Source organism: Phyllobates terribilis, unplaced genomic scaffold, assembly GCF_046119375.1.
Source record: "Phyllobates terribilis strain yellow unplaced genomic scaffold, ASM4611937v1 Scaffold_140__1_contigs__length_4765195, whole genome shotgun sequence".
Taxonomy (NCBI): Eukaryota; Metazoa; Chordata; class Amphibia; order Anura; family Dendrobatidae; genus Phyllobates; species Phyllobates terribilis.
The window spans coordinates 3493525-3565613 of record NW_027362900.1 but is presented as its reverse complement, the minus strand read 5'-3'; the positions used below and the strand labels follow the sequence as shown (position 1 = coordinate 3565613).

Genomic DNA, 72089 nt, shown 5'->3' with positions numbered 1-72089 from the left:
CCTTGTCCCTGACTGACCAGGACTTTACTTCTCGTTGGGCCGCGCCGGTTAACTGGCCTATTAGTATGGTCACTTTTTTGTTCTTCCATCAGGGAGTATACCTTGAATAGGCTATACAGTCTCTCTTTAAAGCCGCTCAGGGTATGCGACTCCCCTGAGTACTGGGGCAACCAGGCCGCTCTGGGGATATAAGGCATCATGAACGGCATTACTGCGGCAGCGGCCGCGCTGGCGGTGACAGTTCCCTCCGCTTCCGTCATCCTCTTCCCCCCCCTAGTCAACCGTGGCCTACCTTCCGTTGTTTTTCTTCTGTAGGCCACGGCTCCGCAGGTGACCGTCGGGGTTCAGGACCTTGCGTCGCATCTTGGTGACGTCAGCGTCCGCTCGGCTCCTTTCAGGACCTTGCGCAGCGTCCGTGCGTAAGTCGGGGCTCCAGTTCTCGCGCGCTTTCGTCGTCCACGCCCCTCTTCTTCCTGCGCGGCGTCCCAGAGATGGCACCCGATGGCGGGAAAATGGCTGCAGATGACGGGAAACAGCTGCGGATGGCGGGAAACTCCACCAAGGTAAGTTTTACAGTCTTTCTTCAGGCACGCAGTACCCGTTGGTGGCGGGCACAAAATCCTGCCGACTACGCCAAAAGTTGACGCGCCCCCTATGCCGTGTGTGTGTGGGGATACCCGGAACCGGACCCCTTGCGGATGCTGGGGGTTGTAGTCCTTGCATGGCGGGGACCCGATCCCGTGGCTCAGGGTGGTCAACTGAAATGGCAGTCTAATTGTGTGGTTTTATGATATTTAAATGTCCGACTACGCCACCCGTGGATTGCGGTCAGAGAGTACCGCCGCTGCAGGGCAGACCGCTGAGGCTGGTATTGGGAATGCAGCAGAGAATAGTATAACTCCCCATGGGAGGAGTATAGCCTCAGGGCAGTGAATAGGGATGTTGGTGGTGATGGTGCGCGGGAGCAGCAGTAACCACACGGAGTCTGTATGCAATTCAGGGTCTTTACTGTTGGTGGTATTAAGGGACCTGTCCGGAATACAAGTTAACAATGGAGGCCTGGTCAGTCTGAGAGCAACTGGGAAATCCTGCTGGTCAGGGGGAGTTTGTAGGCCTACCGTGCTGGCTTCACTCTTTCTTGGCTATCCCGCTGTAGTGTGGTGGTAGCCCACGTCTCTGAGTGTACCGTGTTCTCACCCGTATGACTGGCGACTCGGGCCTTCCGTGCTTCTCACCCCTCTAGGGCAGTAGTGGTCCCTCTCGTGTAGCTGAGCCTCCGAGCTTCCTTGGGCCAAAAGACTTGAAGTCCCCTGCGTGGTGGTTTTCTGCTGCTGGGCTTATAACCCTCACAGCCTTGGACTCCAGTGTCCGGCTTAGTAAGTCTCTGGTCAGGACAAACTCTGCTAGTTCCCCTCCTGGCCTCGTGTTCCTCCTCTGCCTACAGGGACTCCTCAGCCTGCTGCTGACCTGTCCCTATCTGCAACCTTACTGGAACTTGGCTGGAATTAGACTCTCTAACCCCGCCCCAGATCCAGTTTATAAAGGGCAGGTTTCTCCCCTCCCTGGACTGAGGCAGGAGGTGCTGCAAGCTAATTGTCCCCAACCAGGGAAACTCCCACCTGCTCTAAGACATGACATTGCTGTCACTGTGGCGACCAGACCTGGGGTGCCACATACAGTACAGACCAAAAGTTTGGACACACCTTCTCATTTAAAGATTTTTCTGTATTTTCATGACTATGAAAATTGTACATTCACACTGAAGGCATCAAAGCTATGAATTAACACATGTGGAATTATATACTTAACAAAAAAGTGTGAAACAACTGAAAATATGTCTTATATTCTAGGTTCTTCAAAGTAGCCACCTTTTGCTTTGATGACTGCTTTGCACACTCTTGGCATTCTCTTGATGAGCTTCAAGAGGTAGTCACCGGAAATGGTTTTCACTTCACAGGTCTGCCCTGTCAGGTTTAATAAGTGGGATTTCTTGCCTTATAAATGGGGTTGGGACCATCATTTGTGTTGTGCAGAAGTCAGGTGGATACACAGCTGATAGTCCTACTGAATAGACTGTTAGAATTTGTATTATGGCAAGAAAAAAGCAGCTAAGTAAAGAAAAACGAGTGGCCATCATTACTTTAAGAAATGAAGGTCAGTCAGTCCGAAAAATTGGGCAAACTTTGAAAGTGTCCCCAAGTGCAGTTGCAAAAACCATCAAGCGCTACAAAGAAACTGGCTCACATGAGGACTGCCCCAGGAAAGGAAGACCAAGAGTCACCTCTGCTTCTGAGGATAAGTTTATCCAAGTCACCAGCTTCAGAAATCGCAGGTTAACAGCAGCTCAGATTAGAGACCAGGTCAATGCCACACAGAGTTCTAGCAGCAGACACATCTGTACAACAACTGTTAAGAGGAGACTTTGTGCAGCAGGCCTTCATGGTAAAATAGCTGCTAGGAAACCTCTGCTAAGGACAGGCAACAAGCAGAAGAGACTTGTTTGGGCTAAAGAACACAAGGAATGGACATTAGACTAGTAGAAATCTGTGCTTTTGTCTGATGAGTCCAAATTTGAGATCTTTGGTTCCAACCACTGTGTCTTTGTGCGACGCAGAAAAGGTGAACGGATGAACTCTACATGCCTGGTTCCCACAGTGAAGCATGGAGGAGGAGATGTGATGGTGTGGGGGTGCTTTGCTGGTTACACTGTTGGGGATTTATTCAAAATTGAAGGCATACTGAACCAGCATGGCTACCACAGCATCTTGCAGCGGCATGATATTCCATCTGGTTTGCGTTTAGGTGGACCATCATTTATTTTTCAACAGGACAATGACCCCAAACACACCTCCTGGCAGTTTAAGGGCTATTTGACCAAGAAGGAGAGTGATGGGGTGCTACGCTAGATGACCTGGCCTCCACAGTCACCAGACCTGAACCCAATCAAGATGGTTTGGGGTGAGCTGGACCGCAGAGTGAAGGCAAAAGGGCCAACAAGTGCTAAGCATCGCTGGGAACTCCTTCAAGATTGTTGGAAGACCATTTCCGCTGACTACCTCTTGAAGCTCATCAAGAGAATGCCAATAGTGTGCAAAGCAGTCATCAAAGCAAAAGGTGGCTACTTTGAAGAACCTAGAATATAAGACATATTTTCAGTTGTTTCACACTTTTTTGTTAAGTATATAATTCCACATGTGTTAATTCACAGTTTTGATGCCTTCAGTGTGAATGTACAATTTTCAAAGTCATGAAAATATAGAAAAATCATTAAATGAGAAGGTGTGTCCAAACTTTTGGTCTGTACTGTATGTCACACAAAATAGTTAATAAATAACATTTCCCACATGTCTACTTTACATCAGCACAATTTTGGAACCAAATTTCTTTTAATTGGGGAACTATAAGGGTTAAAAGTTGACCAGCGATTTCTCATTTTTCCAACAAAATTTACAAAACCATTTTTTTAGGGACCACATCATATTTAAAGTCACTTTGAGGGGTCTTTATAACAGAAAATACCCAAAAGTGACACCATTCAAAAAACTGCACTCCCTCAAGCTGCTCAAAACCACATTCAAGAACTTTATTAACCCTTCAGGTGCTTCACAGGAATTTTTGGAATGTGGAAGAAAAAAAATGAACATTTAACTTTTTTCACAAAAATGTTACTTTAGACCCAATTTTTTTTATTTTCGCAGAGGTAACAGGAAAAAATGGACCCCAAAATTTGTTGTGCAATTTCTCCTGAGTAAGCAGATACCCCATATGTGGGGGAAAACCACTGTTTGGGCGCACGGCAGGGTTCGGAAGGGATGGAGCGCCATTTGACATTTTGATTGTAAAATTTGCTTGAATAATTAGCGGATGTGCCCCTGCTGTGCCTAAACAGTGGAAACCCCCCACAAGTGACACCATTTTGGAAACTAGACCACTCAGGGAACTTATCTAGATGTGTGGTGAGCACCTTGAACCCCCAAGTCCTTTACAGAAGTTTATAACATGGAGCCGTGAAAATAAAAAAAATCTAACTTTTTCCACACAAATGATGTTTTAGCCCCAATTTTTTTATTTTCACAAGGGTAAGAGGAGAAAATGGACCCCAAAAACTTTTGTGCAATTTCTCCTGAGTACACCAATGCCCCATATGTGGGGAAAATACAGTGTTTGGGCGCACGGCAGAGTTCAGAAGGGAAGGAGCACTGTGTGACTTTTGAACGCAAAATCGGCTGGAATCGAGAACGGACGCCATGTCGCGTTTGGAGAGCCCCTGATGTGCCTAAATAGTTGAAACCCCCCACAATTGACCCCATTTTGGAAACTACACCCCTCAAGGATTTTATCAAGGGGTATAGTGAACATTTTGAACCCAGAGGTACGACACAGAATTTGATGACATTAGGTCATCATATTGAATAAGTTGTCATTAGTCTTGAGCGCAAGTGCTCGCTACTTGAGTTTGCATCGGGTACTCAGGTATGCACCATGTATCACAGGTGCTCAAGTGAAATGCTCGATTCCCCGCCCGCATGTTTCACAGTTATTAGACACCCCCAAAAAAACATGCGGGGATTGCTCGTGCATGGCAGGCAATCGCCGCAAGGTTTTTTTTGGCCGTGAAGCATATGGGGCGGAGACTCGAGCACCCGCGATTCTCAATGCATACCCGAGCACCCGATGCAAATTCAAGTAGCGAGCACTTGCGTTCAACACTAGTTGCCATATCGTCATCTTTTTTTTTTTCAAAAGTAAAAAAAAAACAAAAACAAACCCTAAACCCTACCCTAGCCCAACCCTAACCCCAAGCCTAACATTAGCACAACCCTAACCCCAACCCCAGCCCTAGCGTTTATTTTTTACGCCATTCCTAGTGCGGTATAAGTGATTAGACGACCTTATTCTTCGGGTCGGTGCGACTACAGAGATACCAGAATGATATCGGGCTTTTATGATTGACAGCTGTCACACACTAAAAGACACATATTTTGTAAAATCTAGTTTTTGCATCGCCATATTTTGAGAGCTATAATTTCTCCATATTTTGGCCGACAGAGTCATGTGGCGGCTTGTTTTTTACGGGATGAGTTGACGTTTTTATTGGTGCCATTTTCAGACACGTGACATTTTTTGATCGCTTTCTATTCCAGCTTTTGGGAGGCAGAATAAACAAAAACCAACAATTCAGGAATTGTTGTTTTTTTTTAATTTTTTTTATTCTACTCCGCGTGTGGTAAAATTGATAAGGCAGCTTTATTCTTCGGGTCAGTACGTTTACAGCGGTACCACATTTATATTGTTTTTCTTTGTTTTGGCGCTTTTACACAATAAAAGCTATTTGATAGAAAAAAATTTTTTTTTGCATCGCTTTATTCTGAGAGCTATAACTTTTTGATTTTTCGAATGATGGAGCTGTATGGCGGCTTGTTTTTTGCAGGACAAGGTGACGTTTTCAGCGGTACCGTTTTTATTTATATTTGTCTTTTTGATCGCGTGTTATTCTATTTTTTGTTTGGCGGTATGATAAAGCATTGTTTTTTGCTTCGTTTTTTTTTGTTTGTTTTACCGTGTTCACTGAAGGGGTTACTCATAATAATATTAATTGATGGGTGCATTATATTTTTATTTTTTAAAATATTTTTTACAATTTTTTTTTTCACTTTCTGAGAGTTTTTTTTACTTTTTCACTTTGTCCCACTATGGGACTTTCACTTTTTTTATTCTGATAGCCTGCATAGCACAGGAATGCAGCACTATCCCTGTGTCATGCAGGCAGTCAGCGCTGCACAGTGAGAAGATTGTTTGATCATGCACTGAACATGACCAAAAAATCTTCCTGCTGTCTGGTGACCCGGATGTTGTCATGACGACATCGGGTCGTCATGGCAACACCCGGGAAGCCACGGCAGACAACACTGGAGGCCGGAAGAGGAGGTGAGTATTGCGATCACCTCCCCTTAGCCACCGCAATGCTGCGATCGACTTCGATCGCAGCATTGCGGGGGTTAATGTGCCGGGAGCAGTGCGGGACTGCTCCCTGCACATAGTACCGGGTGTCAGTTGTGACAACCAGCTGACACCCGGCGGCGATCGCGCCTGCACAGCCCGTGTGCGCGCGCGATCGCGATGACGTACTAATACAGGTGACGCTCTTAAGTCCCAGGGCACAGACGCGTATTAGTACGTCATGGGCTTTAAAAGGGTTAAAAATTAGGAAATAAAAATAATACACTTTTTTTCTTTTCACAAATTTCTGAATTTTTTTTACCACTTAAATAAAACAAAAACTGTGCGTGTTTGGTATCTGCATAATCGTACTGACCAGAAAAATCATGCTTTCAGGTTATTTTTACCATAAAATGGACGCTCTAAAAAAAAAAAAAAAAAAACAATTGCAGAATTGTGCTCTTTTTACTATTTCCCCACACTTGGAATTTTTTTCCCACTGTCCAGTATCACATGATAAAATGGATGGCGTCATTCAAAAGTACAACTCGTCCCACAAAAACCAAGCCCTCAATTATGTGGATGGAAAAATGGCTCTTGGAATAAGGGGAGGAAAAATCAGAAAGGTAAAAAAGGAAAGCTGCCTGGTCCTTAAAAAGTTAAAGAAGGAGCAGGGGTTTTGTGTTCATGTTTGGATTGTATCTGTAATGTAATCTCAAACCCATGATTGAACAGACTATACAGATATGGTAAAAAAAAAACCCTACTGAATAAATAGGATATGAAAGCCAAGCGTACTACATAGCTACAGTACCAGAACCAAGCTTACTACATAGCTACAGTACCAGAACCAAGCTTACTACATAACTACAGTACCAGAACCAAGCTTACTACATAGCTACAGTACCAGAGCCAAGCTTAAAGCGCACTTGTCAGCAGGATTGTGTTCAGTAAACCACAAACATTGTCAGGTGGGAGACATTAAACTGATTAAAATGATACCTTGGTTGATTAAATCCGTCCTCTGGTTCTTGTGTAATCTTTACTTTCAGTTTGAAGATAATGATATGCTCGTGCTTCAGGGCGGCCTGTGGGGTGCGCTCTATCTGGTGCTCTGCTTATATATTCATCTGTATGCTCTTATGACAGCTCACTGACCTGTCTCCTATTTTACATAATACATCTAGTAGTATGGAGCCAGGTAAAATAGGAGGCAGGTCAGTGAGCTGTCATAAGAGCATACAGATGAATATTTATACACCAGAGCATACAGATGAATATATATACACCAGAATATGTGAGTACCAGAGAAAGCCCACCTCACAGGCTTCCCCGAAGCACGAGCATATTATTTTCTCCAAACTGAAAGTAAAGATTAAATCCGTCCTGTGGTTCTTGTGTAATCAACCAATGTATCATTTTAATCAGTGTAAAGGAGCCCACCTGTCAATGTTTGTGGTTTACTGAGCAAAATCCTGCTGACAGGTGCACTTTAATACACAGCTACAACCAAGCTTACTACACGGCTACAGGAACAAAACCAACCTTACTACATAGATACAGGAACAGAACCAAGCCTATTAGAAGCAGACTGTATCAGAACCTAGATTACTGTTGATATACATTTACAAAAAGGTTACTATATATATATGATCAGAGAAAACTTACTGCATAGAAATAATAACATCCATACGCACTATGTACAGTAGATACAGTAACACAATTAAGATTGCTACACACGTGGTCAAAATTGTTGGTACCCCTCGTTTAATGAAAGAAAAACCCACAATGGTCATAGAAATAACTTGCATCCGACAAAAGTAATATTAAATTAAAAATCTATGAAAATGAAGAAATGAAAGTCAGACATTGCTTTTCAACCCAGCTTCCACAGAATTTAAAAAAAAAATTAAGTCATGAAATAGGCCTGGACAGAAATGATGGTACTCTTAACTTAATATTTTTTGAACAACCTTTTGAGGCAATCACTGCAATCAAACGATTCCTGTACCTGTCAATGAGACGTCTGTACCTCTCGACAGGTATTTTGGCCACTCCTCATGAGCAAACTGCTCCAGTTGTCTCGTGTTTGAAGGTTGCCTTTTCCAGACGGCATGTTTCAGCTCTTTCCAAAGATGCTCAATAGGATTTAGGTCAGGGCTCGTAGAAGGCCAATTCAGAATAGTCCAATGTTTTGTTCTTAGGCATTCTTGGGTGTTTTTAGCTGTGTGTTTTGGGTCATTATCCTGTTGCAAGACCAATGACCTGTGACTGAGACCAAGCTTTCTGACACTGGGCAGGACATTTCTCTCTAGAATCCCTTGATAGTCATGAGATTTCATTGTACCCTGCACAAATTCAAGACACCCTGTGCCAGATGCAGCAAAGCAGCCCCAGAACATAACTGAGCCTCCTCCATGTTTCACAGTAGGGACAGTGTTCTTTTCTTGATATGCTTCATTTTTCCGTCTGTGAACATAGTTGATGTGCCTTGCCCAAAAGTTCCATTTTTGTCTCATCTGTCCATAAGACATTCTCCCAGAAGCTTTGTGGCTTGTCAACATGTAGTTTGGCAACTTCCAGTCTGGCTTTATGATTTTTTTTCAACAATGGTGTTCTCCTTTGTCGTCTCCCATGAAGTCCACTTTGGATCAAATGACTGATGGTGCGATATGACACTGATGTTCATAGAATCATAGAATCATAGAATGGTAGAGTTGGAAGGGACCTCCTGGGTCATCTGGTCCAACCCCCTGCTCAAAGCAGGATTCACTAAATCATCTCAGACAGATGTCTGTCCAGCCTCTGTTTGAAGACGTCCATTGAAGGGGAACTCACCACCTCTCGTGGTAGCCTGTTCCACTCATTAATCACCCTAACTGTCAAAAAGTTTTTTCTAATATCTAATCTGTGTCTCCTCCCATTTAGTTTCATCCCATTGCTTCTAGTATTTCCTTGTGCAAATGAGAATAAAGATGATCCTTCTACAATGTGACAGCCCTTGAGATATTTCTAGACAGCTATTAAGTCTCCTCTCAGTCTTCTTCTTTGCAAGCTAAACATTCCCAAATCCTGCAACCGTTCCTCATAGGACATGGTTTGCAGACCAGTCACCATTCTGGTCGCTCTTCTCTGAACTTGCTCCAGTTTGTCTATGTCTTTTTTAAAATGTGGTGCCCAAAACTGTACACAGTATTCCAGATGAGGTCTGACCAAAGAGGAGTAAAGACCGATAATGACTTCACGTGATCTAGACTGTATGCTTCTGTTAATACATCCCAGAATTGTATTTGCCTTTTTTGCTGCTGCATCACACTGTTGACTCATGTTCAGTCTATGATCTATTAGTATACCTAAGTCTTTTTCACATGTACTGTTGCTTAGCTCTATTCCTCCCATTCTGTATATGCTTTTTTCATTTTTATTGCCCAGATGTAGTACTTTGCATTTTTCCCTGTTAAAAACCATTCTGCTGGTTGCTGCCCTCTGCTCCAGTTTATTTAGGTCTTTTTGAATCCTCTCTCTCTCTTCTCTAGTATTAGCTATCCCTCCTAGCTTTGTGTCATCAGCAAATTTAATCAGTTTACCCTCAATTCCTTCATCTAAATCATTGATAAAGATGTTGACCAATACAGGTCCCAGGACGGAGCCCTGTGGTACCCCACTTGAGACATTCATCCAGCTTGATGTGAAGCCATTTACAACCACCCTTTAAGTCCGATCACTAAGCCAGTTATGAATCCACCTAACAGTTGCCTGGTCCATTGCATACTTGGTCATTTTTTCAATAAGGATGGTGTGAGATACTTTGTCAAATGCTTTGCTGAAGTCAAGATATACTATATCTACAGCATTTCCCTGATCCACCCAGTCAGTGATTCTGTCATAGAAGGAAATTAAGTTAGTCTGACATGACTTGTTAGTTACAAACCCATGCTGACTCTGGTTAATCACTTCATTCTTATCCATGTACTTATGTGACACCCCAGGGGTCTGGTTGCCACAGTAATAGAGATATTATGTCTGAGAGCAAGTGGGAGGTTTCTCTGGTCAGGATCCCTAAACATGCAACACGGTCCGCCCAGACCTGGGAGGGGAGGAATCTGCCCTTTTAAACTGGATCTGGGGCGGGATTAGAGCAGACAGAGACAGAGCCTGCAGAACAAGCAGAGTAGTCAGAGTCAGAGTGGAGCTGCAGACAGTTCCAGACACAGGGAAAGCAAGAACAGGAGCTCTGTAGGAGCAGTAGCAGAAGTCCAGGGGCTGGAGCTGAGCAGAGCTCGCCCTGGACGAAGACACTAAAACCGGACACAGGAGTCCGAGGCTGTGGGGACTGATCTACACCCAGCAGCAGAAACCAGCCGGCAGGGGATTCCAGGTCCTCTGCCCATAGAAGCCCGGAGGCTCAGTCACAGAGAAGGGACCAGCGCCGCCATCCAGGAGCGGAGGCTAACAGAAGTCCCCAAGTCACCAGCCATACGGGTGAGCACCACACGGTATACTCAGGGACGTGGGCTACTTGTAACCGCTGACAGCAAGGTAGCCAGGAAGAGTGCAGATTAACAGGGAGGCCTACAACTCCACCTGGCCAGGGGAACTCCTGCTTGCTCGCAGACTGACCAGGCCCCTTATACTAGCCAGTACTCCCGGGAGGGTCTGCCTTGTACCATCAGTAAAGACCCTGAACTGCACCTCATGTCTCTGTGATTCCTTGCCGCTCCAGCACCATTAGTACTGGGACACTCTCACCATCACTCCCATCATCTCTCACATTAGCTGCCCTGAGGCAATACTCCTCCCGTGGGGAGTTATCCCATATTCGGCTGCGCAACCAACATCAGCCTCAGCGGTCGGCAGCGCAGCGGCGGTCCCCACTGACCGCAATCCACGGGTGGCGTAGTCGGACACTTATTACAACATTTAGACTGCCACTGGTTTGACCACCCTGGGCACGGACCGGGTCACCGCCACGGAGAACTACAACCCCCAGCGATCCTGCTCCGGGTATTCCCCCTGCACAGCAGCAGCAGCACAGGCCCAGGGGGCGCGTCAACTTTGGCGTAGTCGGCAGGATTTCGTGCCCGCAACCACCGGGTACTGCGTGCCTGAAAAAGAGACTTTTATACTTACCTGTGGTGAAGTTTCCCGCCGTCCGGAGTCGTTTCCCGCCATCCGGAGCCGATTCCCGCCATCAGACGCCATCTTGGACAGTTTCCCGCCGTCTTCTGCCTTCTTCCCGCCATCCGCAGCTGCTTCCCGCCTTCGGACACCATCTTCGGGACGCCGCACGGGAAGAAGAGAGGCGTGGACGCCGAAAGCGCGCGAGATCCGAAGCTCCGCCCCACGCTCCGCCCCACGCTCTGACGCTGCGCAAGGTCCTGGAAGGGAGGAAGACGCCAGGTCCTCAACCCCGACGATCGACTGCGGAACCGCGGCCTACGGAAGAAGAGCATCGCAAGGTAGGCCACGGTCCACTAGGGGGGAGGAGGATGCCGGATACCGAGTGGAGCTCCACTGCCACAGCCACCGCCAGCGCAACCGCTGCAGCAGTCATGCCATTCACCATGCCCTATATCCCGGGGGCAACCTGGCTACCCCAGTACTCAGGGGAGTCACATACTCTAAATGACTTTAGAGAAAGACTGGATAGCCTCTTCCAGGTGTACCCCCTCACAGAAGAGCAAAAAGTGAGCATCCTGGTGGCCCAATTAATCGGGGCAGCCCAAAGGGAGGTAAAGTCCTGGCCACCTGGGAGGAAGAGGACTGTCAGAGACATACTAGCCCGGCTGAAAGACACATTTGACACCCGCACCTCAGCCGAAATAAAGCTCAGATTTTACGGGTGCAAACAGCGGGCACATGAGAGTATAAGAGACTATGCTTTAAACCTACAAGAGGCCCTGAGAGCCATTAAGCAGGCAGACCCTGACAGCGTGGGAAATGAAGATAAGCTGTTGACTGAACAATTTATTGAGGGTCTACTGTGCAATGCCCATCGAACCCAGTTGCGGGCAATGGCCTTACAGGACCCTGACCTGGACTTTGCACAGTTCAAGGACAGAGCCATCCGGGTGCTCCGAGAACCGGCACCAGGTGGCGCTGTGACCCACAGGCGCCCTGCTATCACTTACCACCAGGAGACGGCGCCCTTGTCTGCAGGGACTGTGGGAGCTGATGCGCAGGCTTTAAACAGTGACCCGGCTACAGACCTGCACCATCAGGTCCAAGAGCTGACTAAGAGCGTTGCCGCGCTAACCAGAACTGTGCAGTCTTTACAGGTCTCTTCTCCAGGAAAGATCCAGCTGGCATCCGGACCGGAGGACGTCCCGTGGCGCCGACTGAGGAGGACCCCACCGGCCAGAGGAAGACCCAGCGACAGATACAACGAGGACGGACGACCCATCTGCCGCCGCTGCAATCAACCCGGACATGTGGCAAGGTACTGTCATTTAAACGGGCACAACCTGGGGTAGAGGGCCAACCCCCAGGCATAAGACCATCAGGCCCATCAAACTGGCGTGATAAATACGTAGGGGGACGTCCAATCTTGCCTGTGGTACTGGATGGCATTCCTATGAGTGCCCTACTAGACACCGGGTCACAGGTCACCACCATCCCGTACGTGCTCATCAAGCAGTACTGGAATGACTCGGACATAACCCGCTACCCAGATGACAACCTGAGTATCATCGCCAGCAATGGTCAGCCCGTGCCGCAGGTGGGATTCAAAGAGGTGACCATTAAGATCGGTAAAGTCGAACTGGCGGCACAAGGACTGATAATAGTGGACATAGACCGTCATGAGAGTCACCCTAGAATAACCTTGGGAACTAATGTGATTGAAAATTGTCTTGCAGAGGTGATTCTCATTTTACAGCAGGTTGCCAAGAACGCCAGTTCCGGCCAGCAGCGTGTGCTCCAAAAAGAGATCCGGGCACTGATGAAGCGGCAACAGGTGGAACTATCTGGTGGTGAGATGGGTAGCGTGAGAATGTGTGACCCGTTCCCTATTGCCATGCCCCCAAAAAGTGAGATGATGATTTGGTGCCGGGCAGCTATTGGTCTAAGAGGTAGAGACTACCAAGCAATGGTAGAACCCGTCTACTCAGACAGTAGGCCCACCATTTTGACAGCACGGGGGGTGGTCGATGTACGCCATGGGAGGGTGCCCGTTCGCATCATAAATATCGGGGAGAGAGAAGTATACCTGCCCCGGTATGCCACGCTAGCCAAATTGTTCACCATAAACCAGAATTCTGTACAGGCCGTGGAACCCTTGCCTCCATCTCAACCAGAGGAAGGTAACGGCTCTACGAAACCAATGGAGGACTGGTGTCAGCAACTGCATTTGGGTACTGACTCTACTCCCTCACACCAGAAACAGGGAGTCTATCGGGTGGTTCGAGAGTACGAGAGAGTGTTTAGTAAACACCCGCTAGACTTCGGGCGAGTAAAGGGGGTAGAACACCACATCCCCACAGGAGACCATCCTCCCATAAAGGAGAGATACCGACCCGTACCCCCTGCACACTATCAACACGCCAAGGGGATGCTTAGAGACATGAAGGAGGCTGGGGTAATCAGGGACAGCTGTAGCCCCTGGGCAGCTCCACTAGTCCTAGTGAAAAAGAAAGACAACACCATGAGAATGTGTGTAGACTACAGGAAGGTCAACCGTATCACACACAAAGATGCGTACCCGTTACCAAGGATAGAAGAGTCCTTAGCTGCATTAAAATCTGCTAACTTCTTCTCTACTTTGGATCTCACTAGCGGCTACTGGCAGGTTCCTGTAGCAGAGGCGGACCGGGAGAAGACCGCATTCACCACCCCGATGGGTCTCAGCGAATTTAACTGTATGCCGTTCGGGCTCTGCAACGCACCAGGAACCTTCCAACGGTTGATGGAATGCTGTCTGGGACACCGGAACTTCGAGACGGTCCTGTTATACCTGGACGATGTCATCGTCTATTCCAAGACCTACGAGGACCACCTGAAACACCTGGCAGAAGTGTTCGAAGCTCTGGCAAACTACGGCCTAAAGGTGAAACCCTCCAAGTGTCACCTCCTGAAACCAAAGGTGCAATACCTGGGACACGTGGTGAGTGCTGACGGAGTGGCTCCTGACCCTGATAAGATCACCGTGATTAAGGACTGGCCAAGACCCTCCAGCATAAAGGAAGTGCGGCAGTTCCTCAGGTTGGTAGGCTACTACCGAAGATTCATTCCCGGTTTCACCAAAATGGCAGCCCCTATGCAGGACCTCCTGATAGGTCAATCTCGGAAAGCCAAAAGCCAGAAGCCGCCCTTTAGGTGGGAAAAGCTGGAAGAGGAGTCCTTCTGCCAGCTGAAGATGGCCCTCACGGGGGATGAAATCCTGGCATATCCAGACTACAGCCAGCCCTTTATCCTCCACACGGACGCAAGCAACATCGGGCTAGGAGCCGTACTGTCCCAGATCCAGCAAGGGAAAGAACGGGTAATCGCTTACGCCAGCCGAAAGCTACGGCCCACGGAGAGGAACCCTGAGAATTATAGCTCATTCAAGCTGGAGTTCCTGGCAGTAGTGTGGGCAGTGACCGAACGTTTCAAGCATTACCTTGCCTCCTCCAAATTCACCGTGTACACGGATAACAACCCGTTGACACACCTGGACACTGCAAGGCTCGGTGCCCTGGAACAGAGATGGATGGCCCGCCTGTCCAACTTTGAATTCACCATCAAATACCGGGCAGGACGCTCAAATGCCAACGCGGATGCCCTGTCTAGAATGCCGAACTTACCGGACGTAGGGGAAGATCCAGAAGATCTGGAAGAAGTTGAGCTCCCTGCGTTCCACCGTCATGGGATTACCCTGTATTCCCACCGTGTAAAGGACAGGCGCTCCGTGACGTTCAATCCCTTGCCCCACTACAACTGGGCGGAGACGCAAGACAGTATTCCCGCAGTCCGTTTGGTGAAGGAAATGCTGACCCAGGCCGATGCCAGTCTTGACCCAGACGCTCCGGAGGAGACCAAGCAACTGTGGAAGGAGAAAAGTAAGCTGTTCCTCTACAGGGAGAAGCTGTGCCGGAGAATGGTTAACTCTCGAACACATGAGCTGACCTGGCAGGTAGTGGTCCCAAGACGAGACGCGGCTATGGTTCTGGAGGCATACCACAACGGAGCAGGGCATTTCGGATGGAAGAAGCTGGAGTTCTTGTTGCGTGAACGGTTCTACTGGGTAGGCATGAGAGGAGCCATCGAGAGGTGGTGCAGAGACTGTTGGCCATGCCACCTGAGAAGAAAAGACCGAGCCAGCCAGAAGACTCCCCTGCAGCCCATCATCACCAGACAGCCACTGGAACTGGTAGCCCTGGACCATGTGAAACTGGCTACAAGCAGATCTGGGTATGTCTACGCCCTCACAATAGTGGATCATTACTCCCGGTTCCTGGTGGTGGTCCCGGTCAAGGACTTAACGGCTCAAACAGCAGCTAGAGCCTTCCAGCAGCACTTCTGCCGTCCACACGGGTACCCGGACCAAGTGCTGACAGACCAAGGACCAGCCTTTGAAGCTGAGGTCTTCCAGGAGTTCTGCAACCTGTATGGCTGCAAGAAGATAAGAACAACGCCCTATCACCCTCAAACCAATGGACTCTGCGAGAAGATGAACCAGGTGGTGATAGATCTGCTAAAAACACTGCCCCTGGAAGAACGCAGTCTGTGGCCTGAGAAACTGCCCGATCTGGTGGACCTGTATAACCACATCCCTGTAGGTTCCACCAACTGTACCCCGGCTTACCTAATGAGAGCAAGACCTGGTAAGCTGCCTATTGACCTGGATATGGGAGTCCTGACGCCTGAGGACACCTCGCCAGAGGCAGACTGGGATACAGAACGGCAGCAGCAGTATCGGAAAGTACAGGAGAGCGTCGAGCGAAGTCTGTCTCAAGCTAGAGAAAGGCAAGAGAAGGCTTATAACCAGTATGCTCCCGCTGTTCCCCTGGTACCTGGAGAGCAGGTCTTGAAGAGGAAGAGGCGGCTCCACAAGTTGGACGACCAGTGGGAGAAGGACCCGTACACCGTACTGCCATCAAGCCATGAGAACCCAAAAATCTGCGTAATCAGTAAGGATGGAGGAGAAACCACAGCCATTGTCTCCAGAGACCACCTGAAGAAGTGTCCCGAGCAGCTGCAAAGCCCTGAAGAAGATCAAGAAAACCCTCAACCCGCAGAGGAAAGGGAAGAAATGATCAGTACCGTACTCGGACACTTCCCCCGGTCTTGGACACAAGTAAACGGCGCTGTCGTAGTACCCGTCCTCACCTTTCTCCAGCCAGCCCCGCAAGTGCCTACAGAGGAACCGGTAGAGCTGGAAGAGCAGCCGGCCCAAGAGGCAGAAGAATCCACACCAGCAGTCCAGGAGGATCAACCCTCTGCTAGTAGTGAGCCTGCCGTGCCCCTAGTGAGCCAAAGAGTGCGCAGAAAGCTGCCCAGCTTGCCCATAACACCTCCTACACCCTGTAGTGCAGAACCAGTTAGTGAACTCCGTAGGTCCACTAGAGTCACTAGAGGTCAGATGCCCGCTCGCTGGAGAATCTAAACCAGTGCACTGTAAAGTTGACTGTTTATTGAAAAATGTTTATGGTTTGTTTGTTGCCTGTTACTAATTATGTTTCTCAGTTACCCTGCAGATTTATTTGGACTAACAGGTTATGGACGCTGGATAACCGGAACAGTTTTGTAGATAGTTGCACCTTGGTGCCTCTTGCGAAGACGGCCGCGGAAGAGAAAACCTGTCTGGCGTGGCCTCCTTGCGGCCCAAAGTAGTTAGTCTACCCTTGCAGCCACGCCCAAGGACAACGCAAGGGGTTTGCTTTGGACAGGTCCCCCTATTCTGTGCCAAGACTTCGCCTTGTTGGGTGACATGGACACCCCCTTTGTTTCATAAACTTCACCTAGGGTGATATGGACACCCGGTCACGGAAACGCCGTGACCTCTACAGACTAAAGCTTCTTGTAAATATGTTGTCTTGTTATTGTTATACCTTGTATTTATGTTTCTTTAAAAATGTGTTTAGTCCCGGAGTACTAAAATTTACTAGGGGGCAATGTGACACTCCAGGGGTCTGGTTGCCACAGTAATAGAGATATTATGTCTGAGAGCAAGTGGGAGGTTTCTCTGGTCAGGATCCCTAAACATGCAACACGGTCCGCCCAGACCTGGGAGGGGAGGAATCTGCCCTTTTAAACTGGGTCTGGGGCGGGATTAGAGCAGACAGAGACAGAGCCTGCAGAACAAGCAGAGTAGTCAGAGTCAGAGTGGAGCTGCAGACAGTTCCAGACACAGGGAAAGCAAGAACAGGAGCTCTGTAGGAGCAGTAGCAGAAGTCCAGGGGCTGGAGCTGAGCAGAGCTCGCCCTGGACGAAGACACTAAAACCGGACACAGGAGTCCGAGGCTGTGGGGACTGATCTACACCCAGCAGCAGAAACCAGCCGGCAGGGGATTCCAGGTCCTCTGGCCATAGAAGCCCGGAGGCTCAGTCACAGAGAAGGGACCAGCGCCGCCATCCAGGAGCGGAGGCTAACAGAAGTCCCCAAGTCACCAGCCATACGGGTGAGCACCACACGGTATACTCAGGGACGTGGGCTACTTGTAACCGCTGACAGCAAGGTAGCCAGGAAGAGTGCAGATTAACAGGGAGGCCTACAACTCCACCTGGCCAGGGGAACTCCTGCTTGCTCGCAGACTGACCAGGCCCCTTATACTAGCCAGTACTCCCGGGAGGGTCTGCCTTGTACCATCAGTAAAGACCCTGAACTGCACCTCACGTCTCTGTGATTCCTTGCCGCTCCAGCACCATTAGTACTGGGACACTCTCACCATCACTCCCATCATCTCTCACATTAGCTGCCCTGAGGCAATACTCCTCCCGTGGGGAGTTATCCCATATTCGGCTGCGCAACCAACATCAGCCTCAGCGGTCGGCAGCGCAGCGGCGGTCCCCACTGACCGCAATCCACGGGTGGCGTAGTCGGACACTTATTACAACATTTAGACTGCCACTGGTTTGACCACCCTGGGCACGGACCGGGTCACCGCCACGGAGAACTACAACCCCCAGCGATCCGGCTCCGGGTATTCCCCCTGCACAGCAGCAGCGGCACAGGCCCAGGGGGCGCGTCACTTACATACATGTTGTTTAATAATTTGTTCAAAGATCTTTCCTGGTATAGAAGTCAGACTCACCGGCATATAGTTCCCTGGGTCCACCTTCTTCCCCTTTTTGAAGATAGGAACAACATTTGCTCTTCTCCAGTCTTCTGGGACTTCTCCTGTTCTCCAAGAATTTTCAAAGATTATGGAGAGTGGTTCTAAAATTTCTTCTACGATCTCCTTCAGTACTCTGGGGTGTAATTCATCTGAACCTGGAGACTTGAACTCATTTATGTTAGCTAAATATTTCCTCACAATCTTTCTGTTTACAGATAACTTGGATTCTTCTATTCCTTTAAAAGGACAGTGAAGATCAGTTGATGTTACATTTTCTTTCTGAGAGAAAACAGATGCAAAATAGGAATTAAAAAGTTCGGCCTTCTCAACATCCTCTCTTACCATTTCTCCATTTTCATCCTGTAAAAATCCTATAGCATCTTTGACTTTTCTTTTACTTTTGACATACCCCCAAAATCCTTTTTTATTGCTTTTGACATCTCTTGCAAGCCTTAATTCATTGTCAGCTTTAGCTAACCTGCTACGTGCCCTGCAGGATCTGCAGACTGCATTATAATCTTCTTTAGATATGCCTCCCTCTTTCCATTTAATAAACATTTCTTTCTTTCTTTTTAGCATGTGTTTAAGTTCTGTGTTCATCCATCCTGGTTTCCTTAAATGCTTCCCATTCTTCCTACTTTTCGGGATTGTTAACGATTGTGCTTTGAGAATCTCATTTTTAAAAATTTCCCATCCTTCCTGGACATTTTTGTCCTTAAGGACATCCAGCCATTGGATCCCTCCTATTCTCTTTCTGAGTCTCTTAAAATCTGCCTTTCTAAAATCTAACCTTGAAGTTTGAGTCTTCACATGTCTTCCTCCTCTAGTTATCCAAAATTCTATAATAGCATGATCGCTGCCTCCTAGGGTCCCAGCCACATTTACCTCCTCAACCATTTCCTCCCTGTTTATAAGGATTAGATCCAAAGTAGCAGATCCCCTTGTTTTCTCCCCTACCTTTTGGAAGATAAAGTTGTCAGCAAGAGAGGATAAGAATTTGCTTGACCTGTTAGTTTTACTTGAGAGAGATTCCCAACAAATGTCTGGATAGTTGAAATCTCCCATGACCACTACGTCATATTTTTTGGAGAACTTGGTCATTTGATACATAAAGAGTTCATCCATATCTTCAGCTTGCCCAGGTGGCCTGTAGTAAATGCTTACAATGGTGTCCTTTCCGTTGTTCTCTCCTTGTATTCTTACCCAAACAGTTTCCACAGAACTCCCAGTCTCTGAAGCTTCAATCTCTGTGCAGATATACGCTTTTCTAACATACAATGCGACACCTCCTCCTCGTTTATCAAGTCTGTTTCTTGCAAATAAGTTGTATCCTTTTAGCCTTTTATTCCAATCATGTGTATCGTCCTACCAAGTTTCAGTGATTCCAATGACATCATATTTCTTTTCCTGCATTAGTAGTTCCAATTCTCCTTGTTTGTTGCCCATGCTTTGTGCATTTGTATAAAAACATTTTAGTTTGTGATTGGTTTCTCTTCCTCTCATATTTTTATTTTGATTTTTTTGTCTTTGTTCTTTCTTTCCACTTCCAGTAGCAGAGATCTCAATAGTATTTGTCAGCTGTATGGCTTTTTCTGGCCTTTTGCTTCCCTTCCCACATTGTTCTAGTTTAAAGCTCTCCTGATGAGTGTAGCAAGGCGACTTCCAAATACATGTTTTCTAGTCTTCGTAAGGTGCACCCTGACGCGCCCCCTGGGCCATGTTCAAGGGATACCCGGAGCCGGATCTGGATAGGGGTAGTAGTCCTTGTGGCGGTGACCCGGTCCGTGCCCAGGGTGTCAGACTAAGTGGCGGTATATTAGCAGTAGATGTAGGACGACTACGCCACCCGTTGAATGCAGCTGTGGAGCTGCCGCTGCAGGGCAGACCGCTGAGGCCGGTGGAAGGATGGTGCAGCGTGGATGGTATAACCCCCAACGGGAGGGGTATAGCCTCAGGGCAGCCGACGTGGATGATGGGGGTAGTAGGAACCACTCAGAGACGATGCGGTGTAATTCAGGGTCTTTACTGGTGACAAAGATAGACCCTCCCGGAGTACTGGCTAGCGGTCGGGGCCTGGTCAGTCCTTGAGCAGATGGGATCCCCCTTGGCCAGGCGGAGTTGTAGGCCTCCCCAACTAATTGTACTCTTCTGGCTTCCTTGCTAGAGGCGGGTAAAGGTAGCCCACGTCCCTGAGTGTACCGTGTGGTGCTCACCCGTATGGCCAGTGACTCGGGGCCTTCTAGTGGCTTCCGCTCCACGACGGCGGTGCTGGTCCCACGCGTGTGACCGTGCCTTCGGGTTTCTTGGCCAGAGGACCTGAAATCCCCTGCCGGGCGGTTTCTGCTGCTGGGTCTGGGTTAATCCCCACAGCCTCGGACTCCGGGTCCGGTGGTAACTCTTCAATCAGGGCGAGCTCTTCAGCTGCCAGCCCCTGATTCCTTTTAGCACTGCTCCCACTGAGCTCCTGATCTTTCTTTCCTAAGCTGCTCCTCTTCTTCTCTTCTCTTCTTCTCTCTAACCCTGCCTCAGCCCCAGTTTTATATAGGGGAAGTTCTTCCCCTCCCAGGACTGGGCAGGAGGTGTAGCATGCATAGGATTCCTGACCAAGAGACCTCCCACCTGCTCTCAGACATAACATTGCTATTACTGTGGAGACCAGACCCCTGGGGTGCCACACACCCCATCTCTAGCAAGTAGTCCATCGTATAGGTAATTCATTCCGTGATCCAGAAATCCAAATCCTTGCTGACGGCACCATCGACGTAGCCAGTTGTTCACCTGTAGAATCTTATTCCACCTCATTGTTCCATGGTCATCCACTGGGAGGATGGATGAGAAGACCACCTGCGCTCCCAATTCTTTCACTTTCTTGCCTAAGTCTTCAAAGTCACTGCAGATGGTTTCCAGGTCCTTTCTTGCGGTGTCATTTGTCCCCACATGTATTAGCAGGAATGGGTAGTGAACTGTAGGTCTGATCTGTAGGTTCTGTAGTGATCTGTAGTGATCTGTAGGTTCCTTGAGCTTGAAGTTCACCTTTAATCTCTTTAAAAGTTTTCCTGGGCTCTTTTGTTACCATTCGTATTATATCCGTCTCTTTGATTTGTCATAAATTTTCCTCCTGCGGCCACGTCCAGGGAGGTTGGCTACAGTCCCATGGATCTTAAATTTCTAAATAATATGTGCAACTCCAGTCACAGGAACATCAAGCTGCTTGGAGATGGTCTTATAACCTTTACCTTTAACATGCTTGTCTATAATTTTCTTTCTAATCTCCTGAGACAACTCTTTCCTTTGCTTCCTCTGGTCCATGTTGAGTGTGGTACACACCATGTCACCAAACAGCGCAGTGAGTATCTGTAGCCCTATATACAGGCCCACTGACTGATTACAAGATTGTAGACACCTGTGATGATAATTAGTGGACACAACTTGATTTAACATGTCCCTTTTGTCACATTATTTTCAGGGGTACCATCATTTCTGTCCAGGCCTATTTCATGAGTTTAATTTTTTTTTTAATTCTGTGGAAGCAGGGTTGAAAAGCAATGTCTGACTTTCATTTGTTAGTTTTCAAAGATTTTTAATTTATTATTACTTTTGTCAGATTCAAGTTATTTCTGTGACCGTTGTGGGTTTTTCTTTCATTAAACGAGGGCTACCAACAATTTTGACCACGTGTGTATATTGATACAACAACAATGATATAATACAAAGCATGTGGCTTGGAAACTGCTGCTCTCATGATTGTGCTGCATTCAAGCAGCATTGTGATTATATCAATAGTGAACATTACACGACGATCATATAGTGAAGTCCCCACACACCAATTGTTTATTTAATTCTCCTAAAAAAACTGGTAGGTTATGTGTACATAAGTCTCTGAATCATAATGGGGATAATTTGGGAAGCCTGGGGAACCTGACATGATCGAGAGGAGATGAGTTTAATGACAAACGTATGAAAACATCGTGTCTGCATAACCTGCATTTTCTTACATCATAAGACACAATACGTATATCCACATCATTGGTTTTTTCCTTTAAAAAAATATTCCATATAAACAGCACGTAATTGACAAAGTTGTATCCTTTTTTTGTAGTAGACATAAATATATAAAATGCACATATACTGTATGTGCAGACCTTATCATACACTGCTCAAAAAAATAAAGGGAACACTGAAATAACACATCCTAGATCTGAATGAATGAAATATTCTCATTGAATACTTTGTTCTGTACAAAGTTGAATGTTCTGACCACAAAATCACACAAAAATCATCAAAGGAAATCAAATTTATTAACCAATGGAGGCCTGGATTTGGAGTCACCCCCAAAATTAAAGTGGACAAACACACTACAGGCTGATCCAACTTTGATGTAATGTCCTTTAAAACAAGTCAAAATGAGGTTCAGTATTGTGTGTGGCCTCCACGTGCCTGTATGACCTCCCTACAACGCCTGGGCATGCTCCTGATGAGGCTGAGTATTGTGTGTGGCCTCCACGTGCCTGTATGACCTCCCTACAACGCCTGGGCATGCTCCTGATGAGGTTGTGGATGGTCTCCTGTGGGATCTCCTCCCAGACCTGGACTAAAGCATCCGCCAACTCCTGGACAGTCTGTGGTGCAACATGACCTTGGTGGATGGAGCGAGACATGATGTCCAAGATGTGCTCCATTGGATTCAGGTCTGGGGAACGGGCGGGACAGTCCATAGCTTCAATGCCTTCATCTTGTAGGAAGTGCTGACACACTCCAGCCACATGAGGTCTGGCATTGTCCTGCATTAGGATGAACCCAGGGCCAACCGCACCAGCATATGGTCTCACAAGGGGTCTGAGGATCTCATCTCGGTACCTAATGCAGTCAGGCTACCTCTGGCGAGCACATGGAGGGCTGTGTGGCCCTCCAAAGAAATGCCACTCTACCCCATTACTGACCCACTGCCGAACCGATCATGCTGAAGGATGTTGCAGGCAGCAGATCGCTCTCCACGGTGTCTCCAGACTCTGTCACGTCTCTCACATGTGCTCAGTGTGAGCCCTCTTTGATCTGTGAAGAGCACAGGGCGCCAGTGGCGACTTTGCCAATCCTGGTGTTCTGTGGCAAATGCCAAGCGTCCTGCACAGTGTTGGGCTGTGACCACAACCCCCATCTGTGGACGTCGGGCCCTCATACCACCCTCATGGAGTCGGTTTCTAACTGTTTGTGCAGACACATGCACATTTGTGGCCTGCTGGAGGTCATTTTGCAGGGCTCTGGCAGTGTTCCTCCTGTTTCTCCTTGCACAAAGGCTGAGGTAGCGTTCCTGCTCCTGGGTTGTTGCCCTCCTACGGCCCCCTCCATGTCTCCTGGTGTACTGGCCTGTCTCCTGGTAGCGCCTCCAGGCTCTGGACACTACGCTGACAGACACAGCAAACCTTCTTGCCGCAGCTCACATTGATGTGCCATCCTGGATGAGCTGCACTACCTGAGCAACTTCTGTGGGTTGTAGAGTCCGTCTTATGCTACCAAGAGTGTGAAAGCACAATCAACATTCAAAAGTGACCAAAACATCAGCCAGAAAGCATTGGTACTGAGATGTGGTCTGTGGTCCCCACCTGCTGAACCACTCCTTTATTGAGGGTGTCTTGATAATTGCCAATAATTTCCATCTATTGTCTATTCCATTTGCACAACAGCATGTGAAATTGATTGTCAATCAGTGTTGCTTCCTAAGTGGACAGTTTGATTTCACAGAAGTTTGATTTACTTGGAGTTATATTCTGTTGTTTAAGTGTTCCCTTTATTTTTTTGAGCAGTATATATATATATATATATATATATATATATATATATATATATATAATCATACATATATGCAGACCTTATCCATACATACACCCACATATAGACAGGCTTACAGTATATGTAACCACACAGAGAGTCAGCACTTGTGAGGTAGCCAACAGGCAGATGCCCCCTTGCTCAGGCAAGCCCTGCGGTAATAGTAATACACCCGCCACCCCCAATTGCCATAGACCATAATAATGCTCAACTTTGTTCCCCTCCAAAGTTATTGTGCTCAATAATACTAAAGGTTCATTTAGATGTCTGTGCAATGTATGAACTGGCCGTGGGTCTCTCCTGACCTGAGCATGACGACTTCATAGAAGTTTATGTAGCTCCATGGTGAAGTCCTGGTGATAAGAAACAGGGAAGGGTCGATGCAATGTTCCCACCACCTGGTGGAGTTGAGACGGTCAGGCACAACTGTGCTGAGAGAAGTAGCACAATGGTATTCCTCTTATAGACTGCTTCTCCACTGTTCAAGTTGACAGAAGGAGGCAAAAAAATGAGGAAAAAAAAGCTTTATGATGACCCGAGGAAGATATCAGATCGATTTTGAAACACATTGCTATCTTTTAATATGTTTTTTGTTTTTCTACCCTTTCTCATCCTTGTCTTCAGCATGACAGCGCCCACCATAAATCTTCCTAGTCAGGTCACAGTCCAGAGTCAGAATTCCAAGGTCAGCGTGTGTCAAGGCAAAAAGGGTAATACAAACGGGTAGTCAATAGGGAAAGCCAGGGTCTGGCAACAGAATACCAGAATGTCTAAATTCAGAGCACAAAGCACAGAGGGAACAAACCACATTGAGCTGAAAGCTACAACTGGCAGCTATCTGAGACTGACAGCTCAGGTAAGTAGCAGGTTAATCACTAGGAACAGGGAACACTTTACACACCTGAAGGAAACTCAGCATCTCCCAATCTCAGATTGGACGGCTGAGCTGTCAATCAAAGTACTGACAGCTCAGCACGTCCCTGCGCTAGATTAGATGACTGAGCTGTCAGTCACTGCGTCCAAGACACATTGAGCGGAGGAATCGTGACAGACACAATATCAAATACACTGCAGGACACAACAGTCCCCATGATAAAGTCGGAGTCAGCACAGGTGCAAAATAGATGAAACAACCACTCACACCGTCGGTTCATGGAGGGGCGGCTGCGCAGTATTATAAGTGCGCATGGATAAGGCCGATATAAGGCGCCAGTCACACAGATAAGTGTGGTATATAGTGTCTGGCCTATAACCTAATAGAGATGCTCACCACACACTAAACACTTGTACACGCTCCATCCTGCCGGGTACAGTGGAGTCCTGCATCCTCTGAGGCCCCTGATCATGTGACCCCTGACTCCTCCCCTCCTGTGACCTCATCACAGCTCCTGTGCGCACAGAGCAGCCATATATGTGGTGGCGGCTCTGCAAGTGGAGGTATGTGGAGATTCCCCATTATTCTCTATATAGCCACCATACTCCGCAGCGCTGTACACACATTACTATCACAGTCCCCATTGGGGCTCACACCCTCTATAGACTTTATTCACACATTGCAATTGCATTAATTAAATTAGATTTCTACATTTGTGTGACCTCCCAACTGTCATGGAATATAAAGAGGGATAGATTGTACATCATGACATCTTAGGTCACGTCCATAACCATTCCTCTAACCCCTAACACCACCCATTACCATTTGATTCTACCTTGAAAACATAAAGTAAATGGACAACCCCTTTAAGGCCTCACTCTCACTTGCAATTAAATTGGTCGAATGCAATCCGATAAAAAATCAGATTGCATTCGGACCAATTTAATCCCATGTTTCTGTGCTCAGTTGCGTTTTTTTTTACAGCACCGATCAGATTGCGATTGGGCTGGAAAACAATCTCAGCATACTGCGATTGCGTGCTGGAATCGGATCACACGCACCCATATAATCTATGGGTGCGTGTGAAACATCGCACTGCACTCGGATAACACCCGAGTGCAGTGCGATACCCACCGATGCCAGCAGCAGAGGAGATGGAGAAATTGATTTCTACGTCCCCTCCGCAGCTATGCCGTGATCCTCTTCATGAGAGAGGATCGCAGCATGGAGCACTGACATTCGGCTCCCGCTCGCCGCAGAGCAGGAGCCGAATGTCATTAGCATATCACATCCGATGCTCTCGCAACGGATGCCATACGCTAGTGGGACCCCAGACTAAGGCTGTGTTTACTGCTAAATCCGTCCGTTGTTCTGTTACTTTGTAGGAATAAAGCAATGGAAAACAGACTGGAGATGGATTCACCATTAGATGCCCAGGAGTGGAGTTCGACTGTCACCACTGACTATAATGAGCTCCGTCAACTTTCTGTCAAGATTCCTATCATATTTCTCACCTAAGTTGTTGTTGTTCTTATAAATCCACTCTCAGGCCGTCTCCTCGGTGTTCCTCTCTATCCTCAGACCATCTCCTCTGCATTTTCTTGTTGGTCTCCTCAACGCTCCTCTTTACTCTCAGCCCATCTCCTCAGCACTGAGGCCATCTCCTCCATGTTCCTCTCTGCTATCATGCCATCTCCTTGGGCTCCTCTCTGCACTCAGGCCATCTCCTCCATGTTCCTCTCTGCTATCAGGCCATCTCCTTGGGCTCCTCTCTGCTCTCAGGCCATCTCCTCAGTGCTCCTTTCTGCTCTCAGGTCATCTCCTCAGCGCTCCTCTCTGCTCTCAGGCCATCTAAGTGCTCCTCTCTGCTCTCAGGTCATCTAAGCGCTCCTCTCTGCTCTCAGGCCATCTTCTCAGCGCTCCTTTCTGCTTTCACCCCATCTCCTCAGCTCTCTTCTTTACTCTCAGGCCATCTTCTCAGCGCTCCTCTTTACTCTCAGGCCATCTCCTCAGTTCTCCTCTCTGCTCTCAGGCCATCTCCTCAGCGCTCCTCTTTACTCTCAGACCATCTCCTCAGTTCTCCTCTCTGCTGTCACTCCATCTCTTCAGCACTGCTCTCAGGCCATCTCCTCAGTTCTCCTCTCTGCTGTCACTCCATCTCTTCAGCACTGCTCTCAGGCCATCTCCTCAGCGATCCTCTCTGCTCTCAGGCCATCTCTTCAGCGCTCCTGTCTGCTCTCAGGCCATCTCTTAGCGCTCCTGTCTGCTCTCGGGCCATCTCCTCAGTGATCCTCTCTGCTCTCAGGCCGTCTCCTCAGTGCTTCCCTCTGCTCCCAGGTTGTCTCCTCAGCGCTCCTGTCTCCTCTCAGGCCATCTCGTCATTGCTCCTCTTTGAAACTCCCCGGCGATCCTCTATCCTCAGGCAATCCCCTCAGTGCTTTTCTCTGCTCTCAGGCCATCTCTTCAGTGATCCCCTCTGCCCTAAGTCTGTCCCCTCATCACTTTTCTATGCTCCCAGGTAGTCTCCTCAGCTCTTCTCTCTAAATAAGCTGTCTCCTCAGTGTCCCTGTCTTCTCTCAGGCTGCCTCCTTCGCACTCCTCTCTACGCTCAGGCTGTCTCTTCAGCGCTACTCTCTACACTCGTGCTGTCTCCTCAGCTCTATGCTCAGGCTGTCTCCCCAGTGCTCCTTTCTACCCTCAGGTTGTCTCTTCAGTGCACCTCTCTGCTCTCAGGCTGTCTCCTCAGCGCTCCTCTCTGTATTTGGGCCATCTCCTTTCTTCTCTGCTCTCTAGCTGCCTCCTTAGTGCTCATATCTAACCTCAGGCCATCCCCTCAACATTCCTCTCCACTTTCAGGCTGTCTTCTCAGCCCTCCTTTCTACCCACAGGCTGTCTCCTCAGCTCTCTTCTGTACCCTCAAGACATCTCCTCACCATTCCTCTTTGACGTCAGGCCATCTTATTGGCATTCCTCTCTGCAATCAGGCTGCCTTCTCAGCGTTCCTCTCTTCCCTCAGACCTTCTCCTCAGCGTTCCTCTCTGCTCTCAGGCCATCTCATCATTATTCCTGTGTCCTCAGACTAGGGCTCATTACAACTTTGAACACCACAATGTGCCCTGTACCAGTAGAGAAGAGGTTTCCACTTTTAGTGTTCTGAACACAATCTACGAGCCTGTGTAACAAATACTACAATCAGCATTACTCACCTTCCCCTGCTCCAGTGCCGGCTCTCTGCTGCTGCTCGGGTCTTCTTTATAGGCTGCAGTGGTGATGTCATGTCTTTAGCGTGTGTGACAACCGCAGCCAGTCACTGAGCTCAACGGTTCATACTGAATAAATTGGCATCAGTTCTGAGATCAGTGGTTGACTGCAGCGGTCTAATGCGCTATAGTTATGATGTCACCTGGGCTGAAAATTTAGTATTTTAACAATTTTTTCATGTCGCCATTTTCTGAGACCCGTAACTATTTTCATTCTTCCATCGATGGACCGGTTTCAATAATTATTTCTTGTTTTCTTTGTTTTTGTTGATACAATTTTGGAGGAAATATGACATTTTAATAGCTTTTTATTACATTTTAATGTGGAATTGTGGTGATCAAAACCATTTTTCCTAGTGTTTTGAATTTATACCACATGGGAAAAAATATTTCAAAATTGTATTAATTCAGGCAGTTACGTGCATGGCAATACCGAATAATGTTTTCAATGTATTACATTTTGCTATTTACTTGGCGGGGGTGATATAAACTAAATTATTGTTTGTGTTTTTTTATATTTTGTCGTTTTTATATATATATTTTTCATTACTCTCCTTGTCCTGCCCGAATTTTTCTCCACTTCCACATAGTGCTATAACCATCTATAGTGCCCTATAAAGTAATAGCCCCCCTCTCAGTGCCATATACAGTAATGATCCTCATATTTGTTACCCCCATAGTTTTAGTGCCCCACAGCCCACACCACTAATAGGGTCGTTCTTCTCTTTTGCTGTAATCTACAGGATATGGTTGTAATCATTTATTTTTTGTAACACCTGAGCATACACTGCACCCTCCTAGGTGCCACCATACCAGTGTTTCTTTATGTATTACCATATAAAACAGTGCACCCCTAAGACACATTGAAAGAACTGAGAGATTTAAACTTGCTTATAACATATAATGACAATGGAGACAAGCTTCAGAATATTACCCAACTATTTTCACTTTTTGGCTTTGTCAGGGGTGAGATGTGGAGTCCACGTTCTATGGATTGAGGGATGATTCCTGAACATTGCACCCATAGCTTATAGCAGTGGAGAATAAAAAATAGTTTTCTTGATCACTTTGAAACATACACTGTCTGCGCAATTATTAGGCAAGTGAATATTTTGACCATAACGTCATTTTTATGCAGATTTTCCAAATGCAAGCTATATAAACATTTGTTTATTGGATGAAGTAGACCAGGTGTTGTGTAGAATTATTAGGCAGCTTCTTTTCCTCAGGCAAAATGGGCCAAAAAGAGTTTTAACTGATTATAAAATCTCAAAAATGGTTAAAAGTCTTACAGAGGGATGCAGCACTCCTTAACCACTTCGCACCAGAGCCTGTTTTTGCCTTCGTGACCGGGCCAATTTTTTCAATTCTGACCACTGTCACTTTATGAAGTAATTACTCTGGAACGCTTCAACGGATCCCCCTGATTCTGAGAATGTTTTTCCGTGACATATTGTACTTCATGATAGTGGTAAAATTTCTTCGATATCACTTGCGTTTATTTTTGAAAAAATCGGAAATTTGGCGAAAATTTAGAAAATTTTGCAATTTTCAAACTTTTAATTTTCATGCCCTTAAATCAGAGAGATATGTCACACAAAATAGTTAATAAATAACATTTCCCCCATGTCTACTTTACATTAGCACAATTTTGGAACCAAAATTTTTTTTTGTCAGGGAGCTATAAGGGTTAAAAGTTGACCAGTGATTTCTCATTTTTCCAACAAAATTTGCAAAAACATTTTTTTAGGGACCACATCATACTTGAAGTCACTTTGAGGGGTCTTTATGACAGAAAATACCCAAAAGTGACACCATTCTAAAAACTGCACCCCTCAAGGTGCTCAAAACCACATTCAAGAACTTTATTAAACCTTCAGGTGCTTCACAGGAAATTTTGGAATGTGGAAGAAAAAAATTAACATTTAACTTTTTTCACAAAAATGTTACTTTAGACCCAATTTTTTTTATTTTCACAGGGGTAACAGGAAAAAATGGACTGCAAAATTTTTTTGTGCAATTTCTCTTGAGCGCGCTGATACCCCATATGTGAGGGAAAACCACTGTTTGGGCGCACTGCAGGGTTCGGAAGGGAAGGAGCGCCATTAGACTTTTTGAATGTAAAATTTGTTTGAATAATTAGCAGACGCCATGTTGCGTTTGGAGAGCCCCTGATGTGCCTAAACAGTGGAAACCCCCCACAAGTGACACCATTTTGGAGACTAGACCCCTTAGGGAACTTATCTAGATGTGTGGTGAGCACCTTGAACCCCAAGGTACTTCACAGAAGTTTATAATATTGAGCTGTAAAAATAAAATTTTCACATTTTTCCCACAAAAACATTTTTCATCCCTTAATTTTGCATTATCATAAGGGTAATAGCATAAATTGCACCATGAAATTTGTTGTGCAATTTCTCCTGAACGCGTTGATACCCCATATGTGGAGGCAAACCACTGTTTGGGCGCACTGCAGGGTTTGAAAGGGAAGGAGCGCCATTTGACTTTTTGAATGTAAAATTTGTTTGAATAATTAGCGGACGCCATGTTGCATTTGGGGAGCCCCTGATGTGCCTAAACAGTGGAAACCCCCCACAAGTGACACCATTTTGGAAACTAGACCCCTTAGGGAACTTATCTAGATGTGTGGTGAGCACCTTGAACCCCAAGGTGCTTCACAGAAGTTTATAATATTGAGCTGTAAAAATAAAATTTTCACATTTTTCCCACAAAAACATTTTTCATCCCTTAATTTTGCATTATCATAAGGGTAATAGCATAAATTGCACCATGAAATTTGTTATGCAATTTCTCCTGAACACGCCAATACCCCATATGTGGAGGCAAACCACTGTTTGGGCGCACGGCAGGGTTTGAAAGGGAAGGAGCGCCATTTGACTTTTTGAATGTAAAATTTGTTTGAATAATTAGCAGATGCCAAGTCGCATTTGGGGAGCCCCTAATGTGCCTAAACAGTGGAAACCCCCCACAAGTGCCACCATTTTGGAAACTAGACCCCTTAGGGAACTTATCTAGATGTGTGGTGAGCACCTTGCACCCCCAGCTGCTTCACAGAAGTTTATAATATTGAGCCGTAAAAATAAAATTTTCACATTTTTCCCATAAAAAATGTTTTTCATTCCCTAATTTTGCATTATCATAAGGGTAACAGGATAAATTGCACCATGAAATTTGTTGTGCAATTTCTCCTGAGTACGCCGATACCCCATATGTGGGGGAAAACCACTGATTTGGTGTACGGCAGGGTTCGGAAGAGAAAGGAGCGCTATGTTGGCTGGGATAGGCAGCAGACACCATGTCACATTTGAAGAGTCGCTGACATGCCGAAACAGCAGAAACCCCCACAATTGACCGCATTTTGTAAACTACACCTCTCAAGGAATTCATCTAGGGAAGTAGTGAGTATTTTTTAATTTATACCATTGGGCAGTGAAAAAAGCATAATTATATTTTTACCACAAAAAAATGTTTTACCCTCAGATTTTACATTTTCACACCGGGCAATGGGTAAAAATGGTGCCGAAATGTGTCACACAATTTCTTCTAATAGTGGCAATACCCCATATGTGGCTGTATCGTACCGCTCAGCCATACGGCAAGATCTGGGGGGGACGGAGAGCTATTTGACAATTGGAGAACAAATTATTGTAGAATAGGCATTTGGATTTGGGAGCACAAAATTTTCTGAATTTCTTTTGGGGGGCAAGGGCCATTTAGCTTTTCCAGAGCCTTTCTGCTACCAGTAACTTGGAAGTCCCTTATATTTTTAACAAATGACGGACCTGAGTGGGGACTAGCTTTTTTTGAGGACTGAGTTGAAGCTTTTATTGGGAACATTTTACGCAACATTTATCCGGCGCTCTAGGCTGAGCACTTACATTGGGGTTTCCATCTAAATTTCCAAGTGATGTAATTCAGATGAAACCCCTGCGGGATCCATTCACTGTAATGAGGCAGCAGAGTTACTCTGGACTCCTTCTGGCCCCTGTTTAGCGGTGTCCTTTTTTTCTGAAGTGCACAAAACTGTGGCCAACCGCACTTTTATGCACGCCTAAAACAAATGACACCGTGGGATCACAGGCCGGACGGCATCCACAGTGGCCTATATCTGCCTCATTACAGGGAATCTTCCGTCATGGCTTCCGTCTGAATCACGTATTTCAGAGATTTACACGGAAACTCTGGTGTAAGTGCTCAGCGCAGAGCGCAGGATAAATGTGAGCAGAGCCTTACTGCGATCTTTGGGAGACATAATAAACAAATCTGTAGCTGGTGAAGAATTGGTTTTATTTATTTTTTACGCCGTTCCCCGTGCGGTATAAGTGATGAGATTACTTTATTCTTCGGGTCGGTGCGATTACAGAGATACCAGATTTATATCGTGTTTTTATGACTGACAGCTGTCACACACTAAGAGACGCTTTTTTTTGCAAAATCTAGTTTTTGCATCGCCATATTTTGAGAGCTATAATTTTTCCATATTTCGTCCAACAGAGTCATGTGACAGCTTGTTTTTTGCGGGACGAGTTGACATTTTTATTGGTACCATTTTTGGGTACGTGACATTTTTTGATCGCTTTCTATTCCGTTTTTTGGGAGGTAAAATTAACAAAAACCAACAATTCAGGAATTGTTTTTTGAGGGTTTTTTTTATGCCGTTCTGCGTGTGGTAAAAGTGATCAGGCAGCGTTATTCTTCGGGTCAGTACGTTTACAGGGATACTACACTTACTGTATATTTATCGGTCGACCATGACAGCACCACGAGAGAGAGCCGCCCACCAAGGACAGGAAACCTACAAGCTTAAAAGGGGGCGGCCCTCCCTCTCGATTCAGCTTCCAAAAATACCTTAGAGTGGCCTTGGTCATAGGGGATGAAATCAGACATTTCCAATTTGCGGCCTTGCCATTCGGTCTCGCTATAGCCCCTAGAATATTTACGAAGGTGATAGCGGAGGTGATGGCTCATGTACGGGAACATAATGTGTTAATTATCCCTTACTTAGTTGATTTTTTGATCATTGGAGACTCAGCCTCTCAATGTGTCTCCCATCTTAAATTGGTCTCCTCTATTCTGGAAGGCCTGGGCTGGATCCTAAATCTGGAGAAATCCAGGGTAGTCCCTTCGAGAGTACAGCAGTTCCTAGGTATCATGCTAGACTCAGACCTCCAGATGTGTTTCCTTCCAGAAGCCAAAAAACAGAAGGTCATAAGGCTGGTGGAAGGAGCTCTTGCGAACCCGGTCATGTCCCTTAGGGCTGCAATGTCCTTACTTGGTACCCTGATATCTTGTCTGCCGGGGGTAATGTGGGCACAATACCACTCCAGAGTTTTACAGTGGGACGTCCTACAGAATGAGGTCTCGTTACATGGGCACTTGGAGAGACTTATGTTCCTATCTCCCCGGTCTATTGACTCTCTACAGTGGTGGGTGAATTTAGAAAGCTTGTCTCGAGGAGTTCCCTGGGTGGTCAGAATATCTGAAATAATTACAACTGACGCAAGTCTACATGGATGGGGAGCTCACTTGGGGGATATGATTGCCCAGGGGTTCTGGTCGGATGCTGAGAGAGCTCTTTCCTCTAATACTAGGGAACTACTGGCAGTTGATAGGGCTGTTAATAATTTCTTACCATTCCTTCACAATAAGAACATTAGGATCCTGTCCGATAATAATATAGCAGTAGCTTATATTAACCATCAGGTGGGTACTCGTGCTGGATCGCTAATGAGAGTGGCGGATCATCTCTTTCAGATCTCGGAACACCATCTCCTCTCTTTAACAGCCCTCCACATCAAAGGGAAAGAAAATTCAAAGGCAGACTTCTTAAGCCGTCATTTTTTAAGGCAAGGCGAATGGGAACTAAAACAGGACATTTTTTCCCTATTAGTCCGGAAATGGAGTCTTCCGGTGGTGGATCTCTTCGCCACAAAGCAAAACCGGAAGACAAAGGTTTTTTGGTCCCTAGATCCAAGAGAAAGGCCCCTGACAGTAGACGCTCTCCAAATCCCTTGGAACTTCAGTCTGGCCTATGCCTTCCCACCGTTAAACCTTCTGCCTATGGTGCTAAGAAAGATCAGAGAGGACAAGGCAAGGGTCCTCTTGATCGCCCCCTTTTGGCCCAAAAGACCCTGGTTCTCATGCCTGAGGAACATGTCCATCTCGGACCCTTGGGTCCTGCCCGAAGTTCCAGATCTCCTCAGCCAGGGTCCAGTGCTCCATCCGCGAGCTCCGGGCCTCCACTTGACGGCGTGGAATTTGAGAGGTCCCTGCTAGAACTAAAAGGTTTTTCCCAGAGTCTAGTATCTACTTTATTACGTAGTAGAAAGCCTGTCACTACCAAAATTTATGCAAAAGTTTGGAACAAGTTTTTATCTTTTTCTAAATCTTCAGTGGATAAGGGAGCGCCAATTGGGAAGATTTTAGAGTTCCTACAAAGGGGCTTCGTCTGACCTCACATTTGGGAGAAGGGTGCTCCAAGCCGTGGTCCCTCCCTAGAATCTTCATCTCTGCAATTCTCTCATGGTGCTGTCATGGTCGACCGATAAAGAGATTAGTTACTTACCGGTAACGGGATTTCTCGGAGACCATGACAGCACCCTTATATTCCCTCCCTTCACCCCTTTTTGGGAGCACTTCTTATCTGTTTTCATTCTTTATTCTCACACATTGATGTTGTAAGAAAATGTATATACTGTTTGTTTCATGATTATGTTGCTATGTCTACTAACCGGGCGGTCCTCTCAATGCTCTGTAATCCAAACTGAGGCGAGAAGGAGGGCCGCCCCCTTTTAAGCCTGTAGGTTTCCTGTCCTTGGTGGGCGGATTCCCTCTCTCGTGGTGCTGTCATGGTCTCCGAGAAATCCCGTTACCGGTAAGTAACTAATCTCTTTTTTTTATGTTTTGGCGCTTTTACACAATAAAACAATTTTATAGAAAAAATATTTTTTTTGCATTGCTTTATTCTGAGCGCTATAACTTTTTTATTTTTCGGCTGATGGAGCTGTATGGCGGCTTTTTTTTTGCGGAACAAGAAGACGTTTTCAGCGGTACCATTTTTATTTCCATTTTGCTTTTTCATCGCATTTTTTTCCACTTTTTGTTTGGCGATATGATGAAAAAGCATATTTTTTTGCTCCGTTTTTTATTTATTTTTATTACGGTGTGCACAGAAGGAGTTAATTAGTGTGACAGTTTTATAGATCGGGTTGTTTCGGACGCGGCGATACCAAATATGTGTACTTTTTTTGGTTTTGCATCAATATACGGATTTATTGGTTTAATATTTTTTATTTATTTTTAGTTATTTTGTGATTTTTTTTTAACCGTTTAAAAACATTTTTTTTTTACATTTTTACTTAGTCCCTGTATGAGACATTAATTTTTATTTTTCTGATCACTAATCTCATGTAATGTAATAGACATATATTACATTACATGAGATCTTTGCTGACTGCTTCACAGTCAGTGTGTTCTGCCAGGCTTCAGCTGCAGGCTGAGCCAGGCAGGATACCATATATGGCAGATCTGGAGGTGGTCATGTGACCTACAGCTGCCATAGCAACGCCAGGTCCTGGAAGGTATAAGGGGGCCGTCGGAGAGGTAAGTGGACGACCCCCTCTCCTCCTGCTGTCTTCTATATGCCGCGATCACTATAGATCACGGCATATAGAAGACAGCAAAGGGTTAACATCACTGGGACCTGATCCAATCAGGTCCCGATGATGTTCCCTGTCAGAGCTAATGCTCTGCACCGGAATCGCAGCGCTTGCAGGACCCTGGGGGTCCTGAGCGCTGCGAGACCACCCACCGTTTTTAAACGTCGGCGCTGCACAGAGCCCAGAAAGCGCCGACGTTTATCTACAGTGGGCCGTCGCGAAGCGGTTAAATTGCTCAGATATTGGGTGTGATCACACAACCTTCAAAAGTCTACAGGGTCACAAAAGAAAAAAAAAATAGCATTAACTGCTAAAGATTTCAGGAGACTCAAACTTGAAGCGACCAGGAAGATATTATCCTCTTGAGCTGTCATATTCCAGAACTGCCGCCTCTCTGGATGCCCAGAAGTACAAGGTGTTCGGTGCTCAGAGACAAGGCCGAGGCTGAATACCGAACACCACTGAACAAGACTCAAGAAAAAACTTGGCCAAGAAATATCTGAAGACAGATTTTTCAAAGGTTTTATGGACTGATGAGAGTGACTCTTGACAGACCAGATGGATGGGCCCGTGGCTGGATAAGTAATGGGCACAGACCTCGACTTCGACTCAGACATTAGCGAGGTGGAGATGGGCACTGCTATAGGCTGGTATTATTACAGGTGAGCTTGTTGGACCTTTTCTTTCCAGAACTTAACGTGGAAATAAATAAACCATTAACATATTTTATTGGCTGTACAAAGACTGTTGCGTTCTTTATATTATTAAATTACCGTATTTTTTGGACTATAAGACGCACTTTATTCCTCAAAAATTTTGGAGGAAAGTGGGGGGTGCGTCTTATAGTCCAACATACATAAATACTGTGGCTGTGTGTGGTGGGGGATGTGGGGGGAGCGACAGCGGCAGAGAAGCAGGGCACTGGATGCAGCAGCCGCCTGCTGTAGCCTACACTGTGCCCGCTACTAAAGAAAATGAATATTCACTGCTCCCCACGCCCATGGGCATGGGGAGTAGTGAATATTTATTTTCCTTAATAGCGGCACACTGTGCCTGCAGTGTGGCTCCTGGTATGTATGGCACCCTTCATCCCTATAAGTATGGTCCCCCTCATCCCTCTTCTTGGTATGTATGGTACCCTTCATCCCTGTATGTATAGCCTCCCCCCTCATCCTGGTATGCTTGGCACCCCCTGATCCCCATCACGCTGCACACAAAAAATAAACAATCACACTCCCCTCCTCTCTCCTCCAGCGCTGCATCCCGCTCTGCTGCCGACAGGATTCTCACTGTGTGAGCTGCACATGGCGTCCCTGACATGCGCCCTCACACAGTGATCTGCTGTGCCGAAATAGTCACTGCTCCCCACGCCAGGACTGTGTGCGTGGTGAGCAATGACCATTCATTCTCCTTAATAGCGTGCACACTGTAACTTCAGCGCATCTCCTGCTGCCGCTCTGCCATGCATGCCAGGATGGTGGATTGGGGTGCCATGCATACTAGGATGGTGGATTAGGGTGCTATGCTTACCAGGATTTTGGATTGGGGTGCTATGCATACCAGGATGGGGATAGGGGCCACTTATTACAGGAAGAAGGGGGCCATATATACCAGGATGGAGGATATTAACAGAATTGGGGGACATTACCCCTATAACAGTGTCAGCAGCAGACCCCCTCCCACTTAACAGAGCATAATGACCACATTTTTTGCTTAATTTGTTTTTTTCTATCTTCCTCCTTTAAAACCTAGGTGCGTCTTATGGTCCAGTGCGTCTTATAGTCCGAAAAATACGGTATCTGAATTATTTTATAACTTCCGTAATCCCAACTGATAACACATAGGTATCTCTATCTGACCTCAACATGTATGAAGTGCTCTACCACATTATTGCTTTATACCAGCATCACAATGCTATTAATTTTTTTATTACACAGAATTTTATATATTTTACACCAACTCATCTTCAATTCACTCAGATTCCCACAATATGAGATACTAACAATTTATCTATATAATTTTCCTAGAGAAGAATGGATAGAGACAAAAAGAAGATGGCGGAGAGGATATTACACCTCACCCTAGAGATCCTCTTCCGGCTTACTGGAGAGGTGAGAGATTCTGATGACGTCACATTACATCATTCTTATCTATGGGAATAACAGATGGACAGAACTGGAGAGGTGAGGACTCTGGAAATGTCTGGAGGGAGATTTATTAATGTGTCTCTCCATAACCAGAGATTAATCATGGGGCCTCCATCTCACCCCCTGATACATGAGGACATCAATGACCAGAAGATCCTAGAACTCACCTACAAGATTATTGAGCTGCTGACTGGAGAGGTGACACTGCTGGGAATGCTGGGACTTTATACAGTAATGCTATGAAGGGATCGAGGGGATGACGGTATCATTGTATGTGTCAGGTTCCTATAAGATGTCAGGATGTCGCCGTCTATTTCTCCATGGAGGAGTGGGAGTATTTAGAAAGACAAAAAGATCTATACAAGGACGTCATGATGGAGGTTCCCCAGCCCCTCACATCTCCAGGTAATAGACAGGACTAAATACACACGGCCTATAATTATCTGTATGTAAAGAATGAATTCAGTCCCTGTATGTGTTTCCTCCAGATCGATCCAGTAAGAGGACAACACCAGAGAGATGTCCCCATCCTCTTCTTCCACAGGACTGTAAACAAGAAGATCCCAATGTTCCTCAGGTAGATACAGAGAAGATGTCATGAGATGTCTCCTATGATGTGTAGACGGCTGTAAAGGTCTTGTGTTCAGTCTTGTTTTATCCACCAGTATTATGTTTTATATTTGTGTAATGAGAACGGTGGAGATGACAGGATTAGAGCTGATCATAGAGGTGACTTCTCCATCTGTCTTTGACTTTTATAATATTTGTTTCAGGGTGAAGATCTGATCCATATTAATACTACAGAGACATATGTGAGGGGTGATGAGCGGTGTAAAGAGGAGATTCCTACATATGACTACCCAGGTGAGTAGTAACCACTGAATACAGAGAAGTCACAGATTCTTCTCAGTCACCGGCTGTGGCTGCTTTATCAGTGGTGTAGTCCGGCAATATCACAATCGTGTGATCACCATTTTGCCGCTCTACCACAACATTCTCCTCCATCCAAAAATGTTCACATTACTTTGTGTGATTGTGAAAGACATTTTCTGTAGAACTTACAACCTGGAGGATCCACCTACCCCCTGGGATTAAAAGACTCTGTCCGTTACCTGCCCAGATCTGTAAACTGCAAAGCCAAATGTCAGCATACGTAGAATGTGCTGACAAGTGAGAAAATCACTTGAAGAAAAATTATGATGGACCTCTTAGAGGAAGCGAAGGGTAATGATGATGTTGGCTTACTAGGTGCCTGATATCTTATTAGATGAATCCACCTTCTGTGCTGCTGAATGTTCTCATATGGTCCCTACAAGACCAGGTCCAGTCTTTCTGACCAAACTTCACTTTTATGAGATACAACATTAAATGTGCAGTGAGGGCCAAGTGTGAATTTCTGTATAATAACAACAGAGTTTCCCTTTATCCTGAGTTTTCAAACCAACTAACTTCAAACAGAATTGTGATATCCTATACAGAAAACATTACACCTGTGCCATGATATATCTCTAAGCTGTGCATGGCTGATGGGTGTAATATACATTTATTCACGCCTGCAGGAGATGTGTTGGCTCGAGCCCTGGTTTCATGGATTCACCCCACGTCATAAATTACATTGTTTTTGATCCCAAAGGAGTTCAGATTACTGCACAATCTCTCCTGAAATGGGGGCGCTAATACTTTCTCTACTCTTCTGGTCCGGACTCATAGTAGCTCCAATGGTCCACCATAAATTAATGCGTTTAGTGAGTTTAGAGTTGGAGCTCTCCTTACATATGTTATTGTTGGGGATGTAACATATCTTTTAATCTGTCTTTTTTTTACAGGTTCATTTTGTATGATAGTTTGATTGTGGTGGGATTGGCTTGACTCACTTATGTGTCTCTGTAACGCCCTGGTAGTCTTTCAAAGAAGGTCTCCATTGCCTCTTCCCAATGCCCGAGGTCTAAATTTAAGACACCTCAGCTCTGCACTATTTTAAAAAGTTCTCCTTGAAAGTCTAATATTTCTTCTTGAAACTCATCTGACAGAAAATATTGTCCCTTACGATAGTTTAGATTCCCAAGAGCCCCCGAGCCCCATACTCTAATTACCCCAGAGTGGTTTCACCACAAGTTATTCATTTTTTACTGAAGAAGACTGTTGAGTTTGATCATTTCAGTAGATGTGTTATTGTCTATAGTCACAGTTTTTGACTTCAGTAGTTAGTGCCCAAAATTCTCTGATTTAATCTCTTCCTGAAGCCAGTTTTCTGTTCCTAATCAGGACCCATTTTTCAAATCTGACGTGTGCCACTTTATGTGGTGATAAGTGTTGGAATTCTTCACAAAGGATAATGGGAAACAAATGGACCTTACAAATTATTTTCCAACTTCTTTTGAACCCGACAATACCCTATATACGGTTGTACACTACTGTCTGGGTACATAGCACGGATAAGGAGGGAAGGAGCGACATTTAGCTATTTGAATGCAGATCTTGCTGGAATAGTTTGCAGACACAATGTATTGGGGGAACTGTTCATGATCACCTGGCAGCTCAAAACATGGCCACCACGAATAGGCTTGGCTCTATCTACTCCATTTTCCAGATCCCAGGGATTGCCTTTCTCATCACCCTTTAACCCCAAGAAGAATAGTCAGGTAGCCGGGTCATAACCAAGAGGGCAGAGAAAATACAAAATCAGAAGACAAGAGTAGTCAGTAAACGGGCCGAGGTCACAACAGGAAACAAATCCACAAGCCGGGAGCTGAGCACAGAGGACTGAACCAGAGGAGAACAAGGCTGTATCTGGCAGCTTCCGGCAATATGCTTCCAGCTTTAGTAGGGTGCGGTGCTCTCCAAATGGCTGAAGCAGGGAGCAGATTACTCCAGCTGGACAGCACACACCCCCATACTGCCTGACTGGATGGTACTACAGGTCCCAGCAATCCTAATCTTAGTGGCTGGACAGAGCCTGTGCCACCCAGAGCTTTTGGTTCCGACATCTCCTCCATCATCAACGCCACCTGCAGAATGAATAAGGCGGTGCCTGGTGACAGAAGGAGACATCGGGGGAGCAGATCCCAGAGGAGATGGGACACATCATTTATTGAATCCCTAATATAACAAAATGGCAGAAAACCAGAGCAGTAGAAATCCCCATAAAGTGTCTCCATTTTGGAAATTATAACCCTTAGTAAATTTATCTATAGGCGTAGTGATTATCTTGACTCCACAGGCACTTTCCGGAAATTGGCACGCAATGGATGTTGGAGAGTGAAAATTGCACTTTGGCCATTTTATTACCCAATACATTGTGTCCATATTGTGCTTCAGGAGACACACACAGTAAATTAAGTGGGTACTTGTCACTATAGTAATGCCAAATACATGGATGCTTGTGACAACACAGCTTTTCTTCTTAATTATGCCAAACATGATTTCTGATTTCCAAGAACAATATACCTTTTTATTTTTATGTTGACTTTTTTAACCTGTGTTCTTCTTTGGTTGATTAACACAGACTATTGTTTGAATAATACTGAATGTTGACACTTGAGTTGAGATGTACTGCAACTTGTTGTCTGCAAATCTTGCAAGATAGGGACATGGAGCAATACTGTTTGATAATATACTAATTTCATATTATACCAGCCCAGCGAATTGTTGATTTGTCGAGCAATGGAGGACAAACTATGCAAGTTGATTAAATGCTCAAACAATGAGTCATGAGCTTCTTCCACCTTCATCCCTAACCCTAACCCTTGACCTGTGAATGATGGTTGCAAAGACAATTGTGATCTATAAAAAGGGGGTCTCTGCCTTTATTCGGTGTCATTCTACAGCATGTCAGCTTAGGGGACTTCGGTCCCAGCTGGAGGAATACAGATCGGCTCCATTGACCATTGCTGAACCCTCAGAGACGTCTTGAAGAATCCAGGTAGGAACAAACAGTTCACCTGGCCGCAGACCTCACTGCTCTCGGCTAGTTTCCTAAGCTTGTCGTTACCTCCTCTCTTTGGGGGCCAGCCAAAAGCGGGGGACCACTGGTGCCGGTAGTTGGCTCTGGAAGCCCCAAAATCGCAGCTGTTCTATCCCAGGCGTGCCAGCGGAAGGGTGAGGACTCTGTAATTTGCACCATCTTGGGTACTTGCTGGGACTGTTTTACCTGTTTATTGTTAGAACCCTCCTGTTTGTTTTTGTTTCTATCTTGTGTTTTGCGGTCACGTGACCATCTTCCTATATATTCCAGCTCCTCCCTTCTGGCTTTGCTGGACTTCAATGTTGTTTTGACTGTCTCTCTAGCCAGGTGCTTTTGTGCCTATCTATCTCTAGTTTGCTTGGTCCTCTGGACCTCTAGTACTTTTGTCAGTTTATCTTTTGCTCTGCAACAACTTCTGTTAGGAGGTGTTCCATTTTTGTCCCAGTCCTTAGTTCTTTTAGGGACCCCTCCCTTTCTCTATAGGTCTCCGTTCAGACTAGCCGAGGACGAAGGCGGGTCTGTTCTCAAGGAACAGGTTGCCCGCTACAATTTAGGGAGTCAGCTTAGTCTTACTATAGGGACAGCTCTCCCCTTCTTTCCCTAGTTTATGTTGCAGATCATAACAGTAAGTCCAGCCCAAACAAAAACCTTAAGGAAAGAAATCCGGGGATCAGTATAGTTTCTGTTCAAGATTTGGCTCAACGCCTGCAGGGATTGTCTCTGGAGTTGTCCGAGCTCCGGAAACACGGGAGTAGCTGTCCTGGGGCGCATTTTGTCGAACCCAAGGTAGGACTCCCTGATATTTTTTATGGTAAACAACAAGATTTTTTTTCCTTTAAAAATGCTTGTTTATTATATTTTCGTTTGAGACCAAGGTCCTTTGGGAATGAATCACAGCGCATTTTGTTTATCATGTCACTTTTGCGCATGGAACCACAGGGGTGGGCCTTTTCTCTCCAACCTAATGATCCGTGTTTTAGGTCAGTGGAGGATTTTTATTCTGCTATGGGGCTATTGTATGACGATCCTGATCGAGTCTCATCTGCTGAGACAGAACTGAGGCGCTTGAATCAGGGGTCAGGTGATGTTGAAAATTATTGTACACACTTCAGAAGGTGGTCCTCAGAAGTGAAATGGAATGATTCGGTGTTAAAATGTTTTTTTCTTGCTGGTCTAAGTGAAAAGGTTAAGGATCTGCTGATTGCATTACCCGCACCTGAAACCTTGCAGGAAGCCATGCAATTAGCTCTACGTGTGGACAGGAGACTGCGTGCCAGGGTTGATGATGAAAAAATTCCTGCAATGGCAGCTCCTAGTCCCCAGAGGGTCTGCTCGGACGGCGGAGAACCGATGGAGTTTGGGGTGATGTCACTCCGCTCTCTGGAAAGAGACCGCAGGTTTTCCAAGGGATTGTGTTTTTATTGTGGTAAAACTGACCATATGATTAAGAACTGTGAGCTTTGTTTAAGTAAAGAAAAAAAAAAAAGGTCAGTTACGCCCGTATTGCTTGTTTGAGCTCTAAGGGAGTATTTCTTTCAGGGAGTACCTCATTGCAGGACGATTTGATTGAATTTCAGGTATTTGTGGATTGTGGTTCAACACTTAATGTGATTGATAACGGTTTTTTGGAAAAACTTAAATTGGAATCCAAACCTTTGTGATCACCTATTTCTGTGATTGCAATTGATAACACTCCTTCGACATGTATTACTCGCAAGGTTGCTGCATTTCCCCTCACTATCAATGGCATTCACCAAGAAAATTTGGATTTGGTGGTATTAAATAATTTACCCTCTCCAGTCGTTTTAGGTTTGCCTTGGTTAAAACTGCACAATCCTTTACTAGACTGGTCTACTAATGAGATTAAGTCTTGGAGTCCTAAGTGCTATGATAAGTGTTGTAATGGTCGCATTGCGGTTGTGGAAAAAGGGGAATTACCTGTACCTATTCAGGATTTTTGGAAGTTTTTTTCAGAGGAGGAGTCGCAAGTTTTACCTCCTCATAGGGACTATGATTGCACCATTGAGTTTGTTCCTGGAGCTACTCTTCCCAAGAGTCTCTTACTTAATCTGACTATCCCTGAAAGAAAGGCCTTGGAGGAATACATACAGACGAGCTTGGCTGCTGGTCATATTAGACCTTCTAAGTCGCCTGGTGCCGTTGGATTTTTCTTTTTGCTAAAAAAAAGGACGGCGGTTTACGTCCATGTCTGGACTTTCGTGAAATTAATAAGATTACCGTACCCAATTCCTACCCATTGCCGTTAATTCCTGACTTGTTTAACCGGTTAGTGGGGGCCAAGTGGTTCTCTAAAATTGATCTCCGGGGGGCATACAATTTGTTACGAATGAAGGAGGGTGATGAATGGAAAACTGATCTTAACACTCCGGTAGGTCATTTTGAGAATCTGGTGATGCCTTTTGGTCTTACCAATGCACCCGCGTTTTTTCAGAACCTTATTAATGACATCCTGAGACCTTTGATTGGTAAGAATGTGGTTGTGTATTTGGATGACATTCTGATTTATTCACCAGATCTGGAGTCTCATTGGCAGAGTGTACGTGAAGTTTTGCAGTTATTGAGTGATAATTCACTCTTTGCTAAGCTGGAGAAATGTGAGTTCGCTGTGCAGAGAATTAGTTTTTTGGGCTACATTATCTCCAGCGAGGGCTTTGAGATGGACCCGGTGAAGGTTCAGGCTGTGCAGAAATGGCCTAGGCCTATTGGTTTGAAACCAATACAGAGATTTTTGGGTTTCGCCAATTATTACAGGAAATTCATTAAGAATTTTTCTATAATTGTTAAGCCGCTGACCGATCTCACCAGGAAAGGTGCGAATACGGTCCAGTGGACTACTGAGGCCATTGAAGCTTTTGTGTATCTCAAGGAGAGGTTCAGTTCTGCCCCTATCCTTATGCAGCCTGATGAGACCAAGCCTTTTTTGGTCGAGGTGGAGGCTTCTTCGGTGGGGGTCGGTGCAGTTTTGTCTCAGGAGAACAAGGATGGAGTACATCCCTGTGCTTTTTTTTTTTAAAAAAAATTTCAGAGACCGAACTTAATTACGATGTTGGTAATCAGGAATTGCTGGCTATTAAACTCGCGTTTGAACATTGGTGTCATTTCTTGGAAGGTGCTAGATTTCCTATTCAGGTTTTCACAGATCATAAGAATTTGATCTATCTGGATGCTGCCAAACGCTTGAATGCCCGTCAAGCTAGGTGGGCACTTTTTTTTTCTCGGTTTCATTTTTCTGTTACCTATATCCCTGGTACTAAGAATGTTAAAGGTGATGCTTTTCTCCCATGGTTGGTACCGAGGAGGAGGAGAGCATTTTACAGGAAGGAGTTGTGGTAGCAGCATTGGACTCCGTTTTGGAAGATGGGATTCTGAAAGCCCAAGAGGATGCCCCATCTAACACTCCTCATGGGAGGTTGTTTGTGCCTAGAACCTTTAGGAGAGAGTTGTTTGTGGAGTATTATGAGTCTCGGTTGGCAGGTCATCCAGGAATTTCTGAGACTAAGAGACTTATCAGTCGCAGGTTTTGGTGGCCTGGGTGGCAGAAGGAAGTCATCAAGTGGGTACGTCAATGTACGGTTCACATACCCCTGCTGCGGGGTTGCTTTGCCCTCTGGTGGTTCCTAGTGCGCCTTGGACGCATCTGGCAATGGATTTTATTACTGACCTTCCTGTGTCCGAGGGTTTCACTGTCATCTGGGTGGTCGTGGACCGTTTTAGCAAGATGTGTCATTTGGTTCCATTCATTAAGCTACCCTGCGCTAAGACACTCGCTAAGGCGTTTGTTAAGGATATTGTCAGGCTCCATGGCGTTCCCACCGACATTGTTTCTGATAGGGGACCTCAGTTTGTGGCTCGCTTTTGGCGTGCTTTTTGTGACAGGTTGGGAGTCCATTTGTCATTTTCGTCTGGTTATCATCCTGAGTTTAATGGACAGACTGAAAGAAAGAACCAGGATGTTGAACAGTTTTTGCGTTGTTTTATGGCGGACAATCAAGAGGGGTGGTCTGAGTTTCTGCCACTCTCAGAATTTGCTCTTAACAACCATACATCCTCCTCTGCTGGGTGTTCTCCTTTTTTTTGTTGTACTGGGAGACATCCGTCTTTTGGTTCGTTCTCCAAATTGGGGTCGGCGGTGCCGGAGGAGGAGAATTTTTCCTGTGATTTGGAGAGAGTTTGGACTAATGTACGTTGTAACCTTCAAGAGGCTAACAAAAAGTCCAAGAAGTATTTTAACAGGAAACGTAAAGAGGTTTTGTTTACTGTGGGTGACATGGTTTGGTTGTCCTCAAAGAATCTGCGGTTGAGGATTCCCTCTAAAAAATTGGGTCCGAAGTTTGTGGGGCCATTTAAGGTGCTTCAGGTGGTTAACCAGTCTGCTGTTAGGTTGGAGGTTCCCACCTCCTGGAAGATTAATCCTGTGTTTCATGTTTCCTTGTTGAAAAAGGCTGATGTATCGGATAGGGAGGCCACTGTCAGAGTTCCTCCGGTGGTGGAAGACGGCCAATATGAAATTTCTCGTATCCTGAATTCCAGAGGGCATAGAGGGAGATTGCAGTATCTCGTCGCTTGGAAAGGTTTCGGTCCTGAGGATAACTCCTGGGTAAAGGCAGATTATGTCTCTGCCCCTAGACTTGTCAGAGCTTTCCACAGGAGATTTCCGGATAGGCCTGGAGGATCCGGAGGATCCTCATAAAAGAGGGGGTACTGTTAGAACCCTCCTGTTTGTTTTTGTTTCTATCTTGTGTTTTGCGGTCACGTGACCATCTTCCTATATATTCCAGCTCCGCCCTTCTGGCTTTGCTGGACTTCAGTGTTGTTTTGACTGTCTCTCTAGCCAGGTGCTTTTGTGCCTATCTATCTCTAGTTTGTTCCTCTGGACCTCTAGTACTTTTGTCAGTTTATCTTTTGCTCTGCAACAACTTCTGTTAGGAGGTGTCCCATTTTTGTCCCAGTCCTTAGTTCTTTTAGGGACCCCTCCCTTTCTCTATAGGTCTCCGTTCAGACTAGCCGAGGACGAAGGCGGGTCTGTTCTCAAGGAACAGATTGCCCGCTACAACGTAAGGACTCAGTTTAGTCTTAATGTAGGGACAGCTCTCCCCTTCTTTCCCTAGTTTATGTTGCAGATCATAACATTTATTGTCCGCTTTGTGGTTCAATAAACTATTACCACACTGTTTTACCCGCACCCTGTGTTGTCTGAGTAGTATTACGCCCACGGAAGACCCGGTGTCTTCACAATGTTAAATATGGTTTGAGCACACTGCAAGGCTCAGAAGCGAAGGGAAGATTTGACTTTGGGAGAGCGGATTTTGCTGGATTGGTTTATGGATGAGTAGAAGTTTTTATTGGTATCATTTTTGCCTACATAATAATTTTTGATGGCTTCTTATTCCATATTTTGGAGGCAGAATGAAAAAACAGTTGAACACCACGTTATACTGGTTCATCCTATGAGGTTTTCTATTATACTGTGACTGTCATTCTATCAATAACTTGCCATTTCTACAGACACTTTAAGAAATGTTCAAAAATTACATTTCAAGGATATTTTATTCAAAAATAATTGTTTTTTATTCTTAACAAACAAAGTAGCACTCTGTAATGCTAAGTATGTAAATATGAAGTATGAAATATGAATAGCATTACTGCTGTAGAAAATAGAAATAAATGAGAAATTTTAGCACATAAATTGGCCAATTCATGTGTACCTGACAGCTGCGTTAAGGTGTTTCTTGATGTCAGGACCCTACCAATGTGAATACCTCTCTAAGGGACATCGGTCTGCTTATGTGTGGGAAAGTAAGATTTTCTACAGCAGTAATGCTATTCATATTTCATATGTCATATTTACATACTTAGCGTTACAGAGTGCTACTTTGTTTGTTAATTGTATATGGAGGTAGCTTCTCCTAGTAAGATCCTGTTCACACCTATTTCTTGTATTGGAAGTGCCGTTAGTTTTTTCTGTTTCTATGTTTAAGCTTTGACTGAGCACTCCACCTCTATGCCGCAGGTGGTTTTAATTGCAGTAGGATCTTGCTTTCCCACACATAAGCAGACGGATGTCCCTTAGAGAGGTATTCACATTGGTAGGATCCTGACATCGAGAAACGCCTTACCGCGCCTGTCAGGTACACATGAATTGGCCAATTTATGCGCTAAGATTTCTCATTTATTTTTATTTTCTACAGCAGTAATGCTACTCATATTTCATACTTCATATTTACATACTTAGCGTTAAAAAGTTCTACTTTGTTTGTTAATTGTATATGGAGGTATCTTCTCCTAGTAAACAACTGTTCACACCTATTTCTTGTATTGGAAGTGCCGTCAGTTTTTTCTGTTTCTATGTTTTTTATTCTTGGCAGATGACTGTACCAGGAGATCAGAGGGACAGCTGACATCTTCAATTTTTAAATCAGATGATCTTCAGATTCCACGGGATACAATTGAAGTGAATGCCATTACTCCAGATATACCATCATCCCTTCACAGCAAAGATCTATCATCTAATCCTATGAAACAGGTCCTGTCTTCTGATTCATTACCGACTACTAAGGAAAATCAAAATAAAAAAATAAGCATTACAAAACAAACTGCTCCTAATGCAAAGAAGTCATTTTCATGTTCAGAAAATAGGAATAGTTTTATGCTTGAAAAGTCTATTCTTAAACATCAAAAATTACACACAGCGGACAACAGATTTTTTTGTTCCAAATGTGGGAGATGTTTTAACCAGAAATCAGACTTTGTCAAGCACGAGAGAATTCACACAGGGGAGGAGCCTTTTTCATGTTCAGAATGTGGGAAATGTTTTAACCAGAAAGTGCATCTTGATCGCCACCAGAGAACCCACACAGGGAAGAAGCCTTTTTCATGTTCAGAATGTGGGAAATGTTTTAACCGAAAATCAGACTTTGTCAGGCACAAGAGAATTCACACAGGGGAGAAGCCTTTTTCATGTTCAGAATGTGGGAAATGTTTTAACCAGAAATCAGACTTTGTCAGGCACCAGAGAATTCACACAGGGGAGAAGCCTTTTTCATGTTCAGAATGTGGGAAATGTTTTAACCAGAAATCAGACTTTGTCAGGCACCAGAGAATTCACACAGGGGAGAAGCCTTTTTCATGTTCAGAATGTGGGAAATGTTTTAACCAGAAATCAGACTTTGTCAAGCACCAGAGAATTCACACAGTGGAGAAGCCTTTTTCATGTTCAGAATGTGAGAAATGTTTTAACCAGAAATCAGACTTTGTCAAGCACCAGAGAAATCACACAGTGGAGAAGCCTTTTTCATGCTCAGAATGTGGGAAATGTTTTAACCAGAAATCAGACTTTGTCAAGCACCAGAGAATTCACACAGGGGAGAAGCCTTTTTCCTGTTCAGAATGTGGGAAATGTTTTAACCAGAAACCACATCTTGAAAACCACCAGAGAACCCACACAGGGGAGAAGCCTTTTTCATGTTCAGAATGTGGGAAATGTTTTAACCAGAAATCAGATTTTGTCAAGCACCAGAGAATTCACACAGGGGAGAAGCCTTTTTCATGTTCAGAATGCGGGAAATGTTTTAACCGGAAAGACTATCTTGATGGCCACCAGAGAATCCACACAGGGGAGAAGCCTTTTTCCTGCTCAGAATGTGGGAAATATTTTAACCATAAATGGATTTTTGTTGTACACCAAAGAACTCACACAGGGGAGAAACTTTTTTCATGTTCAGAATGTGGGAAATGTTTTAACCATAAATCAGATTTGATTAGGCACCAGAGAACCCACACAGGGAAGAAGCCTTTTTCCTGTTCAGAATGTGAAAAATGTTTTAGTTGGAAAGCACATCTTCATAACCACCAGAGAACTCACACAGGGGAGAAGACTTTTTCATGTTCAGAATGTGGAAAATGTTTTACCCAGAAATCAGTTCTTGTTAGACACCAGAGAATTCACACAGGGGAGAAGCCATTTTCATGTTCAGAATGTGGGAAATGTTTTAACCTGAAATCAGATTTGATTAAGCACCAGGGAACCCACACAGGGGAGAAGCCTTTTTCCTGTTCTTTATATTTTTAATCCAAAAAATTTTCATTGAGCTTTTTTTCTTTAGTTTTTTTGATAAAACAAGAAACCAGTACACACAATAATAAAATAACATACCATAGGGATGACATATGCATCTCTCCTATATATCCTTTCAGCTTGCCCATTACCGTCTGATAACTTTCAGTTACTATATCTTACAATTAACATTCCACATTCTTGAAATCTCTTATATAACCATAATATTGTAATAAACATTATAATCCTATACACATATAGGTGTGCTATATTACCCATACCACATGTTAAGGAATTCCAATGAAACATTAGACCTCGCCAATACCCCCATTACCACCCATAAATCAAATAGTCTCTCCAACAATAACCCTCTTGATGGCATTCTAGGTGTATCCAACCATAATCCGATAATATTATTTATCTTATTTTTGAGTTCACTCATTTCTGGAGGTGAGGGAGTAATCCATTTGGATGCTATATGTTTCCTAGCTTGAAATAAAATACGTGAAATCCCTATTGAAATTGGGTCAAATTCCATATCATCTTCTAATATACCTAATAGGCATTTTTTGGGTCTGGTTGAATATCTATTTTATATACCCTCTTTATAATAGACAAAAAACTCCTTTCCAGTATTTACCTAACTCCCGGCATTCCCATAGTGTATGTAATATTTGAGGTCTACCTATGATGTCAATCACAGGCCTCTCTCATCTTTTTAAATGGGAGAACTTGCACAATTCGTGGCTGATTATCGTATTTTTCGGACCATAAGACGCACTTTTTTCCCCCCAATATTTGGGAGGAAAATGGGGGGTGCGTCTTATGGTCCGAACGTTACCTGCGGTGGTGGTAAAGTGGGATCTCAGGGCCCTCCAGGAACGCGGCGGTGGCGTCGTCGTCAGCGGCAGCAGAGATGAGCGGCTGGGGCCAGCAACTGTGCCTGGCTGGTACTGGGGCTGGCGCCGGTGTCGGGCTGTGAGCGGTGTGCGGCCTGAGCAGATTTCTGATGTGCGTGGCCAACTTCCTAGAGCTGTGATCTACAGGAAAATGGCCGCCGGAGCTACCGGTCCGCGCATGCGGCGGCTCGGGCGGCCATTTTCCTGTAGATCACAGCAATAGGAAGTTGGCCGCGCACACCGGAAACCTGCTCAGGCCGCACGCCGCTCACAGCCCGGCGCCAGCCCCAGTACCAGCCAGGCACAGTTGCTGGTTCCAGCCGCTCACCTCTACTGCCGCTGACGACGCCACCGCCGCTACTTCCACCGCGTTCCTGGAGGGCCCTGCGATCCCACTTTACCACCACCGCAGGTAATGTTCGGACCATAAGACGCACCCCCCATTTTCCTCCCAAATATTGGGGGAAAAAAGTGCGTCTTATGGTCCGAAAAATACGGTAATCAGCCACGAATTGTGCAAGTTCTCCCACTTAAAAAGATGAGAGAGGCCTGTAATTGACATCATAGGTAGACCTCAAATATGAGAGACAAAATGAGGGAACAAATACTGAAAATCACATTGTCTGATTTGGAAAGAAATTATTTTCAAATTTGGGTGGAAAATAAGTATTTGGTCAATTACAAAAGTTCATCTCCATACTTTGTTATATATCCTTTGTTGGCAATGCCAGAGGTCAAACGTTTTTCTGTAAGTCTTCACAAGGTTGGCACACACTGTTGATGGTATGTTGGCCCATTCCTCCATGCAGATCTTCTCTAGAGCAGTGATGTTTTGTGGCTGTCGCTGGGCAACACGGACTTTCAACTCCCTCCAAAGCTTTTTATAAGGTTTAGATCTGGAGACTGGCTAGGCCACTCCAGGACCTTGAAATGCTTCTTACGAAGCCACTCCTTCGTTGCCCTGGCGGTGTGCTTGGAATTATTGTCATGCTGAAAGACCCAGCCCCGTTTCATCATCAATGCCCTTGCTAATGGAAGGAGGTTTGGACTCAAAATCTCACGATACATGGCCCCATTCATTCTTTCATGTACACGGCCCCAAAGCATGATGTTGCCACCCCCGTGCTCACAGTAGGTATGGTATTCTTTGGATGCAACTCAGCATTCTTTCTCCTCCAAATACGACAAGTTGTGTTTCTACCAAACAGTTCTACTTTGGTTACATCTGACCATATGACATTCTCCCAATACTCTTCTGAATCATCCAAATGTTCTCTAGCAAACTTCAAACGGGCCCGGACATGTAATGGCTTAAGCAGGGGGACACGTCTGGCACTGCAGGACCTGAGTCCCTGGCAGCTTAGTGTGTTACTTATGGTAGCCTGTGTAACGTTGGTCCCAGCTCTCTGCAGGTCATTCACTAAGTCCCCCCATGTGGTTCTGGGATTTTTGTTCACCATTCTTGAGATCATTTTGATCCCACAGGGTGAGATCTTGTGTGGAGCCCCCGATCGAGGGAGATTATCAGTGGTCTTGTATGTCTTCCATTTTCTAATTATCGCTCCCACAGTTGATTTCTTCACACCAAGCTTCTTGCCTATTGCAGATTCAGTCTTCCCAGCCTGGTGCAGGGCTACAATTTTGTTTCTGGTGTCCTTCAACAGCTCTTTGGTCTTCACCATAGTTGAGTTTCGAGTGTGACTGTGGACAGGTGTCTTTTAAACTGATAACAGGTTCAAATAGGTGCCAGTACAACAGGTAATGAGTGGAGGTCAGAGGAGTCTCTTAAAGAAGAAGTTACAGGTCTGTGAGCCAGAAATCTTGCTTGTTTGTAATTGACCAAATACTTATTTTCCACCAAAATTTGAAAAAAATTTCTTTCCAAATCAGACAATGTGATTTTCAGGATTTGTTTTCTCATTTTGTCTCTCATAGTTGAGGTCTACCGATGATGTAAATTACAGGCCTCTCTCATCTTTTTAAGTGGGAGACCTTGCACAATTGATGGCTGACTAAATATTTTTTTCCCCACTGTATATTAGTGCATTAGGAAGCGCCAAAACACCAGATTCCTTGTGTCACTTTATAGTTATTCAAATTTTATCCTAGCCGATTTCTTTTTCCATATAAGAGAACGAAACTTGGTATGAATTTTCTGAAAATGGGAATTATGGATCCAAATAGGGGCATTATGCAGAAAGTATAAGAGCTGGGGCATCAATATCATTTTTAATAAGTTCCCTCTTCCTACAGCCGATAATGGTAATCTCCACCACACATCTATTTTCTTTTTATAGTTTTCCAGAAGATATAGATTCAGTACAATGTAATCCTGAGATCTTTTTGTTATACTTATACCAAGGTATTAGAATTTCTCAACTGTTTGTATTCGTGCAGGTTCTAATATGCTCGAATTAGGGATATCCTCACATGATGGAATAACCGACTTATCCCAATTAATGGACAGGCCTGACCATTCACCAAACTCTCCAATAATGTTCAGAATAGGATCAATAGAGTTCTGGATATCACCTACTGTACATATATAACTGTTTGTGTATTATACAATCATTGTATTTTATGTAGTGTGGGCACCCGCTTCTGCAGTGCCACCATGTAACCAATTGTTTGTGAAATAAAGGTTTTTGACCAAACTCATGTTTGGTGTTTCTGCTTTGGGTTTCTGATTATTCCCAAATGGTCTGCCATTCATATCCTAGCATAGATATGTCACCATCTTATTGGTACTAGACAATTGTTTGATACGTAGATCCTTTCCTTTGGTTTAATATATATTATTTGCTTCATTCAATTTTTGTTGTGTTAACCCCTTTACTCCCGAACGTGATTTGCACGTTAATGACCAGGCCAATTTTTACAATTCTGACCACTGTCACTTTATGATGTAATAACTCTGGAACGCTTCAACGGATCTCACTGATTCTGAGATTATTTTTTTGTGACATATTGCACTTCATGATAGTGTTAAAATTTCTTCGATGAGACTTGCGGTACTTTGTGAAAAAATCTGAAATTTGGCGAAATTTGAATTTTTATGCCCTTAAATCAGAGAGATATGTCACACAAAATAGTTAATAAATAACATTTCCTACATGTCTACTTTACATCAGCAAAATTTTTGAACCAAAATTTTTTTTTGTTAAGAAGTTATAAGGGTTAAAAGTTGACCAGCGATTTCTCATTTTTCCAACATAATTTAAAAAAACCATTTTTTAGGGACCACATCATATTTGAAGTGACTTTGAGGAGCCTTTATGACAGAAAATAACCAGAAGTGACACCTTTCAGGTGCTTCACAGGACGTTTTGGAATGTGGAAGAAAACAATGAACATTTAACTTTTTTTCACAAAAATGTTACTTTAGAAAAAACATTTTTTTATTTTTGCACTAAGTATCGTGGGTGCTCGAGTGACATGCTCGAGTCCCTGCCCCGCATGTTTCACGGTTGTTAAACACCCAAAAAAAACATGCGGGGATTGCTCGTGTATGGCTGGCATCCCACATGCGGGGTGGAGACTTGAGTATGTCACCCGAGCACCCACGATACTCGGAGCAAACCCAAGCACCCGATGCAAACTCAAGTAGCGAACACTTGCGCTCAACACTAGTCGCCATATCCTCATCATTTTTTTTCTTTACTTTTGAAAAAATACCAACCCTAACACAACCCTAACCTTAACACAACCTCAATCCTAACCCCAACCCTAACCCTACCCCAAGGGATCCATTCACTATAAAGAGGCAGCAGAGTTACTCTGAACTCTATCTGGCACATCTAATTAAAAGACAGACACCGTGTGATCACAGGCCAGACTGCATCCACGGTGCAGCCATCTGACTCATTACAGGGAGTCTTCCGCCGGGGGTTCCATCTGAATCACGTATTTCAGAGATTTACAAAGAAACTCCGGTGTAAGCCCTCAGTGCAGAATGCAGGATAAATGTGAGCCAAGCCTTACTTTGATCTTTGGGAGGCAGAATGAACAAATCAGCAGCAGGTGAAGAATTAATTTTATTCATTTTTTTATGTCGTTCCTCATGTGGTATAAGTGATTAGACTACTTTATTCTTGGGGTCGGTGCGATTACAGTGATACCAGATTTATAAGGGGTTTTTATGTTTGGCTGCTGTCACACACTAAAATACACTTATTTTTGCAAAGACTAGTTTTTGCATCGCCATATTTTGATAGCTATAATTTTTCCATATTTCGACCGACAAAGTCATGTAAAGGTTTGTTTTTTGCAGGACAACTTGACGTTTTTATTGGTGCCATTTTCGGGCACGTGACATTGTTTGATCACTTTCTATTGCAATTTTTGGGAGGCAGAATAAACAAAAACCAACAGTTCAGGAATAATTTTTTTTATGCTGTTCCACATGTAGGGTGACACCACTGAATGTAAATTCTTGGTGATATTGGACGTTTTTTGATATATGAATTATTTCTGTCATTACAGAGTGTCCAAGTAAAAAATGTTTGATTAAATTCAAATGGATCTTAAAGCCAGAGAACTGGTCTGGCAATCTAAGGCTACAGAAATTTTTAAAAAAGGTAGTAAATGTGGTTTTAGTGACACCTCCACCTCAAATAAAGAAACCATACGTCAATAGAAAAATCTATTATTCAAGAAAACCAAACTTTGATGGACCAAAACTTCACTTGAGAATTATCTAGATCAAAAAATAATTCCTAGGAGTCTGAGAATCCATCTTTTTCCCACTTTTGAACTTGAAGATGAAACCCTTGTTAGTAAATGGATCACAGTAGCACCTACATGTTCCATTTTGTTCATTAAGGTCATAGTGGACAAAAATACCTCCCTCTTGGTGGAAATAGATAATGAGATTGAAAAAAATAGAAAAAGTCATGCATAAAGATATGTCAACTAAGAATCTTCAAAATGGCATAAAGATATTGAGAAGGACTTGGAAAAATGTGAACATAATCTAAGTCAAGGCAAATTGAAAAAATTTGCCAGAGATCAGGCGGATTATGAATCCAATAAAGTATACAGATGGCAATTCAAGAAATTGTATAGAAAAACACCCTAGACGCGAAGTATATCCTCAAATTCACATCAACAGCAGAAAGCACATCATCCAATAGGGACCAGGATGGACCGGATGGTGCCAGTTATAGTGGGCAGAAAACGAGATATTTTGATAAGAAAAAGAAATTTGGAGCCCCTACTCATGGAGGAGGTTGAAACCAAAGGAATGATAAACTTACGGTGATTAATCTCTTGACTTATATTCTCACTGAGGCACAAATAAATGTGTTAGAAAAATGATTAACCTTTTCTCCGTCTCAACCCTTAGACCCATTTCTAGCAATCAGAGATGTTCATTTCTTCGCCAGAAAACTTATATTGAAAAAACTTCATCATAAAACCAACAATGAAGAAATTTTTACCACTAAAGAAGAAATTGAGGCTTTACGTATCTTGGAATCACTAGCAGAAGAAAACACGAGTATTGCAGCAGAGGTAAGTACTTTCCCCATACAACTTTTCAATAAATCCGAAACATTTTCAGCTCTAAATTTAGGGTCCAGCAGTTGACATTTTCACCAAACTTGTATCAGCACAAATTGAGCAACTTAACACTAAAAAAACTTACTCAAATTTGAGCAATGCAGATGGAACAGCATTAAAAGAAATGCAAGATTGGAAAGATGTTGTATTTAAGGGGGCAGATAAAGGTGGTAACTTAGTTATCTGGCCTAATACTGTGCATGAAAAACAGGCATATAAATTGTTGAATGATACCAACAGTTATTGGAAATTACCAGCTAAACCTATGTCGGCCTTTCAGATGGAATTGATCAACTTCTAGAGACAGCTCAGAAAGAAGAAATGATCCCTAAAAAAATGGTCGATGTGATCAAAGAACTAAATCTCAGATGGCCAACTCTACATCTAATTCCGAAAATTCATAAGGATCCAATGGATCCCCCTGGAAGACCCATTGCAGCGGGCATTGGAGGCCTTTGTGAGGTAATTGGGCAAACCATTGATTATTTTTAAAACCTCTGGTAACCACTTTACCGTCTTATATTAAAGACACCACAGCGGCTTTACGGAGATTAGACAACATGCATCTGACTGAGAACATGATTATGGTAACAGCAGATATTGAATCTCTGTACTCTCCATTAGGCATACCGACGGGCTAACTGCAGTTGCGTGGTTTCTGAGAAGGAGTAACATTGAATCTGACATGGCAGAACTAATTTTGATTCTCCTTGATTTCATTTTAACCCATAACTGTTTCATTTTTAATAATAAAGTGCATTTAACACTACAAGTGTAATGCAGGTGCCGGAATGCAACGCACAGAGACACAAGGCGAGAACAGTCAGAAATGTTTGTAAACAGTTTTATACAACAGGTATACTGAAACAAGGGATTAGCAACAAGGGTAATGAACAGTGGTTTGAAATATCAGAAAAATATGAAATTTCTCAAAATAAGGCGCAGTCTCTTAAAATAAGGCGCAGTCTCTTAAAGTAAGGCGCAGTCTCTTAAAATAAGGCGCAGTCTCTTAAAGTAAGGTGATGCCCTCAAGCATGAGAAGCACCACACAAGTTCTTTAACCGTGAATTTGGCCCTAGCGGGGGTCACCGGTTATTCCCGCTAGGCCGTGAGTCTCTTTCCGGATGAATTCAATTAAATCACGTTGTGCTACTTTAGCCCCAACCGTCCCCCTCCCAACCTGAGTACTTAAACCCAATTGTCCCCGATACCGTGGGTGAGCAGTGGAAGTGACGGCCCTGCTCACGTATGCAGCTCCTCTCTGCTTGGCTGTTGGGGGCAGTCTCTCGAGCCTTGGATAGGGGGGTCCAGGCCTCGGCGGCCGACGTCGGGTTCCGCGAACTCACTCAGCACAGCGATCAGGTTCCTAGTATCCTCAGCAGGCACAGCACTCGAGTCACAACTGTGAGGGATCCGGAGCTCTTTTACCGGTGCCCGGCTGGAGCACCTCTCAGGCCTCTGGATTTGGCCTGTCACACGGGGTTTCTCAGGACGCAGGGAGCACGTCTGCTCCTCTCTGCTGCTTGGCGCCAAAGACCCCTCAGGTTTGGCGCGCTGGCCTCTTATCTCTCTGAACTCCTTCCTGGAAGTCACCTGATCGGGTCCAGCCTCTGAATCTCTCCTGCCTGCAACTTCCTTTGTGTATTTTGGTTCCGCTTGACTGTCTCTGGCCAGTAGATGGCAGTCTCGCTCCATCCTTGAAACGTCATGTTGAAGTTCTGTTACAAGCTTTTTAGCTCGTTCTACATTCCTCCCTCCTTTTTGCTCGCCAGTCCTCGGGCGAGTGGACTCCTCGCAGAATTGATGTCTCCTTCCAGGCAGTGCAAGCTCAGACAGGAGTTGGGCACACTCCTGCGTTTTATGTTGGATTCGAGACCAGATAAACTCTTCCTGAGCATACCGGTTAGGAGGAATTCCGGCATTAGCCCGCTCAGTTCTGCGGGGCTCTTCTTGCGGAGGAGACTCCGGGAGATCCGAGGAATCAACTACTGGGGATTGCAAATCATTTCCTGACTCATTCTGACTTCCACTCGGGAGTGGCACCAACGGTTCTGACGGGCCCAACTGCATTGTGGCCCACCCTTCTTCATCCCCCAAGGTTCCTGTATGTGGCACTTCAGCCAACACGTCTGAGGGCCCAGCCCTGTTACAGACTTCTGCTTCAGAGGAGCAAGGTCGCAACATATTACGGTGCAACACCCTGGATGTCGCGGTGTCATCCCCTTCGGGCCTAACCTCGTAGACGGGGTTGTCTGGGTGAACCTTCTTCACCACCCGATATGGTATTGCCTCCCAACGATGGTCCAGCTTACTCCCAAATCGTTTAGCCCTCACCAGCACTCGGTCTCCTGGCTGAAGCGATCCACCTGTGGTTGGGGGCCGAACTGCATGCTCTACTTCCTGAAACTTCTGAGCAACCAGTCTTCTCACGGTATGGAGTCGACGCTGGTGTTCTCGAATCCAGGTACTTGGGCTACTGCCCGGACCGGGGTCTTCTGAGTCTAGCTTCAGTTCGGTGATTTCTCGGCCACTTCTTCCAAACAGCAACATGTAGGGGGTGTAGCCGGTGGTTGCATGAACTCGATTATTATACACCCACACCAGCTCGGACACGAATTCGGGCCACTTCATCTTTTTGTCCGCTTCCAGTGTTCGCAACATTTGCAACAGGGTTCGGTTAAAGCGCTCGCAAGCCCCGTTCCCTTGCGGGTGGTAGGGCGTTGTCCGGGAACGGTCGATCCCATAGATGCGGTATAGCTCATCCATCACTCGTCCTTGGAAGCAGGCCCCCTGGTCAGAATGTATTCGCTTCGGGCACCCATAAATCCGGATGAAATCTTGACAGATGGCCTTGGCTGCGGCTTCTGCCGTCTGATCTTTAGTGGGCGTCACTACTGCAAACTTGTTGAAGTGATCAGTCATGACTAAACAGTGTCCATAACCGTTGTATGAAGTTCCTACCATCAAGTAGTCAATCATCAAGACTTCCAAGGGGGCAGAAGTTCGGATGGTCTGAATGGGAGCTCTTTGCTCCGGGGGCTTGTTCAACTCACACTGGCGACATGTTCGGCAGACCCCCTCGACTTCTTGTCGCAGTTGAGGCCAATACACCAGCCGTTGCAACCACCGGAAGGTCTTTTCTACTCCGAAGTGAGCACCTCTTCTATGAGCTTCTTGGTCTAGCTGTGTTACTAGTGCTCCTGGAACTACCACTTGCCAGGTAACATCAAACTCTCGAGGCAGCTGGATTCTTCGGCATAGCAAGCCATCCTTCAGGAGGAGCCTCTCCCACTGGCCTAGGATTTGTAGGGTAGTTGGAAGTGAAGCGGCTCTGGTTTCCTGGTCGGGTCTCTGATTAAGGGCGACCCATTCTCTCAACTTTGCTAGCTCCGGGTCGGATTGCTGCAGATGTATCCATTCGTCTCTTGAACGTCCCAGAATCTGAGTGGGCCTCGGCTCCCCTCTGGTCTCTTGGGCGTCGACCACAGCAGCGGCGAACTGACTGAAATCCGGGATCTCGTCGCCTTCGAGCTCCTCATCTCTGTCCTTCTTCGGCCCCGCCTGAGTGACCCGGGACAGGGCATCTGCATGTGTGTTCAGGGCCTTGGACCGATAGGCGATTTTATACTGGAATTTGGACATCCTTGCGACCCACCGCTGTTCTAACGCGCCCAGTTTGGCGTTCTCCAAGTGGGCCAAAGGGTTGTTATCTGTCCGCACTTGCACTTCTGACCCTGACAGGTACTCAGCAAACTTCTCGGTCATGGCCCACACCAGTGCCAGTAGCTCCAGCTTAAACGAACTGTAGTTGTTCGGATTCTTCTCCGTATCTCGGAGTGACCTGCTGGCATACGCGATCACTCGCTCTTTCCCTCCTTGTACTTGAGCCAGCACTGCTCCCAGCCCATGCAAGCTTCCATCAGTATACAACATGAACGGCTGCGAAAAGTCAGCGTAGGCCAGAATCGGGGCATCTGTTAGCGCCATTTTCAATGCTCGGAATGCCTCTTCTTGTCGTGGGCCCCACTGAATGGGCTGCCGCTTGGCTCCCCCGGCTGTTCCTCTCAGCAATTCATTGAGCTGGTTCGCAATCTTAGCGAAGTCTTTAATGAATCTGCGGTAGTATCCAGCGAGCCCCAGGAATGCCCTTAGTTCCCTTAGATTGGCGGGCGTGGGCCACTTCTGCACGGCAGCTACTTTCTCCGCAGTGGGGTGCACCCCTGCACTGGACACAGTGTGCCCCAGATATTCAATTTCTCGTTTGAAGAGACGACACTTACGAGGCTTAATTTTCAGGCCGTGCCTTTGTAGCCGTTCTAACACTTGTTCCAATCGGCGGAGATGATCCTCAAACGTTGCGGAATAGATAATTATATCGTCCAGATATATTAAAGTGGCTTCAAAGTTGAGGTCCCCCAAGCATCTCTCCATCAGCCGTTGGAAGGTTCCTGGCGCATTTGTTAGTCCGAACGGCATTCGATTGAACTCAAACAGGCCCATAGGGAGAACAAAAGCTGTCTTCAGACGATCCTTCTCAGCTACTGGGACCTGCCAATAGCCACTGGCCAGGTCGAGGGAGGAGAAGAATTTGGCGCTCCCTAGTGCAGATAGAGACTCTTCGATTCGGGGGAGTGGATAGGAGTCCCGTACTGTACAAGCATTCAGCTTCCGATAGTCTACGCAGAATCTCAGGGTACCGTCCTTCTTTCGGACCAGCACGATCGGAGCCGCCCAGGGGCTCTGGCTTTCACGGATCACACCGTTCCGCAACATGTGGGCCAATAGCTCTTTCACCTCCTGGTACATTTGAGGCGGGATCTGCCGATATCTCTCTCGGATGGGAGCAGTATTTCCGGTGGGTATTTCGTGCTGAATGTCCCGAGTGCACCCGAAATCATCTTCATGCTGTGCAAACACTCCCTGATATCGCTGTAGAAGTTGTTCGATCTGCCTCACTTGTCCAGCAGAAAACTCAGTCAGGTTAGCTTCCATTTCTTCCAGGAGGTGACGTCCAGCCAACGGTTCTCTTCCATGTTCCTGGCTATTGAGGGACACCTCTAGGGTCCATGGCTTTCCTTCCACAGGTGCCAGCCCTATAATGTCAGCTCTAGTAAGGGCCTCCGGCATTACGCACACTCGCGCCACCTCTTGTCGGGGCAACAACTGTAAACTGGTGCCACTTAAATTGATGCAGCGCACGGGTACTCGACCGTGCCGCACGGTGGCCAGAGTTCGAGCAATCAGGAGTCCAGAGGGCGCTTCTTCTCCCTCCATTGGTTCAACTTGAATGTCCACGCCCTCTAAGGACACATGTGCCAGCACCGGCAAAGTGAGTACAGTCTGTCCCACCGGCAGTGTTATTGTGGCTTCGGGCGGTATCGATACCTTACCAAGGTACTGGGAGGTAGTGGGCAACTTTTGAATCTGACTGACCCGCACGAGGTGCTGGAACACTCTCTTGTTAGCTGGGTCTCGAGTGGCGCGGGTCCAGTTGTTTTTGCTACAGCCCTCAGCCAGGAACTGTCCGACTTCTTTCAGCACATTCATGCCCAGGGTTACAATGGGCCCATCGCCTCCGGGCCCGGTGGTCAGTACAATCCCTTTTCGACCGAGGTCCTTTCCACATGCCCGCACAAACATCCATACTACTCCCGCTACTGGGATAGGTAGTTGATTAGCCGCCACCAGTTTGACAGTGGGTTCCCGGCAGGAACGAGCGACTTCAGGAAAGTGACTTTGGAAGTACTTCTCAGGCATAGTGGTCACTTGAGACCCGGTGTCCATCAAACAACGGATCCGCTGCCCATTGAATTCAGCCCAGATAATGGGCCTCTCGGAGACAATGTCTTCAGAGCTCCCTCTTCTACTCTCTGAAGCTCGAGACCCCACGGTATGCTCCACAACCGTGGGGCATTTTAGTTTAACAGCTGTCCCCTCCTCCTCCTTTCTCGGTTGGGACAGTCTTTGGAGATATGCCCCCTACCTCCGCAGGTCCAGCACTCCGGTCCTCGTTCTGCTGATAGGTCGGGTACATGTCGTGCTGGGGCCAGATAGGAACGTCTTTCTCGTTCTGGTCTCCGTCCGCGTTGAGCAGTACGGTCCGTCGGCAAGGGGGCAGTAGGAGTCTTCCTAATAGAATTCAGCTCACCCCGAATGTCTCGAATTTCCTGACGTATTTCCCGTACCCAATCAGGCTCTTGGTTGGTGAATCCAGGAGCAATTGCCTCATGACTTCTAACTGTGGCTTTGAGAACAGGAACTTCTCTCTCCAGGACTCTAGCTTCAGCCCCTACCTCCAGGAAGCCCATATCAGGGCTCAATCGCAGCCGCTCCTTCAGGATCTGCCTCAGGGAAGGGTCTTTCAAGCCAGCAATCAGTTGGTCACGCAACACCTCATCCAATGGTCCCAGTCCTCGGTTCCCATCTCGAGTTTTCTTAGTGATATGGGCCGTCACTTCCTGTAATGCATTAACATACTGATTTACTGTCTCATTTTCCCCTTGGACCCGCTGAAACAACCGTAAGCGCAAGTGTCCCAAATCTGTAGTGTCACGAGTGCATGTCCTCTAGAATTTTTATCACTTTATCCACGGTGTCACGGTCCCCAGGTGGGCGGTACATCACAGTCTGTCGGGCCTCTCCATCAAGGGTTAGGAGGGCCAACTCCGCCTGGGCTAGAGGGTCAAGGGGATACATACGTAGCATACTTCTCAGTCTTTCTGCCCAGTCCCAAAGTGACATGCCATCCCCTGTAAACTTGGGGTATATGGCTCCGGCCGGACCCAGCCATAGACTGATCCGCCATCTCTGCGTCTGAATGTTGCATCCTGCCGACTACGCCAAATGTAATGCAGGTGCCGGAATGCAACGCACAGAGACACAAGGCGAGAACAGTCAGAAATGTTTGTAAACAGTTTTATACAACAGGTATACTGAAACAAGGGATTAGCAACAAGGGTAATGAACAGTGGTTTGAAATATCAGAAAAATACGAAATTTCTCAAAATAAGGCGCAGTCTCTTAAAATAAGGCGCAGTCTCTTAAAGTAAGGCGCAGTCTCTTAAAATAAGGTGCAGTCTCTTAAAGTAAGGTGATGCCGTCAAGCATGAGAAGCACCACACAAGTTCTTTAACCGTGAATTTGGCCCTAGCGGGGGTCACCGGTTATTCCCGCTTGGCCGTGAGTCTCTTTCCGGATGAATTCAATTAAATCACGTTGTGCTACTTTAGCCCCAACCGTCCCCCTCCCAACCTGAGTACTTAAACCCAATTGTCCCCGGTACCGTGGGTGAGCAGTGGAAGTGACGGCCCTGCTCACGTATGCAGCTCCTCTCTGCTTGGCTGTTGGGGGCAGTCTCTCGAGCCTTGGATAGGGGGGTCCAGGCCTCGTCTGTCGGCGGCCGACGTCGGGTTCCGCGAACTCACTTAGCACAGCGATCAGGTTCCTAGTATCCTCAGCAGGCACAGCACTCGAGTCACAACTGTGAGGGATCCGGAGCTCTTTTACCGGTGCCCGGCTGGAGCACCTCTCAGGCCTCTGGATTTGGCCTGTCACACGGGGTTTCTCAGGACGCAGGGAGCACGTCTGCTCCTCTCTGCTGCTTGGCGCCAAAGACCCCTCAGGTTTGGCGCGCTGGCCTCTTATCTCTCTGAACTCCTTCCTGGAAGTCACCTGATCGGGTCCAGCCTCTGAATCTCTCCTGCCTGCAACTTCCTTTGTGTATTTTGGTTCCGCTTGACTGTCTCTGGCCAGTAGATGGCAGTCTCGCTCCATCCTTGAAACGTCATGTTGAAGTTCTGTTACAAGCTTTTTAGCTCGTTCTACACAAGGAACAGCTACGGGGGTCACATGTGCCACTTCATACGTGAACTTATTTTCAGCAGCAGAAGGGAAGGAAGGGAGACACAGATTCTCTACTTCGTGGGTAGGCGGAGCCCCATAGGATAGTCACCTCAGATTGGAAAATGACGACCGGCCCCTCCAGTATATAGGCTCCTCCTACTCCCATGTTCATCAGTCTTTTTATCTGAGGTCTCAGAGGATAGTCGCTGCTTCGGCAGCTACTCAGAAGAGTTTGTTATTTTATATCCAGCGAGTCCTGGACCCCCCGTGGTCTAGAGGTCTCTAGGGGTCTCGGCGCTGCTGAGACCCCTGACCCTCCCCTGGCAGCTCTGTGTACCCCTTGAGGAGGTGCCCACTTATGCCTGCCGGCCCCGGGGGATACAGGGCACTCCCTGGCGGAGGCGCACACCACACATCTGAGAGGGTCCCTGCGTGCTCCGCCATAGGGGGGAGCAAAGGGCCATGGTGCCACACATCCCTGAGGATCCCTGTGGCATTCAGCCGGGTAAGTGCTCTTTGGTCTAAAGAGTATCTTTGACGGCTACGGCAAGTGTACTGCCTGTGTGTTTCTTGTCTATTTCAGACACTGCCTTGACTGGGGAGCAGAGACGGAGGTTGCTTCCTGCCTTCATTGAGGCAGGAAGCTCCCTGTATTTGCGCGCGTTTCCTTGCTTTTATTGACTTGCTTACTGCCTTCATAGAGGTAGATTTCTGCCCTCGTTTTTTGAATAAGCGCGGGCGTTGACGGGGGGCGTGGCCTAGCGGGGGCGTGGCTTAGCGTCTCCTGGCTTCCTGCCGTCATTACTTAGACAGGAAGTGCTTGGTTGAGCACGCGCTGGCAGTCCCTGCTTCTCCCTCCGGCGTCCAGCGGCACCTCCTGCTCTCTGCTCCCCGTCCGTCCACACACTCAGGAGGAGCGGTCGCCGCAGTACCGGTGAATCCCCTCTGCCTCCGGCAGAGGTTCGTTGTCAATGCTGTCACTTCGGCTACCTATTAGGAGTCCTCGTGAGCACTGCCGCTTTCCCTCCTAAAGCTATTTACTTCACTGACCTTTTTAGGCAGCGTAGTATTATAGTTGCTGTGATGTTAACCCCTTCTGAAAAAGTGGAGCTTTAGGGGAAACACATGGTGTTTAAGGGAGTTTCCCCCTATTGATTTTTTGCTCGGCTTTCTGGGGTAGCTCTTTTCTAAGGGTGAGCTTTAACCCCTCAGAGCCTGACACATATGTGGCACCCCAGGGGTCTGGTTTCCACAGTAATAGCAGTATTACGTCTGTGAGCAGGTGGGAGGTCTCCTGGGCAGGAATCCTAAGCATGCCACACCTCCTGCCCAGTCCTGGGAGGGGAAGAACTTCCCCTACATAAACTGGGGCTGAGGCAGGGTTAGGGAGAGGAGTTCCAGACAGAGACGGAGTCTGGTCTGGACACGCAGAAACAGGGACAGATAGACATCAGGAGCTCTGTAGGAGCCAAGGAGAAGCGCCAGGGGCTGGAGCTGTGCAGAGCTCGCCCTGGGAGAAGGTACTAAAACCGGACACAGGAGTCCGAGGCTGTGGGGACTAAGATATACCCAGCAGCAGAATCCATCCGGCAGGGGATTCCAGGTCCTCTGGCCATAAAAGCCCGGAGGCTCAGTCACAATGAAGGGACCAGCACCGCCATCCCGGAGCGGAGGCTAACAGGAGGCCCCAGGTCACCAGCCATACGGGTGAGCACCACACGGTATACCCAGGGACGTGGGCTACTTGTAACCGCCGAAAGCAGGGTAGCCAGGAAGGGTACAGACTAACGGGAAGGCCTACAACTCCACCTGGCCAGGGGAACTCCGGCTTACTCGCAGACTAACCAGGCCCCAACTACTAGCCAGTACTCCCGGGGGAATTTGCCTTGTACCATCAGTAAAGGCCCTGAACTGTACCCTCGCGTCTCCGTGCTTCCTTGTCGCACCGTTAGTGCTGGGACATCCACACCATCACACCCAACATCACCCACATCCGCTGCCCTGAGGCCATACCTCTCCCGTTGGGGGTTATATCAACATTGCTGCACACCTATACTACCGGCCTCAGCGGTCTGCCCTGCAGCGGCGGTTTCATAACCGCATTCAACGGGTGGCGTAGTCGGACACTAATACCATCATACCAATAACTGCCACTTAGTTTGACCACCCTGGGCGCGGACCGGGTCACCGCCACACGAAGACTACTACCCCCATCGGATCCGGCTCCGGGTATCCCCCGCGCGCACGCGCGCCGCACTACAGCACTGGCCCAGGGGGTGAGTCAACTTTGGCGTAGTCGGCAGGATTACGTGCCCGCAACCACCGGGTACTGCGTGTCTGAAAAAAGAGACTTTTATACTTACCTGTGGTGAAGTTTCCCGCCGTCCGGAGTCGTTTCCCGCCATCTGGAGCCGATTCCCGCCATCCGACGCCATCTTCTGCCTTCTTCCCGCCATCCGTGGAGTTTTCCCGCCATTGGACGCCATCCTGAGGGCGCCGCGCGGGAAGAAGAGGGGCGTGGACTCCGAAAGCCCGCGAGAACTGAAGCCCCGCCTCACGTCCGGACGTTGCGTAAGGTCCTGGAAGGAGCCCAGCAGACGCCGACGTCACAGGAGCGCGACGGAAGGTCCTCAACCCTGACAATCCACTGCGGAGCCGCGGCCTACGGAAGAGGATCATCGCAAGGTAGGCCACGGTCCACTAGGGGGGAGGAGGATGTCGGATACGGAGGAGAGCTTCACCGCCACAGCCGCCGCCAGCGCCACCGCTGCTGCGGTCATGCCTTTCACCATGCCCTATATCCCGGGGGCAGCCTGGCTACCCCAGTACTCAGGGGAGTCACATACCCTAAATGACTTCAGAGAAAGGCTGGATAGCCTCTTCCAGGTGTATCCCCTCACGGAGGCGCAAAAAGTGAGCATCCTGGTGGCCCAATTAATCGGGGCAGCCCAAAGGGAGGTAAAGTCCTGGCCACCTGGGAGGAAGAGGACTGTCAGAGACATACTAACCCGGCTGAAAGACACATTTGACACCCGCACCTCAGCCGAAATAAAACTAAGATTTTATGGGTGCAAACAACGGGCACATGAGAGTATAAGAGACTATGCTCTAAACCTACAAGAGGCCCTGAGAGCCATTAAGCAGGCAGACCCTGACAGCGTGGGAAATGAAGATAAGCTGTTGACTGAACAATTCATTGAGGGTCTACTGTGCAATGCCCACCGGACCCAGTTGCGGGCAATGGCCTTACAGGACCCTGACCTGGACTTTGCACAGTTCAAGGACAGAGCCATCCGGGTGCTCCGAGAACCGGCACCAGGTGGCGCTGTGACCCACAGGCGCCCTGCTATCACTTATCACCAGGAGACGGCGCCCTTGTCTGCAGGGCCTGTGGGAGCTGATGCGCAGGCTTTAAACAGTGACCCGGCTACAGACCTGCACCATCAGGTCCAAGAGCTAACTAAAAGCGTTGCCGCGCTAACCCGAACTGTGCAGTCTTTACAGGTTTCTACTGCAGGGAAGATCGAGCTGGCATCCGGACCGGAGGACATCCCGTGGCGCCGACCAAGGAGGACCCCACCGGCCAGAGGAAGACCCAGCGATCGATACAACGAGGACGGACGACCTATTTGCCGCCGCTGCATTCAACCCGGACATGTGGCAAGGTACTGTCATTTAAACGGGCACAACCTGGGGTAGAGGGCCAACCCCCAGGCATAAGACCATCAGGCCCATCAAACTGGTGTGATAAATACGTAGGGGGACGTCCAATCTTGCCTGTGGTACTGGATGGCATTCCTATGAGTGCCCTACTAGACACTGGGTCACAGGTCACCACCATCCCGTACGTGCTCTTCAAGCAGTACTGGAATGATTCGGACATAACCCGCTACCCAGACGACGACCTGAGTATCATCGCCAGCAATGGTCAGCCCGTGCCGCAGGTGGGATTCAAGGAGGTGACCATTAAAATCGGTAAAGTCGAACTGGCGGCACAAGGACTGATTATAGTGGACATAGACCGTCATGAGAGTCACCCTAGAATCACCCTGGGAACCAATGTAATTGAAAATTGTCTTGCAGAGGTGATTCTCATTTTACAGCAGGTTGCCAAGAACGCCAGTTCCGGCCAGCAGCGTGTGCTCCAAAAAGAGATCCGGGCACTGATGAAGCGGCAACAGGTGGAACTATCTGGTGGTGAGATAGGTAGCGTGAGAATGTGTGACCCGTTCCCCATTGCCATGCCCCCAAAAAGTGAGATGATGATTTGGTGCCGGGCAGCTATTGGTCTAAGAGGTAGAGACTACCAAGCAATGGTAGAACCCGTCTACTCAGACAGTAGGCCCATCATTTTGACAGCACGGGGGGTGGTCGATGTACGCCATGGGAGGGTGCCCGTTCGCATCATAAATATCGGTGAGAGAGAAGTACACCTGCCCCGGTATGCCACGCTAGCTAAATTGTTCACCATAAACCAGAATTCTGTACAGGCCGTGGAACCCTTGCCTCCATCTCAACCAGAGGAAGGTAACGGCTCTAAGAAACCAGTGGAGGACTGGTGTCAGCAACTACATCTGGGTACTGACTCCACTCCCTCACACCAGAAACAAGGAGTCTATCGGGTGGTTCAAGAGTACGAGAGAGTGTTTAGTAAACACCCGTTAGACTTCGGGCGAGTAAAGGGGGTAGAACACCACATCCCCACGGGAGACCATCCTCCCATAAAGGAGAGATACCGACCCGTACCCCCTGCACACTACCAACACGCCAAGGGGATGCTTAGAGACATGAAGGAGGCTGGGGTAATCAGGGACAGCTGTAGCCCCTGGGCAGCTCCACTAGTCTTAGTGAAAAAGAAGGACAACACTATGAGAATGTGTGTAGACTACAGGAAGGTCAACCGTATCACACACAAAGATGCGTACCCGTTACCAAGGATAGAAGAGTCCTTAGCTGCATTAAAATCTGCTAACTTCTTCTCTACTTTGGATCTCACTAGCGGGTACTGGCAGGTTCCTGTAGCAGAGGCAGACCGAGAGAAGACCGCATTCACCACCCCGATGGGTCTCAGCGAATTTAACTGTATGCCGTTCGGGCTCTGCAACGCACCAGGAACCTTCCAACGGTTGATGGAATGCTGTCTGGGACACCGGAACTTCGAGACGGTCCTGTTATACCTGGACGATGTCATCGTCTATTCCAAGACCTGCGAGGACCACCTGAAACACCTGGCAGAAGTGTTCGAAGCTCTGGCAAACTACGGCCTAAAGGTGAAACCCTCCAAGTGTCACCTCCTGAAACCAAAGGTGCAATACCTGGGACACGTGGTGAGTGCTGACGGAGTGGCTCCTGACCCTGATAAGATCACCGTGATTAAGGACTGGCCAAGACCCTCCAGCATAAAGGAAGTGCGGCAGTTCCTCGGGTTGGTAGGCTACTACCGAAGATTCATTCCCGGTTTCACCAAAATGGCAGCCCCTATGCAGGACCTCCTGATAGGTCAATCTCGAAAAGCCAAAAACCAGAAGCCGCCCTTCAGGTGGGAAAAGCTGGAAGAGGAGTCCTTTTGCCAGCTGAAGATGGCCCTCACGGGGGATGAAATCCTGGCATATCCAGACTACAGCCAGCCCTTTATCCTCCACACGGACGCAAGTAACATCGGGCTAGGAGCCGTGCTGTCCCAGATCCAGCAAGGAAAAGAACGAGTAATCGCTTACACTAGCCGAAAGCTACGACCCACCGAGAGGAACCCTGAGAATTATAGCTCATTCAAGCTGGAGTTCCTGGCAGTAGTGTGGGCAGTGACCGAACGTTTCAAGCATTACCTTGCCTCCTCCAAATTCATCGTGTACACGGATAACAACCCGTTGACACACCTGGACACTGCAAGGCTCGGTGCTCTGGAACAGAGATGGATGGCTCGCCTGTCCAACTTTGAATTCACCATCAAATACCGGGCAGGACGCTCAAATGCCAACGCGGATGCCCTGTCTAGAATGCCGAACTTACCGGACGTAGGGGAAGATCCAGAAGATCTGGAAGAAGTTGAGCTCCCTGCGTTCCACCGTCATGGGATTACCCTGTATTCCCACCGTGTGAAGGACAGACGCTCCGCGACGTTCAATCCCTTGCCCCACTACAACTGGGCGGAGACGCAAGACAGTGATCCTGCAGTCCGTCTGGTGAAGGAAATGCTGACCCAAGCCGATGCCAGTCTGGACCCAGACGCCCCAGAGGAGACTAAGCAACTGTGGAAGGAGAAAAGTAGGCTGTTCCTCTACAGGGAGAAGTTGTGCCGGAGAATGGTTAACTCTCGAACACATGAGTTGACCTGGCAGGTAGTGGTCCCCAGACGAGACGCGGCTATGATTCTGGAGGCGTACCACAACGGAGCAGGACATTTCGGGTGGAAGAAGCTGGAGTTCTTATTGCGTGAACGGTTCTACTGGGTAGGCATGAGAGGAGCCATCGAGAGGTGGTGCAGAGACTGTGGACCGTGCCACCTAAGAAGGAAGGACCGTGCCAGTCAGAAGACTCCCTTGCAGCCCATCATCACCCGACAGCCACTGGAACTGGTAGCCCTGGACCATGTGAAACTGGCTACAAGCAGATCTGGGTATGTCTACGCCCTCACAATCGTAGATCATTACTCCCGGTTCCTGGTGGTGGTCCCGGTCAAGGACTTAACGGCTCAAACAGCAGCTAGAGCCTTCCAGCAGCACTTCTGCTGTCCACACGGGTACCCGGACCAAGTGCTGACAGACCAAGGGCCAGCCTTCGAAGCGGAAGTCTTCCAGGAGTTCTGCAACCTGTATGGCTGCACGAAGATAAGAACAACGCCCTATCACCCACAGACTAATGGACTCTGCGAGAAGATGAACCAGGTGGTGATAGACCTCCTGAAAACATTGCCCCTGGAAGAACGCAGTCTGTGGCCTGAGAAGCTGCCTGATCTGGTGGACCTATACAACCACATCCCTGTAGGTTCTACCAACTGTACCCCGGCTTACCTAATGAGAGCGAGGCCTGGTAAGCTGCCTATCGACCTGGATATGGGAGTCCTGACGCCCGAGGACACCTCGCCAGAGGCAGACTGGGATACAGGACGGCAGCAGCAGTATCGGAAAGTGCAGGAGAGCGTGGAGCGAAGTCTGTCTCAAGCTAGAGAAAGGCAAGAGAGGGCTTATAATCAGTATGCTCCCGCTGTTCCCCTGGTACCTGGAGAGCAGGTCTTGAAGAGGAAAAGACGGCTCCACAAGTTGGACGACCAGTGGGAGAAGGACCCGTACACCGTACTGCCATCAAGCCATGAGAACCCAAAGATTTGCGTGATCAGTAAGGATGGAGGAGAAACCACAGCCGTTGTCTCCAGAGACCACCTGAAGAAGTGTCCCGAGCAGCTGCAAAACCCTGAAGAAGAAGATCAAGAAAACCCTCGACCCGCAGAGGAAAGGGAAGAAATGATCAGGACTGTACTCGGAGACTTCCCCCGGTCTTGGACACAAGTAAACGGTGCTGTCGTGGTACCCGTCCTCACCTTTCTCCAGCCGGTCCCGCAAGTGCCTACAGAGGAACCAGTAGAGCTGGAAAAGCAGCCGGCCCAAGAGGCAGAAGAGTCCACACCAGCAGTACAGAAGGATCAACCCTCTGCTAGTAGTGAGCCTGCCGTGCCCCTAGTGAGCCAAAGAGTGCGCAGAAAGCTGCCCAGCCTGCCCATAACACCTCCTACACCCTGTAGTGCAGGACCAGTTAGTGAGCTCCGTAGGTC

General features: G+C 46.7%; 1 protein-coding gene across 1 annotated transcript; it reads left to right on the top strand.

Moving 5' to 3' along the window:
• Positions 1-38255: 38255 nt before the first annotated feature.
• Positions 38256-50036, top strand: LOC141205541 (uncharacterized). Its single transcript, XM_073664108.1, has 4 exons — positions 38256-38388; positions 38472-38560; positions 38757-38847; positions 48334-50036. The coding sequence occupies exons 1-4, from the start codon at positions 38256-38258 to the stop codon at positions 50034-50036; spliced, it is 2016 nt and encodes a 671-aa protein (XP_073520209.1).
• Positions 50037-72089: the final 22053 nt, after the last annotated feature.

Bases quoted from the DNA above. Each gene is read 5' to 3' on its own strand.
- LOC141205541 (XM_073664108.1), top strand. From the start codon at position 38,256: ATGTGTCAGGTTCCTATAAGATGTCAGGATGTCGCCGTCTATTTCTCC. The intron at 38,389-38,471 runs GTAATAGACAGG...TGTTTCCTCCAG, and splicing joins CCAGCCCCTCACATCTCCAG to ATCGATCCAGTAAGAGGACA. The intron at 38,561-38,756 runs GTAGATACAGAG...TATTTGTTTCAG, and splicing joins AAGATCCCAATGTTCCTCAG to GGTGAAGATCTGATCCATAT.